Source organism: Cydia fagiglandana, chromosome 17, assembly GCF_963556715.1.
Source record: "Cydia fagiglandana chromosome 17, ilCydFagi1.1, whole genome shotgun sequence".
Lineage (NCBI taxonomy): Eukaryota > Metazoa > Arthropoda > Insecta > Lepidoptera > Tortricidae > Cydia > Cydia fagiglandana.
The window spans coordinates 7,295,060-7,353,154 of NC_085948.1; the positions used below are offsets into that span (position 1 = coordinate 7,295,060).

General features: G+C 36.0%; 1 protein-coding gene across 1 annotated transcript; it reads left to right on the forward strand.

Moving 5' to 3' along the window:
* The first annotated feature begins 18,267 nt into the window (after positions 1-18,267).
* LOC134672392 (protein sister of odd and bowel) lies at positions 18,268-23,496 on the forward strand. The gene is made up of 2 exons (XM_063530271.1): positions 18,268-19,555; positions 22,476-23,496. Exons 1-2 carry the CDS (start codon positions 18,495-18,497, stop codon positions 22,849-22,851), a joined length of 1,437 nt encoding a protein of 478 aa, XP_063386341.1. The 5' UTR covers positions 18,268-18,494; the 3' UTR covers positions 22,852-23,496.
* The last annotated feature ends 34,599 nt before the right edge of the window (positions 23,497-58,095 follow it).

A 58,095-nucleotide genomic window follows, 5' to 3' on the forward strand; every position in this document is an offset into this window, starting at 1 on the left:
TCGCCCCGACCTTTCCAGAACGGCGTGACTATTTGTCACCTCGCCCGACTCCCGTACAGACTCGCTGTGAACATGCTGATTCGCATTATGATCACCATCCCATAAAACCTTAACCTCTGTAATATCACAATCAAATCTTAACCCAAAATCATTGAACATACAGTCAAAATTACTATAACTTCTAGTAACATCTTCAGCCGTATTGAATCTCGGTAACAAATTTATTCGAACACATTCTTACCCAAGGGCCTTGTTAATCTAACTGCGTTGCGATCAATTTGACGTACATTGCATGCATTCTTAAAATTTAATACAGGCTGTAGAGATCCATTTTACTAAACCAATCGGGATTTTTACTAGATTTGTCTTTTTAAGCCTTAGCAATACTTTGCGAGCTGAATATTATGTTATGTAGATCATACTGAACAACTTTACCATAGAACTAACCCTAAAATCGTAATAAATGGCAGGGTTGTAAAGAAAGTAAAGGCGCCCTCTGATATCTACAAAAGCTTATTCATATCAAAATTTCTAGGACAGCAATTGTGAGGCAGGAGATTTAATAGACACTTCACACCAATAATCTACATTACAATCAACTGTTGTGGTACTCAGACGCAGTAAAACGGGGCCTAAAATGAAGCCATAACAGGCCAATCGCATCTCGATGAATAAACATTTTATTTGCTATTAAATGTTTGAATTTCTATTCCGGCTGACGATACTACGGCGTTAGTTTATTGTATATCGACAGTTAAAATTAGGGTGTGTTTAGAATGATACTAGACCAGTTAAAGTAGGTAAGTACATGATACCATTTTGTCTCAAAGTTGGCAATTTTGACTTTTAAGAATAGGTATTTTTAAGTAATAGGTATAACGTGAAATACTTTACGTCATTAAATAATCAAGCTATTAACAAAAAAACTTGTAATACGATTGAAATATTGCAAAACAGTGAGCAAAAAGCTCGCTGACACGAATGCACAGAAAAAAGTGTATTGTTATTTTCATTATTTAAATTAGTATCAAAACAAAACGTTATCCCGAAGTGTTTTCTAATTTTTGTTTGAGTGTGAACTAGTATTTACTTGTGTAGGTGTAGAGGAAGGCCCAGAAATCAGCTATTTAGAATAAATTGCATACGAAATTATTGTTCAAATTTATTTCCGTGTCGTTTAAGTACCAGTTAGAAGTTTCACATTTGATTACCTGATAAGGCCGTGGTAGCCTTAGGAACGATATAAATAAGGGACATCGTACCATCGAGTATGTCGCGAATAGACTATGATGATATATTAGAAATTTATTCAATTAACACTAAATTAATAGACATCCGCCTGCGACCATACAGCGCGCAGACCACGGATCATAAATTACAGACAGTCAAATTCGAATTAAGTTGAGTACCTCAAGCCGTGCCATAATCATTCTTCATAAGACACTGCACTCGTCTAATGATTCCCAAAACTCCGACTACCGAACTAATAAACATCAATCAAGCGCCCAGGAACTATTAAAGTTACAACGAATCAATCACGGCATTGTCTATAACGAATCTGGATTTATGCAAACAAGAGGAAAAAGAAAAATTAAAGGGAATAAAGTTTGACGTGTACCTACTGTGCAATATAAGAGAGAATCGATTAGTCATTATTTGATTTAGTTCGGCGGGCCGAGCGGCACCCGGCGAGAGGCGGCGGGGGGTTACCACGAGCGCGGTTGCTCTTAACTCTTGCGGTCGTCATCAGCTGGACCTTCGACACTTTATATATGGCAGCGGGGGAAATGGATTGCTTTGAAGTGCTGTGCCTTACCGATGGGAAACAACCACATGACCCTAAACTAAGAACATTGAATAAAACTGTAGATCATAGATAGACAGTGAGCAAAACTATTTGAAGTACTGAAAATTGTAATTACTAATACTATTATAATAATAGTGGCAGACATAAAGTTCATTAATTAATACAAGCTGTCCTTTCTACAAAAGCATTACATTTGATAGACACTCAAGAACAACTAACTGTCACATAAAGAGTACCAATGGACTATTCAAGCAGAACTGCGCACATTCATTTAATCATACAGAAGTAATAAAGCTCAAGGGGGGTTAATTATGAATAAGCATTTAATAAGTAAAAAACACCACCCATATGAACTGAATGCAACATAATTTACCGACTTTACATGCTCATTTGTGATTAGTCGGCGCGAAAGGGCAAATCCTGTATTAAGATAGGTAATGAGGTTAATACAAAATATCAATTCTAAAACGAACTATCTCTTCGCAATGTACAGAGAAATTTTAATCCTCGATATAAGTTATATGGTTCTGATTCATGACTGTGCACTTGAAGATGCTGACGAAAATGCGGTAGAAGATTAAGTACAAAAAGGTACAATACTAATGAGTAAATATAGAATTATGGACTTTACAATAGCAGTACATAAAGTTGATATCGTAAGTGATGGTGTTAATGAAAGAAAGAAGTTAACGATGGATTGTGTGGTAAGTCGGCACCCTGCTGCCGCGGCCCCCGACCGCGCCTATCACGGACAAGACATCGATTAGTGATCGACTGAATTCAATTGCTTGGCGAGACAAGAGCTCGATACCGTCGAACGAATCAAGACGGACCGATCGAGATTTGTATTGTTCGGTTTTTCAAAAATTTGCATTTTGTAAACGTCACGTCAACGACAATGCTGAGTCACTTGACAAATGAAACGAATTGATCGTGTCTCTGATATCGAAATGCGTTGAACGTAAGCTCCATTTTATATTATTGTTGGACCGTGATTACTGTCAACTGTAGTATGCGTATTTTTCGATTTAAATCACTGCGTCGTCATTGTAGTCTATCAGATCTATCACAAATCACAATGCTACAACATAACCGATATATCAGTGGCGGTCATCAGATTACTGTTCTAGTTGCTTTAAAGGTTTGCTTCATAATTTTTGTTAAGTATTAAAAATTTTCGTCCTATATAAATTAATTTTTATTTTGTCTTATTATTTTATCTATGTTATGTTTTCTTTATAATATCGGTTGCGTGATATTTTTATGTATCACGAAAGTCGACACGCATGCTTCTTAAGCTCACGTGATATTTCACGTTTATTGGTTTAAGTCATGACATCACCGTATGTGGTGGAAGCATTGACGGGTACATTAAGGATCATATTTTGATCGTGCTCCAGCATATATCAAGCCTGGGTAGTACAAGTGGCAGTAGCTATATGCTTTACTGTAATTCTGTGTGTGTTTAAAATATTTAACCGCGAATGTTTATAGTCAGTGTAAAGGGCAATAAGAGTGGATAAGGTTTTTAATTTAAATTACGGTGAATTAATGCCAAGGTTTTCCGATTGAACAAAATTATTGAGTAAAAATAGGAATATACATATATTTGCCGTATGAATTTAAAGCTGAACTTAATGGTAACATTCCATTTCTAACCGCAGCTGCACTACCGGTACTGAACGCGTTGCTGTCATTGTCAATTTCCATAGTAAAATGAACAGTAGTGCAGCTGTCGTTGGAAATGGACTGTCACCTTAAACATCGTGTTACTGTATTTTTCTTATTTAGGTCAACAAAAAGCAGTAAAAAGACCGGTATATATTTTTTTTGGTCGGAAAGCCCGAAGATTTCGAGGTTAGTCCCATTGTAAAAGTTGCTCAGTATAATCCCAAAACCTCCCTGGCAACGGGAATGCAGTTATTTTTTAGCCACCCTGTATATTGTACCTAAGTTAAGTTTCTCAATGACCTCCTTTTCAGTAGGTACTTTATTATGCACCAATATTTAGTAAAAGTCGAACAAAAAAACATTACTTAACCCGTTTCTATGCGACTGCGGCAATCCATATATTACATAAAATAAAACACAACCGTACGCTAACATGAACATCGTTGAAGTAAACGTCTTGTCTGCATCATTATTAAAACTTATGATTCCACAATACATTTGCATTCCCCGACCAGTAGGGCTCCCACTGTTAATCTAATAATGGAATGTGAATAATGCCATTAATAACTTTGTGGTTTTGTTCTTATTATGCTACCACAGGGCCTCTAAATAAGAGTTACTTATCTTACTATTAAAGCTCTATAATTTTGAAACGGTTGTACAATTTATTATTTTGATGGGCTCACGATTGTGAGTTGTTTTTTAATTTGCAAATAATTATAAATAAACTTGAAGTATCTCTACATTCAATAGGATCACGTCTTCTAATTTGATTACCTTATTTACAGATTGCTTTTGTTTTGTAATCGATAAAAGTAATTTTTAATGTCTTTAAAGTTTGATTGATTGATCTATTAAAGGTTTTATTTCTGTGCCTCCAGTGTAAAAGGGTTAAACTCAAAAAATGAAATTTTTCAGTATGGCCGAAAAACGTTTCAAACCGTGTTTTCTCTGCATTGTTTCTAAAAAAAATAGGTTTTTGTTTTTAGTTTAGATAGTTTAAGTCATGAATTATAACTTGTCATTTAAATTAACCCGACTTATGTGAAAGTTACGGAAATATTGGCTTTCAAAAACAACTTATATCCCTTTTCACAAAAATAATGAATGTGTGAAAAGGTTAAACTGCACTTTCTCTAGTGTTGCTAAAATCTTTTTGAACTTTTGTGTTGTGTAAAGAAACCATTTTGGGAACTAAATATTGCATTTTTTTTAGATTGATGGTACAAAAAACAAACCAAAGAGAATAATATCAATGTAATTAAAGAGTGACTTAATATATTTAATTACTCTGCTGAAATTGTGAATGGTTACTGAACAGAGTAATGTTGTACTGTTGTACTGTAGTAGTGTTGTACTGACAACAGGGCAGTTGTACTTGTTTGTCTTACTTCCCCGTCTTTGTTTTTTTTATTTTTTGTTTTTGTTGCACAATTATTTCATAATCAGCCTTTTAGATGTATTTTCTTCTACAGGACTTTCTTTTTGATATTTGACTTCCACCGTTTTGCACAACATTGACCAACAAAAAAAAATTATATGGAAAGGAATCTAAGTGAACATTAACCATAATCATTAACTCAATTTAGCGAAACTAGATGGTGAAAAACGGTCAAAGTAAATTATTTATACCCCTTTACACATCATGACGTCTTAAAAATGTTTGTGAATAATAAAAAAACTTAAGTTTTACCGTCATTCACGAACTAGACTCGGTAGTTGAAATAGATCTAAGTGAATTTTGATTTCTTTACACCGAATGTTTCTTGAAATGTAGTTTATTCATTAAGATTAAACTTTAACTATCGTTCGTAACACGATTCTTAAGTACCAATTTTATAAAGGAGATTATATAAAAATAAATCGTTTTGAACATAATGGTTAAGATTTTTGGCAAACTTAAACCCTTTTGCACAATCGATATCTCAGCAATTAGAAGTCGTAGGGCCGTGGGTGTCAGCCCAAAAGATGTAGTTTCATGTAATAAACCTTGTACTGGCAAAATTTGTAATTTGGACAAACTCGAGTTTAACCCTTTTACACTGGAGGCACAGATTTATTTGTGGGAATCTTAGTTGCTCCATATTTTAATAGTGTGTATCGTGACAGGCCACAAACTAGAAGAAAAAAAATGTCCTTCGTTATCACTCAGAACCTTCAAATCAAGAGTGAACAGGCACGTTCTGGGCGAGCTCCATCGTAAACTTCGGCTATTAGTCTATGGCCATGAGTAAGCCCATTCATAATAAATGAAAAAAAAATACTATCTATTTATATATACATAACTGGAAAGGATATATACCAATTTTCTCTGGTACAGTCGGTGCTCACATAAATAAGCATACACTCTTCTATACAGCTAGTAAGTATGAAGAAGTGAATAATTAATTTGGGCAACTTACTGTGCTTATATTAAATGTGGTAAGCGATATAATCATGTGATCGCATTACAATCGTCAAATGCGATAGCAAGCTGTCGACTGCTACGTTCAAAAACTTTAAATAACCACCAAGATCACAGTCTCCAAACAAGTTTACTGGAAAACAACCTAGTGGAGTAGATTAATGACTGGAATATCGATTTTTGGTCATTATCGCGTCATGTTTTGACCGCTGAAGCGTAGTAATCGAATTAATTGGTGATGTCGCCAGCGTTGCCAGATCTATGAAAATTCTATAGAACTACAGATTGCATGGTTTGAAATAGAAATTAAATATAAATTTCAAAGGTAAATGTACAAAATAAATATTATTATCTTATTGTGTACTACTAATTAGGTACTTAAATTAATGTAGACATTTTAAAAGTGAGAGTACCTACCTATACCTAAGCCCAATTTATGAAAATACTTTAAAAAATCATAAATCAATACATTCAATTAAAAAACCCACAACGAGACAAAGACAACTGTGAGCTGCTAAAACACACTAAAATACAACTTTATCTACGGTCGCTCTAAACATTTAAAGTTAGATAAAGTACGTATTTAAATGATGATTGCCTATACTCGGGAGAACGACACAGCAGGAAAGAACCTCCTTTATGCAGAATGTCTAGAATTTAAAAATGTTGACATGGCAACTCTGAACTGTTTGCCTGAACGCTCGCAAGCTTTGCTGGAATTGTTCCTTTTTATTGCAAACTGTCCGTTAATATTAGATAAGTGAATGAATACCAGACTAGCATTAGTAAACGTGAAGTCTAGATAAGCTAGAGCTAGATGATGGATTTATCTTTTATATCGAATGCTTTTACACTAATTTACCTATAAGATATTTGCTAAAATAAATGTTTTTGGCAAAAGGTTCTGTATTTTGTTTAAATTAAATTATGATTTTGAAGCTGAAACAAGTTTTTGTATTTTTGTGATATTATTATTATCAAAACACGAAAGTAAGACTGAAAATCTCTAAGAACAAATTAAATAACTTTCAATGAAAATATTTTAATTTATGTGTTATTTCAACTACTTACTATTTAAATTACAAACCTAATTGGAGGCCTTGGTCATTTATTCCTTCGTATATGACATTTATTTCGGTAAGACTGAAAGTTTTTAAAACAATCAACCTCTATAATATTAATTGGGCAATCATTTTGAGGGAGTAGTAAGATATACAATTACAATTTACAGTAGGTTGTTATTTCTATCCTCCGAACACAAAATAATATAATAATAAATAACACAGGCATTGCAAAGAAACAACGATAATACCTAGCACGAAGAACCCGTTGAGAACAACAAATTGAACTGGGCGCATCGCTGGCTTGTATTATATTTACTTACGCGCGCTTAGGCGAGTCAAGTTCTTAGATTAACCAGTGTATAGTGATCTGGAGACTTGTAATAACTAAGCACAACCAGAGGTCGTTATAATACTGGTCCGTTCGAGCGTTGAGCTCGCCAATCATTTGGAACGCCACCCTGTTTACACGGCGAGAGAGTTTAATTGCACGACCAAACTTACAAATAAGACATTGCGCTAAGTAATTAGATTAGCTCAGCACGTTATTTATCCGATGCCGCTACGGTAAGCACATCGAGCTGGTAATACCACTCTTTAATGACGCTCTTCGCCGCTAAGGGCTGTAGTGCAAAATAACTAGCTTAATTTTTCAGATTTTTGACCGAGCTCAATTTGAATCGAAGTTCAATAAAATTTGTCACAATGTAAGTATGCACGCATGACACAATTGCGAAAATAGCAGACAAGTCAAGTCAATTAGTTTAGTAACTACCTAATCAAGACGTAACCAACTGTTTAGGTAAAGAAAAATTAACATGCTTAACTTCTTAACCGCCAGCATTTTTTTTTAAACTTGTTTTAGTTAAAAATTGAAGAATCCAAAATGGTTTCCCTGCTGCAAAATGAACAAGGATCGAAAGTTGTTTCTTAACACAACTCCCGTACTTCTTAAGATAATAACACCGCATGTGGATTATAACATTTTGATATGTAATTGCAAAGGTCAAATTCATAACTCATCTAATTTGATGTATGACTCTTGTAATGATACTAGTCAAAATTAATTGGATAATATTTCAATCAAGACGCTTATATATTCTGTAGGTAATATGAATTTACTAGGTATTTATTGCAGACTTCAGTTGTGAATTAAATTATTACTACATAATATGTAGTAAGTAGTTTAAGAGACTTGATACGCTATTACGACTTTTTACATACGTATATTTGTAAGCGACGGACTCTCTAGTAGGTAGGTATTCATAATTCCGTATAAATATTTAATATGTAATAATAATACAGAAATAAATTGTCATAAATCGAGAACGGATATCGATTGGGCCATTAACGGACGTAGTTATCGATATATCAATGTTGGTCAAGTCAACGCACGTGCCGACACAAATGTATGGAGTATGCGTTATGCGATCATTTAAGAAGAATTATTGTTATACGGTGTCATTATTTGACTGTTGTAGGTGTAGGAAACAGGCTGGGTAATGTGAGTACCCTTATCCCATGTGCCTGTTAGAATGAGTCTATAAACAATAAAACTATGATTTTAATGTGCCGCAGGTTTTTTCTCCATTTTCGCTACGTTACAATGTTTAATTTATCCTTTGCGTGTCGTACTATTTTTGAAAAAAAAAAATGAACAGTTTGTAGCTAGGAAATAAACCAAATCTTAAAGCCGGAAACGTGTTATTTCTTCTAAATACCTAATGCTTTACTGACTGAGAAAGAGTAAAAGAAACCATAATAAAAAAATCCAGACGTTGACGATTGAAATGATGAAAAAGGTTTATATCGATACAGCAGTAACCAGGCCATCATTATTCCAAGATCGTGTGTGGTAAAAAGTAAACAGCGTGATTAAACATTTTATTTACCCAAATGCGGCAGTAAAATGTAAAAAATCGCTTTCCACCAAACATTTAATTGCGGCCAATGAAATAATTAAATGTGACAATCGTAAAACATTGCGGGCCCATAAAACATTATAGCCGTGTCGTCCCAGATCAGTTGCGTGAAGGGTTTAAATCTCTGTAACTAGAGCCTATAGGGATCCGTGGGGAAACATTGAAACATGATAACTTACCAATACCACCGTATGTATGGATGTTATAGTTAGTATAACTCTCTCGAATGATCCTGTGACCTTTTGCTAACAAAATACTTGTTGTGCTAGAAATATTGTATACCTACTTACTGGTATTACTTACCTACCTAATCAGAGTATAATGCTACTCTCAAACCAGCACTGTTAAGTAAAATTATATAAGTTTGTTTAATTTAGTATCTATTCAATTCTTCTTCTATCCCATTAATTTCAAAAAATATTTAGCGTTAGACCAAGATAAGTCTGCAGCGATTTTGATTGCCCACGTAGAGCAAGTGTTATTTTAAACGTTAGACTTCTATGACATTTATGACGTATAAATAACACTTGCACTGCGTGGGCTATCAAAATCGCTGCAGACTCTTCTTAGTCTAACTCTAAAAAGATTTTCTGAAAAGAATATATGTCAAGTTTAATTTTTTCCTGTCTCTAAATTAGCAACCCTTGAATATTAAATATGAAGCCAAGTACCTTACCATTTCCCTACAATTTTGCCAAATCTTAAATGCCAGTTACGATATTACCTATGTAAGTTCCTGATTAGTTTGCCGAATTACGTCCACACCCAATGACTAAATCATATAATATCCCAGTGCAGCTGACCGGTTCAATAAAATCTCCCAATAAATATTTTAGATGCTCGAACAGCACCTAAGATAATCGTTACTCACCTTTCGATTCGATATCTAACATCTCTCACTGACCGAGTAAGTGTGAGGAAGATGACGCTTAAGATATCGATGGAGTTTCGACCCATAAATCGGGAATCGAAGGGCTGAGATACTGAAACCGGTTTTGGCTATAAATTAAGTCTAAAACAGGTCGGAGGTCAAGATTTTGCCAAACCTGCCTTGAGTAAAGTGAGAGTTTGGATGATCATATTATTTTATTTTAAATATCTTATGAGCTTTATTAAACATGTAAGTTACTAAAGCTTATGTTCGGATGCAGACTGCACCAGCGTTACTGATGCAGTGTAAGGGTAACATTCCATTTCTGACAGCAGCTGCACTACTATAGTACGAACGCGTCGGTAGATATTATTGTCAATTTCCATAGTAAAATGAAAGGTAGTGCTGCTGTCGTTGGAAATGGACTGTCATCTTAAACTGTCTGCGGCATTGCTGCCGACTGCATCGTCGCAAGAATGTCAATTATCCACGAATTTACATTGATATGTAGTCGCCAGGAATGCTACATAGCATTACGAGTCAATACCAATAGTTATTTGTTTTACAAGGGGGCAAAGTTGTTGTTTAACCGCTCGTGCTAATATTGACACCCGAGCAAGCGAAAAAATCCAAAAAAACTCGCTACGCTCGTGGTTCATAAAATGAAATCTTGAGCATTGTGAGGGTTTCAAAGCACGAGGGTTGAACAAAATTTACCCCCGAGTGAAACACAAAATTTTTCACCACACCAACCCAAAGCAAATATTAAATGTAAAATATCAAACAAAATCAAATCAAATCAAATCCAAATGAATGTTATTAAATATATCATTCAAAATCATTACCCTCACATGTGAATAAAATGAAACTTTGCTATCCGTTTTTGAAGTGCAAAGTAAGCCTTTCCGAGCTGGTGTGGTGAAAAGATACTTATAGTTTAGATTACATAGATGTCCAAGTAGAAATGTGGCATAACATTGTAACAACAAAACGCATATAATTTGAATCGCCTATGAAAATAATAATATAGCTGATGAAGACATTGTCTATGATTTTCTTCAACTACAAAATAGACAATGCAACACTAAGATATTTGTTCAAGATATTGTAAACCACACGATCAATCACATTTACCGACCTCTAAATTCACAGCAACATTCAAACAGATTACTCTTCGGCGGCTACAAATAACTTGATTACAAAGTTTAGCACTTACGGTATCGGAGTTTAAGGCGTCATATCGTGGACGTTGATGCAAATTGTCTATCATGTGCACGTGCGAGTCGGTCATGCACGCTTGACTTGTTGCATCACAACTAAACGAGGCATAAGATGAAGCGATTGTCGGGGTCGTGAATTTTATCATAAGAGAGGAATTATCGCGCTATGGGCGCCAAAAGATTAGTTGAAAGTGAACATAAAGTCCATGCTAAAGCATCTGCTAAGTTTATTTAGAAGAGAATGACCGAACCGGTAAATCTTGAATCAAAATGAAGATTAAAACCAACCGGCTGTAGAGACTCTGTGGAAGACTTAGGTATGTAATAGGTATGCCTTAAAAATAGAGGACAATGGACAGTTTTGTGTAGCTTCCAGACTGAACTAAATATGTACTTTACTTATAAAAATAAATGTTTGAGTAAGGAAACCTAAAGTTAATGGTTTGCAAATCATCGTTATTCTCCATGCCTTGGTCCTATCCTACGATATGAGGTATCACTTTCACTTCATTATAATTATATCTCGGAAATCTTTTAAATAGTAACTAAGTACATAGTATGTTGTCACTGCTGTCACTATTCTTAGTAATAGTTGAAATTACGATGTTGTGTCTCATCGCCAAAGCAACTGTTAGAAATCAAGACTTACCATGGACTATGTTGTAGTTTTGTACCCCTCTGTAATATGTAATTAACCGCTACTCAACTATTACTTAGACCGGCATCTAACTCATCTCTATCGCATGCATTATAGTTTACGTACAGTTTTATGCGGAGGAAGATCGGCGCGTGGGCCGTAATGTTCTACCTCGTTATGATTAAGCGGATAATTTCGGTTGCTATCTGTGAAGTATGACACCGATTAGAGGTGAGGGGCCTCTCTGAAGTTGTAGACAATGCACATATGTCTTGCTGTAATAGTTTATAGAATTAGGTGCATGAATTTGTTATACATGAGATGGAGTGGAAAAATGTGCTCAAGGTATTTATTTGCATCATAATGTTTATAAAAGTCTGGGGGAGGCCTATTCTCAGCAGTGGGCGACACAGTTATTTTCCTGTGGAATAATTTTCACCATGCAGCAGACTAGGAAATCCAATATTAAAATGCCCTAACTACTAGGTACAAGTTTTATGACTTAACCCTTGTGTTTGACTTGAGTCAGGATATGGCCATAGGTTATACGCAGTTAAAAGGTGATACTTATCTAGTTTGGTAATATATCACAGACGGAGAAACTGGTATCAAAATGATTTCATTAGCTCTTTTCTCCAATTCTGCAAAGACATTTAAAAATAAATGTCTAATACCCGCTGTGTAATTATAGAGCCATAATCGTTTACCGTCATCTAATAGGTCGTAAAGCTTATGTTTTCTAACATATGACAGCATCAGTGAACTGTACTGAACTCTATAAACAAAGTGCGAGTCGGACTCGCGCACGAAGGGTTCTGTACCATTACGCAAAAAACGGCAAAAAGATTACGTTTGTTGTATGGGAGCCCCACTTAAATATTTATTTTATTCTGTTTTTAGTATTTATTGTTATAGCGGCAACAGATATACATCATCTGTGAAAATTTCAACTGTCTAGCTATCACGGTTGATGAGATACAGCCTGGTGACAGACAGACTGACAGACAGACGGACAGAGGAGTCTTACTAATAAGGTCCCGTTTTTACCCTTTGAGTACGGAACCCTAAAAAACACGAGCGAGTTTGGCGAGTTCGTAAATCACGCGATAGCGGGGAGAAAGCTAAAACGGTCAGAACTGTTCGATTAGGTTAGCCACTTGTTATGTTTTCCTGAGACTTATTGGTTTTTAAAAACATGAAGTGCGACATGCAACTTGGTGACCTGGGTTTTTGGGTTTGCTTAGGCTACGCGAGTGTGCGATCGCTTTTGTGTATACATCTGTATACAACTTGCCAGTGACGATTTGTTTTCTTAGACACGGGTCAGGCTAATGAATCTGGTACGTCTGGTGAATAAGGTGAACCTTGTCCTTACTTTCAATTAAGTTTTCCCGGCATACAGCTTCTTCTTCCTCGATTCCTCATGACTGAGGGTCGCGACCACATGAGGTTGTTATCCTGGGCACCAAGGCTCTCCTCTCCATTCTGCACTAGTTTCCGGAATACAGCTATGCGTTCTTTAGCCGTTTATAGGGCAGACTTGGATATTATATTTGTGGCAAAAATTACAACCCTATAACATAATATTTTTGTATTTATTCTTATGCAGAATTTTAGCACTTTAAGGAGGCGATGAGGCTTGAGGTTGTTGTGTATTTTAAGGTTAAGGAGCATATGAACATGAACAAATTTTATTCTCGGCAACCGCTTGTGCACAATCAGCGACCTCGTCATTCAACCCTCGAAAGAAACCCGGTATGGTAATTTTAATTTTTTTTTATGTTATCCACAAAATTTAGTTTTCCCTGAAGTGACCTGTCTCTATCCCCTTTGAAACATAGTAACACCACGGTATAGATAAATTAATTTTATATCTGTTGAGAGTCGTGCGCGCACAGTGCCTCCGGGCAGTGCCGGCGTGAGAACCGCTCGTGCCTCTAATGCAGCCCACATCTAGCTTGTCAACGGGTGTCAGCGCTTTGAGGGTCCATCGTGTGTTGCAATATTGGGGACGGTACCATGCGCCAAGTTTGTGAATAATCATTAAGAGCTATCTCCATAAGAGTCAGAGGTACGAGACGATTTATCAAAGCTTTTGAAGAATGCCAAGACGGAGCAGGAATCCTCTACTGAACTATACTGAAGAGAGAAGATCCTTCAAGAAATATATATATATATATATATATATATCTACATTTGTTATATAACTCCTATGGTCTCCTCCATATAGTCGAAATAAATTATAGCATTTTATTAAGAGCCCTTACAGATAAAAAGTCTTATCTTAGAGGTATTTGTAAGTAATGTTTTCCGGCATATATTCCTAGCAATGCAAAACCACTTGCTTGAAACTTCCGAATGGGAATAGGTACTTTGAGGTTCCATTGTATTGCGAAATAACTAGAAGTCCAAAGTAGTAGTAGTAGTTGAGAATACAGGTTCACATAAAATTTACAGAAATAGAGATACTAAAGACGAACTTAGGCCCATGCGGGATCGTCCAGCTAACCTTGGAGTAGATGAGTGGAAAACTCTAGATACACAGACTTACGGAAAGTAAGTACAATAATATTTATTGTAAAAACTAAACTAATGTAAATTAGCCGCAAGTATCATGGGCACCTTTGCACCCGGTACAGCCCACGGAGGTCTTTTAGATTAAAATATTTTAGATATATTTAAGTTACTTTTGTATGATTATTTATATACCATTAACCTTTTGTATATTTAATAAATAAATATATTGATTAGAGAAAAAACTAACAGATTGTCCACAAATAAGTAAAATAAGTAGGTACTGAGTATACCTATGCCTAGAAGGATATATTACGGTCTACCTTGTTGAAGTCACTACTGAAATCAAGAAGAACAAGGACAGTTAGAGTTAGACTAAGAAACGACAAACTTCTATGAAATGATGACGTATAAATAAAACTTGCACTGTGTGCTATCAAAATCGCTGCAGACTTTCCTTGGTCTAAGGCTCCTAAGGAGTATGGCACCAAATTAGATAATATGTACATATTTTTAACAACGTCCTAGCCTAGTCGGCATTTGAATAAAAACGCAAAACGAAGGAGACATATGAGAGAATTAAAGATGTGTCTAAAAGCCCATTTAGACGATGCGAGAACTCGCATGCGAGTTTCATTACATTGCGGTTTTTGATCGGTCGGTTGAGTTGGACTTAACAACACTCCGCAATGTAGCTAAAATCGCATACGACTTCGCGCGCCGTCTAAATCAGCCTTAATTGTACACATTGCAACAATATCCGCAATAAGTGGCGTATTTGCCAAGGAATATAGTTACACAAAATAAACGTTTCCCCGTTTCCCATGCCAATTGTTGCAACTGTCACGCTCTATTGGAGCATGGGTCCTTTTGTTTCTGTTTACGGCCCGTGACTCCATTGGCACTACTCCAGCGATTCAATTGCAAAATGCCTTAGAAACTATTAAGTAGATATACTTATAGACTACTCGAGTATAGGGCAACAAATAAATTTATCATAATCATCATCTCAGCCATAAGACGTCTACTGCTGAACATAGGCCTCCCCCTTATGGGGGGTGAATGCCATAATCGCCACGCTTGGCAGGCGGGTTGGCGATCGCAGTCGAGTACACCGAATTTGAAGGACGCTGCTGCCCGTCCACCGGTGGTCTTGGACGTAGTTTTAAGGACATACCCGGGTCCGAACAAATAAATTAATTCGAATAAATTTTACCTAAAATTTCCTATTTTATTTCTTATTGATATACTCCTGATTAGAGATTACTCCAACTACCTAATCTTTATTTATTACTCTGAAAAAATCCCAATATTTGTATAAGTATGTAGTTGTGGCTAAATAGCCTCCTTTTAATATTTCAAACAAAACGCAATATTTTTTTGCAAAATCTTAAAATTCTTTTCCTTAAATGATGTCTCATATGAAATAACTATGATTGAATAACTATGAAACAGCGAAGGTATATTTTTTGTTATTATTATTAAAACAGTATTTGAAATGGGTAAAAATATTTTCCGATGCGCTGAAATTATTCTTTATTAAAATCTACTGTAGTACTTAATAATACACGTTAATATCTACCAAACAACCGTTATTGCATCAGTTCATCAGTAGTAATCAAAATAGTGAGCAGTAAAAGGCTTATGTTGGTACCTAGCTATTACCAAGTTCCTACGACAACGACACGCACACAAATAAGTATGACATGTTCCTAAAGAACATCATAGAAGAAAAAATAGAGGGAAAAAGAAGAAGAGGAAGACCGAAAACAAATTATTTCAACCAAATATAAGAAAAGGTTCAGCTCGCGTCATACCAGAAGGTTAAGGAGTTGGCACAGGACCGGGCGAGTTGGAGATTGCACCAACGACAAGAGCACAGCTCTTAAATATCAAGAAGAAGAAGGAGAGATTACCAAGTTATGGTGCGAAATACACATAAAATAAAACAACTGAGTTACTGCCGTATTCAAACTTCAAGATATTCACAAGAGACGACACGTACTAGATGCATTCTAGATACGTTATAGTTTAGATATCAACTAATTCTCTTTTGCAGCGCAATTCGGGCAACCAATGTCACTTTTACGTTAGATAGAGTAAGATATCTATTAGATGTGAGTTGGATCTCTAAGTCTATCCTGTGGAAATCGTTCAAGAGTATCTCCAGAATCGCGCAAATGTCAAATTTGACATGTTAGATCTTAAACATATCGTTATCGTACCTTGGTGATGTCTGAAAGATATCTAATAGATGTCTATTTCATAATCCGAATCGGGCCCTTAGTAACTGCCTTGTCCAATGTATCTTTATTGTATTTAAAACTGCACGCGATCCTATCAAATTAGCTGCAGTCGATCGGACACAAAACACACATGTCTTGATAATTGGTCAAACATAATAAACAAGCTTTGAGCAAATAATATTGTTTGTTTTGGATTGCATTCTTGCGTTTCATCGCGTTTTTTTAAACTTTGTTTTTTTTTGTTACACTAAAAATAAATTTAATACTTTTAAAATAATTATGTAGTATAATTTCAAATTTGTAAACAAATAGTTGTGTTTGCTCAGAGCATAAAAAGGTCAACCACGGCGTTGCATGAACAAGAGATTTCCTTTAGCAGGGTTGGTCCTTAGGACCCAAGGTTGGAATTAAGAAGTGGAGCCACCCAGATTTTTGCTGCAGGTGGGGGGTGGGGGGGTTTTTAAGCGTCTGCGACGTCTGAGGTTAATAATTCTTTAAGTTTAGGTTCTATGTCAAGTTTAGTATCATTTTCAACTAAATCAAAGATGTAGACATAGATTTCAACGAAATCGGTTCAGCGTTTATTGATTTCCCATACAATCCTACACCTTACCTTTCATTTTTAAGGTATTTTTTTCGGAATAAAAACTATCCATGTTCTTCCTCGGGACTCAAACTATCTCTATACCAAATTTTATCTAAATCGGTTCAGCGGTTATTGAATCCCCATACAAATTTCCTCCTCCCTTTTCATACCCTTAAGGGATCATTTTTGAGATTAAATGTTTGCTATGTTATTCCCCGGGACTCAAAATATCTCCGTGCCAAATTTTAAGAGGAATTTACAAAAAGTATTTTTTTCATATTTTATGTATTTTTACTTCGGATTGGTGTCATTATGGTATCAGAAATGAATTCGGCACCCCCGATTTATACGAAAACGGTACCAAACTTGGCCTAGTAGCTTAAATGATACAGAGATCAAGATCAAGTTGAGAGTCCCCTAAAAATTTACATCAAAAATCTCGGTGGCTCCACATCTTGAATCCATCCTTGGAAGGACCAATCCTGCCAAATGAAATCTCTTGTTCATGCAACGCCGTATATTAGCTCCAGCACCATCCGCTAAAAACTACAAATTGTCATAAAAATTTTGCATGCATGTTTATCTCTACATTAAATTTTTAACTATGTAAGTACTTATGTAGTTAGTTATCTATTTAAGTAGTTGATTTGTAGTACCTAAGCCGTTTCCAAAACAAGTTAATTAAGGAATACAAACCATCCCTTAACCCGTGGAGCGCCCTACACAGACACGTGTGCTGGTAACTAGTATAGGAGTTCCATACTACGGTAATTCTGGGGCGCTCCAGGGGTTAACAACTGTGAGCAAACATAGAGCTAACTGGTATTTATTTGGTTAGAGTCCATTTTTGTGTCAGAGTATTTTTCGAGTCTTTATGGCACTATTAATTTTAGTGCCTACATCCATCGCTCAAGCATAAAACTTTATCCTAAATGAGTGACTTATATGATACCAACGTTTGGATTATTTAATTTATGTAAGTATGTATTTTTAACTTTTATAAAATTGTTTATTATTTAGATATGTCTACTTGAGTAGTTAAACATTTTTAAAGGTAAATGAATAAATACCTACACTAAATTATTAATTAGACTTGAATGCGAATAATTTGAAACATTCATCTGATTGAATGCTTGTTGTTATCTCAACGATCATTGTAGCATAAAATGGGGCTAACCGAAACGATGGCCTACGACCATTGTTTTCCCATACGCAGATACGGGACGATTCCATTTGGAATCTCATTACACTTGAAAGGGTTACAACAAATCTGGCGCAACGCGCTCTCATGGACGTGTCTGTCGTTAGGGCAGCGTGAGGTGACCATTACTGCGTACAAAGAGTTACCTAAAATAGAGAGCTTTTGTGAGGCGGGAGGAGGCGAGGGGAAGGGGCGGGGCGGTCGCCGGCTGCCCGCCGGCTCAGTCGCGCCGCGTCATACGACCGCCTCGCACGCTCGCGCGCTTCGGAACGACGCACGCGCACGCGACACCCTCCGCGCCCCTCCCGCGAACACGTGCATTCACAACCCACCGATGATTTTTGACTAACAATCATGCAAGAGCAAAGTTCGTCGCGATCAAGCAAATCTACCTTGAACTCACTCGAAAGCGCAATCCTCAAGCTCAAGAACAATCTTCAGATACAAGACACCAAGAGCTCCTCAGACATGAACAGCGTTATAACCGTCGACCCGCCCTCACCCCGGCCGGATACGAAAAGCAACACAAGTAAGGGCCCTAGTACAACTACAACTACAAATCTGAACTTATCAATTGCATCAGCGGCGTTGTTACAAGAAAACATGCTACAAAGGTCTCTGCAAGGTGTAGTCCTATCCTTGCAAAACGCTATGATGAATTCATTACAACAAGCCGCTTTGCTGCCTTCGAACTCAGCAGCTGCCGCCGCTTTAAATTTACAAGCATTGGAATCTTATTTGACTTTACAACGTTTAACATCAGTGTCATCTGTAAGTAGCACAATTCAGCCTAATACTTCTGAAAGCAATTCCACGTCCAAGCAGGACATATTGAGGATAGCGACGGCAAGCGCAAAGATAAGCGAAATTGACGCTACTGAAAATACATCTCGGGATTTCTCCCCAAAAACACCTGAAGACTATCAACTGTCTGATGCTATAGCTGCTGAAGATGTAGACTTATCAGAAGAAGTTGAAGAAGACTTGGCTTTATTAGACAACGAAGATGACTTCACATTAGAACAACATTTGGAATCGACATCAAAAAGCTATGGCTATGGATCGTCGAGCTTAGACAATGGGTATCCAAGCCTCTTAATGAATTCCATGTATCAACAACAAATGAATGGAAGCCCGTCTCAGGCACCTTTGTCACCGCAAGCATCAAACACATCTAGCTCCAAATCTACGAATAGTTCAACATCTTCAACGGGTAGCAATATATCAACTAAGCAGAAGACGACTGGAAGCGGACCTAGGACAAAAAAGCAGTTTATTTGCAAATTTTGCAACCGACAATTCACGAAATCATATAATTTGTTGATACATGAAAGAACTCATACAGATGAGCGGCCATATTCCTGTGATATTTGCGGCAAGGCTTTCCGACGGCAAGATCACCTTAGAGATCACAGGTAAAACTACACAATTTAATCACAAAAATACTCAATGTACTAGGTATTAAACATTAATAACATAACCTTTGTAATAAAATGTAAAAGTCATCACTAGATTGCATGTTCATAAAGCACGAAAAAATAATCGTTACATCAATAATGGAAGAAAACTATTTCAAACATCCATTTTACGTGTCTTCTTATTTGGTGAGGTCACGCATAACTCTTTCTTAAACCGATAACATATTTTAAAAGATTCACGATTCTCCATTTTAGATATCAGTAAAACATTATGGTCGTCGATTTCCAACGCGAAATCTTATTAGGAACTTTTGAATAATGGCGTTGAAGAAACACATATAAAACAAAAAGGGTTAAGTATGGCTCGGGCAGATGGTATCGACAAGTCGTTCGTCACGCTCGTAAATTATTTCACAAAACCGCCGCTAATCTCTGACGATCCAATGTTTTAATTTCGCCTCCTCATTTTGTTTTTTTTTTTCACCTACGCATTCCTTCGAAATCTTTGCGCATAATCTTCCCAACGTATTTGGTAAGAATGTAATAACATACATTTTTGTCGACCCGATAGCACCCGGCACTTAAGCATTCCCAACTTTAAACATCCCATAGATCTTAAACGCTATAAAACATGAGATAATCCAAACAACAACTCGTAATCTCAGTTAATCTATTTCTTTACTTATCTGGTCGATCCACACCCAAAAAGAGCTAAAGGTGTTGAAGTTTTAACACCTGTCTCGGCGATTTCCTCCCAAATCACCGTATCTCTGTAGCAATAAAATAAATTTCGTGTAGACGCCGGAGGGTTAACCCGGGCCCGGCCGCCTGTCGATGTTCAATCGGTGTCTCTTGACACGATACATTATAATGGACCGGAGCGGGCCTTCGACGGGACCGAACAAAGCACGTGGCGATCTTGACGTGAGGATTAATATGGACGACAAAAAATAAAAACCGTAGTAAATATACGTTGCACACAGTGGAGTTTTTGTGTCGGGGCGTTGGTATTTTTTGTGCCGATTGAAAATTTAAATAACCTTAACCCTTAATCAAACGGAACACTTTTTATGAGATTTTTGAAAACTAAGAATGGTTTTTAGGTTATTTGGGTGCGTAGATTACGAAAAAATATATAAAAAGAATTTTAGTGGGGGGAAAGGGGGGTTTTGCGGTGGGAAATAATTTTCCGTCATCCGTTACGGAATAGCAAAATTTTGAATGAAGTGGGAAATAGTTTCCCATTGTCCGATACGGTTACGAACTTTTTACTGGTTAGTAGCTCCCCCCGGCTTTGCTTGGAATTCAAGTATGATCATTTAACGTTATCTTCAAAAATCAAAGAAATAAGTAAAAGAAAAAAGAAAACAAAAACAGGCACAGATTATTTTGTGCAACAGGCAAATGGGCATATATTTTTATTTATGGAAACCAATTAAAATTTAGGTGGAGAACAAACACTGGGAAGTAGTTTCCCACTTGATAAAACCTACCAATTTTTTTGTGAATCGTACGTTCAGGAACAAACAATGGGAAATAATTACCCACTTACTAAAACCTTAAAATCTTGGCTAAATCATATCGTTATCACAATTCTTTTCAAGCAAAACACAGGGAAAATAAGTCTAGTTTATGATAGTATTCAGTGTATGCACTTACAAGATTTTTTTTCGCACTTAACCTCAAAACACTAAAAAAATTGTCGTTATTGCAAAAAAAAACACAACAACTGACATTGACTTTGACGTATGGTCACAAATGGCGGCCATTAGAAAAGTGTTGCCATTTTTCAAATTCAAAATATTACTAAGATTTTAAATCTGTATGGTTGGTATCGCTGAGTGCTGCATTTAAAAAGATAAAAAATATTTCGTAAATTAGAATGAAGTGGGAAATAATTTCCCGATATTTGATTAAGGGTTAAATTAATTTTTATCTCGTTTGATAATTTGGGAATCATTTTTCATACTGCCAATTTTGGCATACAATGATGTGCGTTATTATTTTTCAATGTGAAGAGATCGGGGCGAGTACATTATGGATGTTGAAAGCCATTTAGGTGTTGTTCACGAGCCATCAATACGCATTGCGAGCTTAGTTAATCAGAGATTTGTCGTGTTGAATCGAGTTAGGCCTAACGCGATGCGCCGCGCCGGCGCGCTGTCGGTCCACGCTCCACTGCGCGAACGCCGCTCGCTCTAATCACCGTCATCATCTCGTGTTTTAATATTGAAATTATTCTTTCATTCACCATCTCGAAACGTCTCTTTATCGTCGCCGATCTAACTAATCCCAACGATTATTACACGTATTACGTTACTTTGAACACATCGTAATTTACTCGCTTCGAGTCTGTTTGTTTATTCGATACGGAGATGATTTCTCGAATCGGAGAGCCGAATGCTGGCTTTATCGTTTTATGTTATTATTGATTACACGTTGTTCCGCGTGTTAATTATATCTTGTATGTTTTCATTTAATTTAAAATCATAGGTACGTGCGCGATGAATGGTTTTAATTAATGCCTTCTGCTGTGTAATTTTGTAAATCTAATTATTAATGAGAATTTATAGACTGGTGTGATGTTATACGCATACATGGCCATATAAAGTTCAACTTTCAGATAGTTTTATACTGATAAGTATTAAAATCGCATGTGCCGGCTGACGTAAATGAACATAAAAATGAGAGGGTTTGCCAATTTATTACCAATATCCCGAGGGCAGTTGTAGGCTTCCCGCCTCTCCCACGAGGTGTCCGGAACACGCAAGCCGACGTTTCGGCGCCTCCAGACATGATATATTTATTGTCCCTTTCTCATAACCTCCTGACTAAATAGGTACTTATCCTTGTAGCTTGTAAATTAGGCTTTCATTTTTTTTTCATGGTGGTATAATTTATTATTTCTTACTTACAGGTACATACACTCGAAGGAAAAGCCGTTTAAATGTCTGGAATGCGGAAAAGGTTTCTGCCAGTCGCGAACACTAGCCGTCCATAAAATTTTACACATGGAAGAATCGCCTCACAAGTGTCCAGTGTGCAGCAGAAGTTTTAACCAACGATCGAATTTGAAGACACACCTTCTAACTCACACAGACATAAAACCTTACAACTGCTCTTCATGTGGGAAGGTTTTCAGGAGGAACTGCGACTTGAGACGCCACAGCTTGACACACAACCTCGTCGGAATCTCATCCGTGGCCACTTCACCTAATGGCAGCAATGGCAAGAGTCCTATTTTAAATCCAAACTTCCCAATTGATGCTCTTGACACTGAAGATGAAAACTAAACGGCTGTTAGTATACCTATAATAAAAGACTTTAATGATGTTGTTTAGTAAAAGTAAAAGACTGACAAAGTGCATCATAATTTAGTGCCTTATATGTTTATATCTTTTTTACCCAATCTATGTGACTAAGACTTCCAGCATTTAGATTTCCAGTAATATTGTTATTTTATATTTGGGACATCGCGCTAGTGATTGAAAAATTGTTTGGATCTTTTAGTATTACCGATTTCGACTGTAACATTTTGTAAATTATCTGATCTCATTTGTTTTTGTAAATAGTATTAAGATTGACTTATTGAAAATTAAAACCTTTGCCGTCCTCTAGCATTTAAGAAATAGTAGTGAATTTTATGTAGTTATCAAATTAAGTTATTGGTCTTAATGCAACTAAAATAATTGCTGTAATTTTTTATCTTATCATGACATCTTGTTATTTAGGTCTGTTTTTGTTTTGATAAAATCCTACGGCCCGGTCAATAAACTACATTCCTACTATAAGTATTGAATTAAATTAAGTCTTCCGTGACTAAGTAGCTTCATCCAGAATGTTTTCAAAACTTATGGATATAATCTGTACAAATTCTGCATGGACATATTGATAAGGGAAATTATTATTAATGTAAATAAAAACGAGAACTTTGATTATTTGAATTATTTATTTTAAAAGAAATATTTACCTACTGACATGTGAAAGTTATTACAACTCCAAATGCTGAGATGATGGCTCTCACGTCTGCCATAAAAGCACAAAATACTATCAGATACTGACAGAGGACTAAAGAGAAACTGCCAACTGACATGACTGTTTAGATAAGATGATATCCTAGAATTAACTAGAGTTACAAATACCTCCAATATACATTCAGTCTCGATAATAGAGGGAGCATTTCATGAAATTTTCTACCATTTTCCCGTACGAATGACAATTTTATGAAGATTTACAGGTATAGGAGTTTCTTACTCTGTAACAAATGGTCAAAAATATGCACAGAAAAATAATCATCAAATTTAAACACCGAAAAAAAAGTTCAAATACACGAAACAAAATGCGTTTGTACGGGACAGCCTGTGGAATGCTCCAGAGAATGCTTGTAACTTGTAGGGTTGGCAGTTGGCAACTCAGGTGTCATCTTCTCTAGAGTTGCAAGGGCCCGTAGGTGGCTGCTAAACATCAGGCGACAACGACACTGCAACAGTATGCTGCACATGCAGATGTAGCTGATATCCGAATGTCACCTTTAAGTATTTTGTAAACTTAGTTACATAGTCTAGTGGTTTTTTTTATTCAATCGTCACTTAACGAGCAGACGAGCCTCCAGATGGAAAGCGTTCATCGTCGCTCATAGGAATAATATCACAAGAGTCACATGAGTTGCAATCCCTAGAGAACCCTGAACACTCACTTCGTGAAGGACCCCATGTCATAAGGGAAAGAAAGTAGTTCATAGGAAATGGTTATTTAGAGATTGTTTTTTTCTACTAACATTAACGTACGCAGCCATTGGCTAGGCCCTTATATTTAGGTATGTTATCTAACTTGAAAGTACATTTTGATTTTACTAAGCAACTATTTTCAGGTGAAAAGTTTTAGAAAATATGAATAATGGGAAATAGGTACCTACTTAAGCAAGTTTTAAGCGTTGTATAATTTATAAACGATATTTTAATACCTATACCTTCCTACCAAATATCTGAATTAAAAATACAGTTTATTTTTTCTTGAATCCAATCAGACAAACAGTCAATATCATTTAATACCTACATGGTTCCCTTGGCGAAGTACGACGACAATGTATACATTTAAACCCATTCGTAATCCATAAGATTACGTATTTTGAGAATTTTTAGAATTCTACACAACTCGGTTTTCACACCGATGCGATATCTGGATATGCAGCGCTAGTAGGTATAAAGATGACAATCGGATAACAACTCCAGCCTGCTGAACCGATTTGGATGAAACTGGGTATAAAAATAGGTTGAGTCCCGGGAAAGGATAGAGGATAGTTTTTATCAATCATCATCATTACATGCGAACGAATTCGCAGGAAGAAGCTAGTAGGTAAGTAACAAATCTCTCTCATTTAGCGCATACTTACATTTGGATCTTAAAACGCTAAAAATACTGTGGACAACTAATTAAAGACATTATTGCTCTGGCTACATTCGTAGTTTCCATTTTGTTTATATTAAGACATTCGATTTTATTCAGACTATCGATCACATCTGACTGAACAATACGTCGCATTAACAGACCTTTTAAGTGGTAATTACAAAGGTCAAACCGAACTCACATAACACAATCACACATACTTATGGCAACAGCATAAGGTCCTCTTTCCCTTGGCATCTCTGTCGCCTCTTGCACGTCTATTAACAACAAAGAACGACTACTACTGAGCTTGAAAAATCGATTCAATACATCCAAATCTATGGATAACCGACGCCGATTCACACGGAGAAAAGGATCCATTGTCGTTTCACACAAAAGGTCTTGAGTATATCAAAATGACATAAAGAACCTTATACCATACAAAATAACCTTGTAATGGCCCACATGTCTTCGATTTTTTACATTTCTGGAAATAGATGATGTGTTAAAAAGGCAGATAACAGATTGTGGATTGGAACAGGCTTAGTTGCTGAAAGGCATGAAATTGGGAATCTCGGTTCTTGAAATGTTGCAACAGATGCAAACAATGCCAATTCTTAGATGATAATGTTTTTTGACATTAACTTAATAGGTACATGTATAAAAACCCTGCAACATTACAATTCAATATAAAGAATTCATTCAAATAAAATAAAATAGATGCATCTATGTAGGTACATTCTATATTTTAAAATACTCTTTTCGTTCTGCTTGCTTGAGACCAGCAAGTTAGAATATCTAAGTTGGTTGTCAAATATATTTATCATACCTATAGTTCGTTTTTTTTAGCATTAGAAAGAACTTGCAAGAAGGTAAGCGATCTTGACATGTCTTTTAATTGAAAAACGCTTTTTAAAAATCAAAAACTATTACTTATGAAAGCAAAAGAATATAAATGATCGTATTGGATTCATAATTGTTACATATTTGCCGTAACTTATTTTTAAAATGTGTTTTTCAATTAAAAGACACATCAAGATTGTTTACCTTTTTTCTAATGCTAAAAAAAACGAGGTATAGTGGTTTACACACCCAATCTGGTTCATGACTTCTAATATTTAAAAAATTAACTTTTTCTGGACCTTTTTTTGTACAACCAGTATTGGATAATACCTTAACCACATGACGGATGATTCGTTATGGCTAAGCCAGCGTTGTGGTTATTTGATTGTAAGCTTTTTTCCGATACTTGCTTTTACACTGTGGTTTTTAATGACACCATGCACTTCAATCGATTTGTAGCGTTCGTGAACTCTTGAGCTTTTTTTAATAACTGGAACTAGTGAGTCATAAATGGGAAAGAAAAGATTTCAAAGATAATTGCCGACATTTAATTGAAAAAATAAATATGTAGTAGGTGTAGGTAACCTACATTTATTTGGTATAGAGCTGATACTAGTTTTTAAAACTAAATTGACGCCCATAATTCGTTGACAAACTGTTACTGACTTAATAGCGAAACGGAAAGGGCTAAGGACACATAAAACATTACATTAAAAAGGTCTATTAAAACTACACAATAACAAAGATCAAGACATTACATTACAAATACAAAAGCATTCAAAAGCGCATCACTTCACATTAAGCACTGCGGAGACATAATAATGGGACACCGTATCTTAGACCTTTCAAGCCGAGAATTATTCACAAATTACATAGCAATCACCCCAATCGGAAATCCCGCTGGGTTAAACATAGTACACTTTTAAAAGGCAAACATTACATTTGGAATGGGCGAAACGTGATGCAAAATCACAAAGCACGTGAAGCTATAGGAATAAAAGCGAATATCGGGATCCCTGGAGAGTCTCTAGGGTTAACTAACGGCAAAGTAAGCTTGGCGTCACTGTACTTATTTTTTTCCCTTTTTCGCAAACATCACATTGTCATCGACACCGAAATTACCGACGATTGTCACAAAGGATTATGTTTACCCTCGAAGGTGTTTGAAAAATATTTGCTTTTGCCGTTTCGAGTGCGTTTTATTAGTGGAGTTTTTATTCGCGACCACACACGGCACTGTGCTTTTTTTTTTCTTGTTGAATTGTATGAGGTGTTTTGACAATGCGCCAGAACGTGCGTCGGCGCAGTTTCGAATGTTAAGCACGGTTTCGCTTGACTTGTTTGTCTTTGAGTTGCGTTTTCTTGTTCGGGGCTTTGCACACATTAAAGTTTGTATTGGAGGACAAACGTGTTATCAACACAGATATTGAAATGAGAAAAGGTAATCATTATGGTAACATTCCATTTCTAACTGCAGCTGCACTCCTAGTACTGAACGCGTCGCTGTTATTGTCAATTTCCATAGTAAAATGAACAGTAATGCAGCTGTCGTTGGAAATGGACTGTCACCTTTAATCAATCAGCCGAGGAGCCTATTCGACTCATCAAAATTACTTTAGCGCCTTAATCTATGGTCGTCATTTTTCCTAAAATTTAAACAAAGTGGTGGTGACGTGACCACTAGAGACCACCTCTAGTGGTCACGTCACGACCCATCAAAACTCCGTTGACACGACAAGTCAAATATAACCCCCGGAGCCCCGGATGGAATCGTTCGTCGTTCGTCGCGCCGTCGTGTGCGGGCACTATCTCGCGAACTATCGCGACGGACAGTAACGGCGTCGTCGCGATACCGGCGCGTGGGCAGTAGGCAAAGAGTGCGCGCGCAGAAACGACACAGTTTGATACCTTGACATGCTATGATACTTATTAAAGGACTGAGAGGAAGATTCAATAGGTATAATAAAAACATTGTCCAAGAGAGAGCACCTTATTTCTCTAGAGAGAGAGAAGGAAATATTAAGAATTAAAAGAAAATTATTCTACAATATCCAGTTAATAGCAAGAGAGAGCATAAAAGTGACATTCCATTTCCAACTGCAGCTGCAATACTGTTCATTTTACTATGGAAACGCGTCGCTGTCACTGTCAATTTCCATAGTAAAATGAACAGTATTGCAGCTGCAGTTGGAAATGGAATGTCACTCTAAGTTGGATCATTATGACATGCTATATAAACAGACAGTGACTGACAGGACTCAAACAATGTTGCCTATCAATTGCACATGACGATCATATCACGAGCCATCATGATACAAGTGGGATCAAAATAGGTACGGTGGAACGTCGTACTTACGTCGCGTCTCGCGTCGTGTGCGGGCACTATCTAGCGAACTATCGCGACGGACAGTAACGGCGTCGTCGCGATACCGGCGCGTGGGCAGTAGGCAAAGAGTGCGCGCGCAGAAACGACACAGTTTGATACCTTGACATGCTATGATACATATTAAAGGTAATAGACTGAGAGAAAGACTCAATAGGTATAATAGAAACATTGTGCAAGAGAGAGGGAGAGAGAAGGAAATATTAAGAATCCAAAAAAAAATCCTACAATATCCAGTAATTAGCAAGAGAGAACATAAGTTGGATCATTATGACACGCTATAAAAACAGACAGTGACTGACAGGACTCAAACAATGTTGCCTATCAATTGCACATGACGATCATATCACGAGCCATCATGATACAAGTGGGATCAAAATAGGTACGGTGGAACGTCGTACTTACGTCGCGTCTCGCGTCGTGTGCGGGCACTATCTAGCGAACTATCGCGACGGACAGTAACGGCGTCGTCGCGATAGCGGCGCGTGGGCAGTGGGCAAAGAGTGCGCGCGCAGAAACGACACAGTTTGATACCTTGACATGCTATGATACTTATTAAAGGACTGAGAGGAAGATTCAATAGGTATAATAAAAACATTGTCCAAGAGAGAGCACCTTATTTCTCTAGAGAGAGAGAAGGAAATATTAAGAATTAAAAGAAAATTATTCTACAATATCCAGTTAATAGCACGAGAGAGCATAAAAGTGACATTCCATTTCCAACTGCAGCTGCAATACTGTTCATTTTACTATGGAAACGCGTCGCTGTCACTGTCAATTTCCATAGTAAAATGAACAGTATTGCAGCTGCAGTTGGAAATGGAATGTCACTCTAAGTTGGATCATTATGACATGCTATATAAACAGACAATGACTGACAGGACTCAAACAATGTTGCCTATTAATTGCACATGACGACCACGAGCCATCATGATACAAGTGGGATCAAAATAGGTACGGTGGAACTTCGTACGTCGCGTCTCGCGTCGTGTGCGGGCACTATCTCGCGAACTATCGCGACGGACAGTAACGGCGTCGTCGCGATACCGGCGCGTGGGCAGTGGGCAAAGAGTGCGCGCGCAAAAACGACACAGCTTAATAACTAGCCTGACATTGTATGATAGATAATTTAATTCTCATTCTACAGAGAGGGTGAGAGGAAAATTGAGATAGAGAGGGTGAAATAAACCGTTGGTTAAGGACACAATGGGGTTTTCGGGAAATTCGCATTTTTTTACAAACGGGGACGCCGGAAATCCATCTTCTTCTTCTTCCTTACTTAATAATGTATATCGAACACATTATTATTAATTCATAAAATGGTTTCGCAATTTGGTTGTGTATAATATTATCATACTAATCATTTAGAGTATTTAGACGGCAGCCATCGAACATGACTGGTCCGCGTAAAAACTACAAATTTTTTTAGGACTAAACAAATTGTAGGTAGGTACATACTTTTATAAATCTTAAGACTCTGCATCTCTGCTTCCCACTAATTTAGTTCATTTCTAAAAACAAGCCTCACTATCAGTTTGTCTGTACCCTCTGCGGATATTCATTCTCCTCTCCTCGCGTATCTCAAGCTCGCTTCGCACTTAAGCTTTTGATGTTCATATTAAAGGAATGGCATTCGCAATGCACTGATACCGTTACTTGCATTGCCGTATGTAACATATGACCGTATCTTTAAGGCACGTGTAACTAAAGGGGAGACTGGCGTTTAAAAAAGTCCCATGAAATGCGTATTTTTGGCATTTTAAATGCAGTTAGGTAACATGTAGAGAGGGAAACTAACGTACCTACTTAGATATAGGTACCTAATTTAACTAATTAGTAGGTACATACTAACCTAATTAGCTGATTAGCACATAGCTGATAAAGTCTGAATAATTTTAATTTATTTTACAGGTTGCAGTCTAATAAAGGGTTTATTTTTTTGCATAATTACACAACTATTTTAGTTCTTTAAGGAATATGTAGGGGAGTGTGGGGCACAATGTACCTGTTGCAATAACTTTGACAATATTACCTACCTATATACTCGTACTTTTATAACAGAGGGTAATACCTAATATCTCAATTCTCAACTCATCTCGAATAATTGAGGTTGTTTTAATCTAAACTGTACAATATGGAATTTAAATACCTAAATATGATAAATATTAAGGCAGACACAGACATTAAGTAGGTATCTCATAAAACCACAACATCCCAGAAAACAACTGCAACCTAACACCAACAAATTCTTACAGATAGAAAACTCAGAGCGCTTATGGATTAAAAAGTCCCAAAGTTCGTAATCCGATCACTAAAAATCGACAAACGGGGCGGTGGGCGGTTACGCCGATAGCCCCGCCCACCGGCGCACGAGCGCGCTGCGATTGCTCGACCTCTGCGCTCGCGCATCTATCCTTCCATGAGCAAAGAATGTGATTCAATTGAACGCGCGCAGTCTTGAACGCTCTTTTACGTGGTACTGGGCCTAATAGTTCAATTAAATGGCTTTGTGGATCGGGAAGGACTGTATAAATGGCCATTGTAATTTACGGTAAATGTACCTATAAAATTGACTGGGATGGTCTTGGTATGGAATTGATAAAAGCCTGTGTGAAATAGTAGGTGCTTTAACTTAGAAATTATCGTGAAATCTCATGTTTAATCATTTCTTTTATACCTGCTGAGTTTGACTCGATGACAGCTTGGTGTAGAATATAAACGTACTTAAATTATTTAGTATCTGATTTTAAATTCACAATTGATTAAAATTTAATGAAAACTCTTTGTACCTAGTCTGTTTTTTTTTTTTTTTTAAAGTTTACACATAAATTAAAGGTACCTAAACCATCTACGTACTAGGTATATGTACCTATGCCTATGATATTCTTTTAAAGATAACAAGAGTTTTTAGATGGTATTATGAAAGTGATATCTCTTTTAAGACTAGAATAACTTCATGGGTCAAAATGACCTCTGAACTATAAGAATGATATTAGTTACCAATATCACCATAATATATAATAACATAGATATGCAAGTACTTACAACTGGCAAATTTAGTTTTATTATTGTTTAGTTTGTATTTTTTGTCTCAATAGACTGACTAATTTAGAATACTATGTTCAGCGGTGGACGTCTTATGGCTGAGATGATGATGATGAATTTAGAATACTTAGGTACCTAAACGGTAAGATCTAAGACGGAACAAAAACTACAATACATGAGGAGGAATGGAAAAGAAGAAACTGATGGGAAATATTACAAAAACATAGCAATTTACCTACTTTTACTAATTTTATGTGCCTAAGATTTCAAGAAAATTCCTGCTTCTTGTACTTACCTAACAAGCTAGATTTAGACCAAGAAAAGTCTGCAAAGATTTTGTCAGCACACGCAGTGCCAGTGCTATTTATACGTCATCATTTCTTAGAAGTTTGAAGTTTAAAATAACACCTGCACTGCGTGTTGTCAAAATCTCTCCAGATTTTTCTTGGTCTAAGGGCCCGATTCGGATTTTGAAATAGACATCTATTAGACATCTTTTAGACATCACCAAGATACGATAACGATATGTTTAAGATCTAACCTGTCAAATTTGACATTTGCGCGATTCTGGAGATACTTTTGAACGATATCCACAGGATATGACTTAGAGATCCAATTCACATCTAATAGATATCTTACTCTATCTAACGTAAAAGTGACATTGGTTGCCCGAATTGCGCTGCAAAAGAGAACTAGTTGATATCTAAACTATAACGTATCTAGAATGGATCTGGTACGTGTCGTCTCTTGTGAATATCTTGAAGTTCGAATAGGGCAGTAACTCTATAATTGATTGTACGAAATGACGTAGTAATATGGCATTAACATTTGTTTAATGCGTTGAAAATGTGACTTCTGTACGGATATGATGGTCGTTCTTGTCTAAGTGACAGCGTGATAAAACGGTGTCCGTCACTTTCTATCTCACGGTGTTAAAAAATTACATTTATTTTATCACGTGGATAAAGTTGGATAAAACCATCCATAATAAGCTGGCTGATAGTGATAAGTGATAACGTCTCCAATTTCACTCTGTCGACAAATAGTTAACGCCATGGTGACAAATTATAAACGGGTTAGGCTTACTCAGTTGGGGCCCTAATGTTCGCTACCAACAACAATTTGCAACAGTTACACCGTACTAAATCTCTCAAAATACCGACATGCCGACACCTTTGGCACAGTTACAATATTGTTACCAGTATTTTAACATTTCGGTGTCTCTAGAGCTTTTTGATGACTAACAAGTTAGGTATTAGTACATGGGTGATAAAATAAAACTGGAAATGATAATTAATGATAAACAGTTAGTATACAAATCTTTCTACATTTCCTATAATAAGCACAATTAATAGGTACTTACTTCGGCTACATTACGGGTAGGTTGTTGTGGCCAATGGCCATGCATCTAAAAAGCTATACATTTCCATCCTCATCAAAAGGATAGCTTCCGCGGTTCATTCTGCGTTCTTCTTCTAAATTCAACTTCTCGTAGGTACTTACATACTACATTCAGTACGCAGTAGGTAGGTTTTCTATACTTTCTACAAAAATGTTAATCGTTTCAAACTTAGGTAAATTAGGTTATATGTCCAGAAATAAAATACCTTGCATAATGTACAATAAACGGGCCCAATGCCCAAGTCCAAAACTGACGGCCCAGGGTCTACGAAGACCGCTCAGCAGCGGGAGGAGGCGAGAGAGACTTACCTACAATAATGTTTTTCAAGTTAAGATACTGAGTATTATATTCTTATTGTACAGATTTTACCTATTATGGTCAATAGAAACAACTCCTAATCGACTCCAAGCTGTCCTCAAGCTTGTCGATCTGGATACTTTATTGAGTTGGGATTCGGAATTACTGGCTATTTCATGTTAACAGAGTTTAAACGGGTAATAATTATTAAACTTGGAAACCTACTAGGGGAACTCAAAAGCGAAATACAGCTTATTTTTTTGAAATTTAATTAATATTACCTACGTATAGGTACTTAAAATATCTAATAACATTTATCTCTCTCCCTGTTAATTAACTATTGTATAACCTTTATTGTATCCAACATTTATCACAATTTTCAAAGCTTTAAAAAAAGTAGCTCAAACACTCTCACAGTTATGCAGTCTGTGGTATCCGGTACGCAAGTCATTAACTTTTTTGTGTACCAACATTGTCACGTTACTCTCCAGTAAATATCGTTTTATTAAATGATTAGTCAATTAATTAGTGAAATAACAATGTTAACGTGGTGTAGAAATGTGATCAAAGTAAAAATAAATGTGATTGTACGGCGTAATCACGATTTTAGCGTTGGTCCGGCTTATATAAACAACGCGCCGGCGTCCACTCCATGGCGATTTCTATACAATATACATCATAGTTTAAGCAAGTAAGGTAACAAGACCTCAGGTATGTTGTCTTATTGTTATTTTACAACTAATTCACACGAATTTCATTCAATTTCATTCGGAAATAATCATTACATATAAATAGTTGAAGCACCAGTAATGGCGGAAGAATATATAATTTTGTTTTGTTTTTGTTGTCAAATCTTATCTATGGTTTGGCTTATCACGGCAGCACTGTCTCATCTCAAACATAGATAAAAAGAGTTTACTGTCCTTGTCTGACACTAGTACTAGCATACAAAAGAAAGGGAAGAGTATGTTTCTTCTGGTTGTTACTGACTGATAGATTTGTTTGAATTAGTAATTCTTTTTTCTATTCTGGCATTTTCCGGTTGGGTCTGAAAGTCCGTTTTTTCTCTCATTTGAAAACTGACCTCGTAAATCGTATTTGAAGCAATCGCTACTTTTCTTAGTAACAGGTGCATAGTTAAGTGCTTGGTTTTTTTCGCGAGTGCTGTGAAAAGTGTAAATAATGGGGAAAAGGAAGAGAGATTAGAGGAGAAAGATTAGAAAACTACAAGAAAAGCTTCGAGATACTTCGAGAAGACGTTCTGTTGAATCTAATCAAGACCCTACACCACAAAAACCGCAATCGAAGCCTGTACAACAGCCGCCGCAGTCACACTCTTCACCATCATCTGCGTCACCTTCACCACTTCATGCGATACCACACGATAATGACCTTGATCTTAATGCAGGTGCGTTGATGGTATACATAACTACATAAATGTAAGGCTATTTTTAATCTTTCTCAGTTTAGTAACATCTAACGTATAGAGAAATAATATCTTAACTGCTGCATGATGTAGCAACTTGTGGCTAAGCGCTATCACAGAGCGGATAGACATGCCCTTGATTCTAATTAACTTTATTTTTGGCAGGCGCTATCACAATGTGGATAGACAGTGCTAATATATAACATTCATAGTGCGCTATCACTTTGCGGATAGACAAACTTATTCTAATATACAACTATTTCATAATAATATAATTATTACAGAGCCGGCTGATGATGAACTCCCAGAGGAGTTTCTTCTTGCACTGGGGACCGAAGGTCAGGAGCAGACAGAAGTTGGCAATCCTATTAGATCTGAACTGGCTTCTCGTTGGATGAAGATTATGAATGATGGCTTGAGTAAAGAAGCTAGAGATGCAATTGTGAAGAAGTACCCGCCGCCAGCTAATTTTCCTGCTGCAATAGCCCCTGTGGTAAACCCAGAAATTCAGGCTACGCTTTCAGAACCTTCTAATAAAAGAGATAAAAGGATTGTCTTCAGACAAAACCTAACAGGTACATTAATGTCCTGTTTAGGCAAATGCCTAACAAATACTTTATTAGGCAATATTAACTCCAAAATGCTGATTGAGGAGATTAATGATGCGGCCAAGTTAGCTGCAGAAATGCACCACCAGGATTCAAGTTCTAGAAAATTCTTTTGCTTGGCTGGGGCCAACAAAACTATCCAAGATGCTGTTCGTCATCAAAAAACTGATAAGTTTTTATTTGGTGCAGATTGTGCAGAAAAAATCAAGGCTGCACAAACAATACAAAAAACTTGTAATACCATAAAGAATACTTCAGATAAAGAGAAAAAGCAATATAAACAGCCTGCAAATAACAAGCAGTTTAAGCAGTTAAACTGGAAGGGCCCACCACAGTACAATCAGCAGACTCATCGAGCCCGTGGTGGGCAACAGTACCATCAACCCCGGAAGCATTACAACCAGCCTCACCGGAAAGACAGACACAGCTCTCACAAGTAGAGATCCAGATATCACCGATAGAACCCGAGGTACATGCAGGTAGACTTAGACATTTTATGGATAACTGGTTAGAAATCACTGATGATCCTGTAATTTTAAAATGGCTGGAAGGGTACGAGATTCCATTTCATACTACCCCTCCACCTTATGAGGCGATGCAAAAAGTGTGGCATGGGAAAGAAAAGGAAAATATGTATCGTGAAATAAGGAAATTACTAAAACTTGGTGCAGTTTCTAGATGTTCTCCAGATCCTAGCCAGTTTACATCTCCAATATTTTTAGTACCAAAACCCAATGGCTCTTTTAGATTTATATTAAATCTAAAAAAGTTGAATGAATATGTTGTTACACATCATTTTAAATTAGAAGATATTAGAACTGCTTGTAAACTGATTTCACAAGACTGCTTTATGGGTTCCATAGATTTGTCCGAAGCATATCTTTCTCTACCAATTGCGGAGTCACACAGAAAGTTTCTAAGGTTCAGCTTTGACGGACAACTTTTTCAGTTTAATGCATTACCATATGGGTTATGCTCTGCTCCCTATGTTTTCACTAAATTAATCAAACCGGTCTGTACCTATCTCAGAAAACAAAATATAGTCCTAACATGTTATCTGGATGACAGTATATATTTCAATCAATCATATAATGGATGTCTAAATGACATCAATATAGCATGTAAATTATTTCAGGATTTAGGTATTGTAATTAATTTTGAAAAAAGTGTTATGACACCAAGCCAAACATGCAAATATCTCGGATTTATTCTGGATTCAACTAATCTGTCCTTATCAGTCCCACAGAAAAAACAACTGACTATTTTAGAAATGATTCAGCAATTTAAATTTAAAAGAAACTGTACAATAAGGGAATTTTCTCAATTACTAGGGAAACTTAACTCAATTTGCCCAGCTGTCCCATATGGTTGGGTTTTTACCAAACTACTAGAAAGAGAAAAATACCTTGCATTATTAAATTTCAATGATAACTATGAAGCTAAAATGATTCTTAGTAATATTGTTTATTCTGAACTACATTGGTGGAGTATGAATTTACACAAATTCAACTTGATTAAACATCACGATTTTTGTATGGAAATTCATACAGATTCATCCAAAACTGGCTGGGGAGCAGTTTGTGCACAAATAGAACATCTGGATCATGGTCAAAATCTGAACAAGAAAATCACATTAACTATTTAGAGATTAAGGCAGCTTTTTTAGGGTTACAATGTTTTGCTTTTAGCTTGCATGACTGTGAAATTTTGTTAAGAGTTGATAACACAACTGCAGTAGCTTATATAAACAAAATGGGTGGTATTCAATTTCCTCATCTTAACCAAATTACAAGAGAAATATGGGAATGGTGTAAAAATAGAAATATTTGGATATTTGCTTCCTATATAAACACCAAAGATAACTTTAAGGCCGATGAGGAATCTAGAAAAATTAATATTGAATGGGAAATTGCTCAAAAATATTTCCAAAAGATCACTAAAACATTTGGACACCCAGAAATAGACTTATTTGCCTCGAGGATTAATAACAAAAGCTCGAAATTCATTTCCTGGAATCCTGATCCAGAAGCACTTACTGTAGACGCATTCACTGTCAGCTGGAGCGATATTTTCTTTTACGCTTTTCCTCCATTTTCCTTATTGTTAAAGTGCTTACACAAAATTAAAAGAGAAAAAGCTGAAGGTATACTTGTGTTCCCATATTGGCCTTCACAGTCATGGTTTCCTCTTTTAAACTCATTGTTAATTACAGATCCTCTAATATTCAAGCCTAACAAAAATTTACTGTCGTCTCCTTTCAGAGATGTCCATCCCCTACATCATCAACTTACCCTGGCTGCCGGGCTGCTATCAGCGAGGCGTACCGTAGACGTGGAACGCCAAAATCAGCAATTCAGATAATGCTTAATTCTCTCTCAAACAATACTCTTAAACAGTATGATACTTCTTCTAACAATGGTGGCTATTTTGTGAACACCATAAGATTGATGTTTATCAAGCTTCTGTACCATTTGTACTCCAATTTTTAACTGAGCGTTTTGATAGTGGGGCATCTTACGGCACAATTAATAGTAGTAGGTCAGCTCTATCTCTTCTTATTGGCCCTAGAATAGGATCTGATGATAGGATTAAACGGTTTGTCAAAGGAGTATTCCGATTAAAACCTCCAACGCCAAAATATAACATAACGTGGGATCCCGGTGTTGTTCTCAATTACATAAAAGCGTTGTACCCTAATGAAGCTATAAGCCTAGAACAGCTTACCCATAAAGTAGTGACGTTACTCGCCTTGACGACAGGCCACAGGGTCCAAACATTATCTTTGGTTAAGATTAATAATATCCAATTTAATCATGACAGCGTCCAAATTTTTATACCTGATTTAATAAAAACTTCAGGCAAAAATAGTAAACAACCATTACTAAATTTTCAAAAATTCAACAATAAAATTGAAATTTGTCCCGTCACTACTTTACAGTCTTATATTAAAAGAACACAGCATGTTAGAAATACTAACAATATTTTCATTACACATAAAAAACCTCATCATGCTGTCTCTACACAGACTATAAGTCGCTGGATAAAAAATGTCCTTAGGGAGGCGGGCATAGACGTTACCATCTTCACAGCTCATAGCACTAGACACGCCAGCACATCTGCTGCAAGCAGATCTGGTATATCTATAGATGTTATCCAAAAAACAGCTGGTTGGTCACAAAACTCTATTTGCTAAACATTATAACAGACCTACTGAGTTTAGCAATACTATATGTAACTTGGTATCAGACTGATTGTTATACTGTTATGTTGATTATAATTACATGATTATCTTAAGTTACTTTTTTAATAAATAACTTTTAAATTACTTTATATGCATTGTATAATTTGATTATGTACTCGCAACCCGATCTTTAAACATCTACAATAGTTAATTAACAGGGAGAGAGATAAATGTTATTATTAGATTAAACGAACTTACCTTAAGTGAAGTTCTATCATAATAACATGATTCTCTCTCCCTGTTAAGAGAGTCCCATCCCTTCCCGTGTATATATGTTAATATACTGTTCCCAAATTACAGGGTTGCTCCTACAAACAACAATCTACTTTAAACGAAATGACTTGCGTACCGGATACCACAGACTGCATAACTACTGTGAGAGTGTTTGAGCTACTTTTTTTAAAGCTTTGAAAATTGTGATAAATGTTGGATACAATAAAGGTTATACAATAGTTAATTAACAGGGAGAGAGAATCATGTTATTATGATAGAACTTCACTTAAGGTAAGTTCGTTTAATCTAATAATAATCATGGGTTAACTGGGCGTTAAGTAAGCGAGTTAGTTATGAAAAATTCAAATACAATTTACAATTTATGTCAAGAAGGCGTCAATGTACATAGGATAGGTAATATCTAATATCCTAGTCCCGTGAAACTTACCTAGGTACCTATTCGTAGCCAAATCTACGAGCTGAAGTTACTACAAAATGGTTGTACCTACCTAGGTAAGTACTACCGCTCCGCTACCAGCGCTTCCAATATCCAAAATTATTTGCTTTTTCTAATCATATCTTAGAATAGAATACACCGACACGTCCTTCAAACTTTCAAAAAAGAGCGTATATCTCCTGTAGCCCGGCAAAGCAATTGCAATCTCTCTGGTGTTGCAGATTTCCATGGCCGATGGTAATTGCTTACCATCAGGCGATTGGTCTGCTCGTTTACTTCCTATATAATTAAAAAATAATAATTAACCTCTAGCCGCCCACGGACCTATAAAAAGGTCTCCTGTTCCATTCTAATTTGAGCTTTAAGGTTTGACTTACGGACGGCTAGAGGTTAAGAGAGACCTGTAGGTATGTGTCTATGTCTAGGAAGTCAAGTATACGAAGTCTAGTAACATACGAAAAACATGTTCTAACAATTCCATGGTTTACTTAACACAAAAAATGAACCCTGAAAGTGCTTCAGGCTCCAATCCAAAATCACTTTTCAGAACCAACTCAACCTCAGTATTTATAAATAGTGTGAGCTAATCTACCTGGAAACCCTATACAAATAATAGGCAATTTCCACACTAAAACAACCAAACGCACTTAGCCGACGAGCGATACAGGCGGCGTTATCTTAAAACAACCTCTTCAACAGAATAACAATAGCTTTGGTTTCTGAAATCCGCCATTTTGTATTCCAATTACAGGTTACATACCTAACTACTAAGACTAACGTGAACATAGGTATACAATACAGTCACCTGCAATAGTATTTGTTACTCTTCGAAGGCCGCAAAAATATCAGACATGATCTTATCATCATCATCATCATCATCATATCAGCCCTTTACCGCCCACTGCTGAGCATAGGCCTCTATTCTAGTTACGCCACTTGTATATAGAGCCATAAGACCGTGTCACATTTTTTGCGGCCTTCGAAGAACATATTATTGCAGTAGTATGTAAGCCGCTAGGGATTTCATATTATTGTAACATTACAATACAAAATGCAACAGAGTTCATTTTCTCGTAGGTACAGGTACTTACTTTTAGTTTGTAGGTAGGTACGTGACGTATCGTTTGCTTTATTTATTTTTTCTTTTTTGCTTGTATTATAAAATAGTACTATTATGCTGAACACAATAAACTTGTCAGTCTTCTAGTAAGGCGTAAGTACCTAGGCTTAAAGCCTTTACGTGCTTACTAGAGGCCTATTCTGATTATAAATAACGGGTTATTGCAATCAGAATAGGTATAATTCCTGGTAGGAAAACCTACTAACCGCGAAAAATTAAAAAAAGAAATTGTATGAAAATAATGAAAATGTATGCCCCACGAATGCTTATGTTACTATCCCACCCAGCGTTGTTATCGCTTTTAGTAGTTTTAGTACAGTACCGTACATGGGTACCTAATAAAATTGTAGGTAATTAAACTTCTATGACCTTCAGATTCTTTTTGTTGTAAAATGTAGTTAAAGATTTAGTTTAAAAGAAAACACCTATTATCAAATAATATAACTATCTCAAGTGTGAAGTCTTGTATTAGAGTGGCATTGTATTACACCGTACAACATGATGAACATAAAATAGATAAAAACAAATAAAATGATAAGAATAATTGCATTGTTTAAAGATATTTTGTAATATTTTCGCAAAAATAAAATCCAGGATTCACTTGTGCAAATAATAGGTAGGTACGTTTTTATTTGGAAGATTATTTTTCGTATAATACTTTCGTCTTTGTTTAGCTTTTGTTTTTTTACCTTATTGTACCTCTACACTCGTAAGCATATAAAGTCATTAATATTGTACCCATTAGGTACTATAAAGTATTTGAACAAATTAAATTATTTTCAGAAAATATTATAATTTGTTTTTATCAAGTAGTTTATTTCAGTTTATTGTACCCATTACTCGTTAGCATAAAGTCATTAATAGGTGCCATACACAAAGCATGTGATAAGATTGCTTGTTTAAATTATTAACTTTAGGTAGAAAATCAAATGTTAAATCCATCTATCAAGCACAAACAAGCTCAATACATAATACTATTTTATTAAAACATATATTAAATAACAAAATAAATAAATCATAAATCTAGCCCTAAATTAGCCTGAAGCATTGTTCCCAGGACGCTGGCCGCGTTCCCTCTCTGCACAGCGAGGCTGAGTTTTTGTGCAAAAAAAGGGGCAGCTCGTAGGTCGCCAGACACCCAGACTAGTTTGGTAGAAATTTCTTTTACTAGTTTGTTGGTGTCTGACGACCAAGGACCGAGAGTTACAATTGCAAGTGCCGCAAATACATAATTCAGTTTAAATATGCGTATTTGCGACAGTTGGTAATTTGGGCGTCGTGCCGAACGACGACTTTTTCGCTCTTATTGCGCAGACATAAAGCTTATTCCTATCGGATTTTGCCGATTCTGCGTCGAAATATGCGAGGGAACCCTAAGGGTCTCCCCTGATCAATCGACGCGCATTCGGCAAAAGCCGATAGGAAAAAGCTTTATGTCTGCGCAATAAGAGCGAAAAAGCCGTCGACGCCAGCCGACGCGTCGACGGCTGCGCCGGACGATGCGAGCCGAGCCGAACGACAAAATTTTCGCTCTTATTGCGCAGACATAAAGCTTATTCCTATCGGATTTTGCCGATTCCGCGTCGACATATGCGAGGGAACCCTTACGGTACGGTGTAACGCGCGCCCGCAACCCAGCACGCGCTCGCAACGTTGAAAGGCATTCATATGACAAATATTGACACTGCACCGCCCATTGTGTCGGCCTCACCTAAAGCAATCTTATCACATATTTGTGCTCCAAACACCGCTGTTTGTTGACAGGCGCTCGTGTGTCTGTCGGTTTGTCTCGAGGATGTTAAATAACTCTTATCTTGGTCGGTAATTGACGTATTGGTACGGATTAGGTTTTCCAGGAAAGTAGGCGTTTCGGCGTTTGAGATGTCTGCTTCATTTTCATCTCGTAATTATGATAAAAAGTAGGTAAATATGAGCCTAATTCGAAGTGCGTTAATCGTTGTTAACATATCTAGAGGGCACTCATAGCAACCTTGGTATTTTTAATTTTATTTTTTGGAAAGAAAACAAAAATAAGTGAGCCGGAGATAAGTTTACAGAGACACACTAAGGACATTCACTTATTTCCTTAACAGCTCTCACTAAAACATGTATAACAGAAATATACTACACATTAACTACTCTTAAGGTACTAAATACAATTATTAATTTAATAACACTACATAGATTTCTTCTATTATGCTCCTATCGGCTATCCTTACACCAGAGATAAGATTTTAGTGTTTTAACTAACAAAGTCTGCCAATGAATTGATCTTTCAATATAACATTGAAAATAAATACATACTTATCTAAAAAAAATTCTCAGCTGCCTGACATAGGTACTAAAAAAATATAGGCGATCAAACACAATTTGGCAAAAACGTATCCACTTTACCTTATTCATCTCTTTTTCTTTGATTTATCAAATTGTTCAGCTTTTGTTTCTACAAATAATATACATGCAGTACGGATATGATGGTCGTATTTGTCTACGTGACAGCGTGATAAAACGGTGTCCGTCTCTTTCTATCCCGCAGAGTTAAAAAGTGACAGTTGTTTTATCACGTGGATAAATGTGGATAAAGCGATCCATAATAGACTTGCAGATCTATTTAAGCTACTTTTAGCTTTAGCAATCACATTTTATTGAACCTCAAGAGGCTCTAAGGGCAAATAGAAGTAAACGCATAAAGTTTTATACTGAAAGGTTTCTTAAAGTTAATTAATCAGTTTTTATGACCCACACCTGTGTCCTTTTTATATTTAAGGATCAAGTAGTTTATTACTTTATGAGGCCAATATTACCTGAAGTGCCTTTTTAATTAACAGCTTTATTTATAAAGAATTAGACCACCGTCCATTGGCGGTCATTACCGATATAAACCTACAAAATAGGGGCACAAAATTAAAATGTCTTAATTTTATTGGGCTCCCTACGCTTGGAGTTTTATAATAGTGCTTTAAAAGCATTATAAAGAAGTTACTGGAAGGATGCTTTTTGCGTCTTTTTGGTTTACGGCCTGCTCTTAAAGTACAAGAGCTGCGAAATGTAGGTACAGTCGCCATCAGCAATATCGGAGCGGCCAAGGTGTTCACAATATCTGAACACGCACTCTAACGCCTTGATAATAGAGGCGTGTTCAGATACTTGTGAGCGCCTTGACCGCTCCGATATGTCTGATGGCGACTGTACCTATTCGACCAGTGACAGATCAGTCTAAAGACGGTATAAACATTAAATTAATTCATAAAAAATTCAAAATGTAAAATGGCTGACTCCTTTCTACTTCCAGAACAAGTTTCCTTCCTATTACCAGAGCAAGTTTTTTTTTTAATTCATTAAGTATTCATCATTTTTCAGGCTAATTTAGGTTTAGACTTAAGTATGATCATTTGTTTATTCTCTGTTTTAATAAATAAAAATAATATTTTACACTAACAGCCGTGCCAATAAATAGTACCTAACCAATAGGTAAATCTATATATTTGCATTGCTTATTAACTGGAAAAGAATACCTATACTTACCTACCTATTTATTCGAAGATTGCTAAATCTAAAATATTAAAATTTTGACCAAATATTTAAAACGTAAAAAAAACCAGCCGCACTGAAAACTCAAGCTAACCCTTTTGCAGTTACTGGGGTTTGAGCCTCATTTCTTCGTAGATACGGTCACTACCAACTTGGCAAAAACGGCCATACCTAAAGTTATTTTTTAGTATACTTGTTACCGAAATAACTTTATATCATTGACAACATTGTTTGCAAGCAAAACATCGCATTCCGATACGCTATTGACCTTCCGCTCGACAGAAATATACAACACTCATTAAGCGAGGAAACAAAACTGCACTTAATTTTGTTTTCTCACAACAGGGTGCAAATAAATGCTCAATTCGGCAGTTTAAAATGAACCAGGAACCGAATCTTATTTTGAATAAATATAATAAGCGTCGTAAAGAAGGCAATAAGATCCAGCGGCCCATCATATTGTGTTTATGAAACGCTGTTCACAAAAAATATAATCTCTAATTTGAATAGGGTCATTCGAAAGAGAACCAAGAGTTTTTGAGTAAATCTTGGCTGCGTACCTATTTTTGGTACAGCAGTCGTGGTCTATGATGATTGCAAAAAAATATGGTAAATGATAGATGGTTTTAAAAAATTGTTCTAAAATAAATTATGACATTAAATCACTTGAGATTTATATAGCTTATGTAAATGCATAAGTATACTATTGTTAAGTGCTTAGCTTAGTTATAATAAGCAATTCCATATCCATACACAAACTCGGGGAATTAGATGAGATATGAGAATTTTGACAGATATTTAGTACAAATTTCGCGTCAGCTCTTATAAATCATCCTACACTTTGTAACATACCAAGGCTCAGGATTATAAATAGCGCAGAATTAAAAGTAAAACTGGTTATTTAACGTATTGTACACATTGCTACACCAGCAATGCAAACCTTATTACGATTTGCTAAGTAAAGAAGGCAATATTTATTAAATTATGTTTATGTAACATTCCACGCCGTTTATGACTGTACAAAGTGCAAGTGTATTTTTTTGTGTGTACATTTGCATAACACCATCCTACTAATTTGAGGCTACCTCAACAGCACAGTAATAAAATAACAAATTTGTTGACGTTACACATTTTTATATCTACACAAATATGAACCGAGCTCCCTGCTTTATATTTCATATTATAATAACGACAGCGATATTCATATAGAGTGCACTAATTAAAAATTCTATCGTTAAAAACGTAATTATATTTATTTATGGTGCTTTAAGCATTTTATTGGGTTGGAATCAAGGCATTGGACATGATGGACATATGTTAACGGATTTCATTATGAACTTTTTGGTAATAATTTTAAGAAATTTATAGATTTAGAGAAAATAAGGTAATCATAAATGTGGGTTATGTTTATTTATAGAATACACAATATAATGAGATCTACAGATCGTGGCATATATTCATTATTATTACGGACAAAAAGACTTATTTAACATTTGCATGTGTAATATACCTATAGTAGGCACTTCAAAAGTGCCTTATTGTATTAATATTAATATCCTTAAGACAAGAAACATATTTATTTATAATATTAAGAGCAGTTTTTGTTATATTTTCATGAGGAGTACTTAGTCTACTTGGAAACATTCCGATTTGATTTTATATAAGAAATTTTTTTATTAAGAAGATCAGGAATGTAATAAAAATCACCATAATACGACGCAATTTCAATGTAAAATTAGTCCACTTGTTTCCGAAATCCACCCGTAAAACCGATACCGAACGGCTGTTGCGCTCTAAAACCATAATGAAATAATTCGCAACAGTTTATTACACGTGCGCGGTTATCATCTTGGCGGGTGGTAATCCAATAACGAATATGATCTTGCAAGATCATGTTTTAATTTCAACACTTTAATTTCAACCTTAACACTCCCTAAATAAGGAACACGGATTTTAATGAACTCTAAGAAATTAAGACGTATGTTTGTCTTAATGGTGTTAACGAAATCGCATGTTTATATGTTAACTAATTTGCAAGTATGTTTTAATTGATTGCATTGGGTGTATTTAATGTTGCATCGATATGCAGTTATTTAATGATACAATATAGCACGAGGGATTAATATTATGTGCCTGTAATTTGTAATGAAACAGTTGGTTTTGCATTTTACTCGCTTAGTTGAAGTTAAATGGGCATAAAGCGTACAAATAAACTTCTGCGGCAATATGGACAATTTTATGCGAAATCGCAGTAAGTGTCCATTATTTAATTACACAAACGGGTCTGCTGCGATATAATTTCATTGTTTTTACCTTTAATCCGTTTCACCAACTACTTTTTTCATGCCACTGCACCGCACTGCGAGTAAAAAGACGGATAAGTGCACGAGCCAATCATCCGTTTTTTTCATGCCATATCGGACCGTAAAAACTCGGACTGCCGGACAGTAAAATTCATTGTAGTGCACAATCGCCCGTAGACGTAGACCCGTTTGTGTAATTAAAAACTATCTACCTGTCTGTATTTAAGCATAGTAAGTAAGTAAGTAAGTAAGTAAGTATTTATTTGCAAAGAATAAGTAGGTACAATAGTGTCTTAGGTGGTAAGTGACAATTGGTTGCTTATTCTGCTATTTGTACTATACAAGTTGTACTAGCATGCAAAAATCTTAAAACTACTCCTAATTTGGCTGTATATCTTCAGAGAGGAAATCTTTTACACTGTAATAGCTTTTATCAGTCAATAGCTTCATCAATTTATTTCTAAATCTATGTACAGGTAGTTCTCTTAACGTTTTTGGTAGTTTGTTAAAAAGTTTCATGCACATAACAAAACAGTGATTAGAATATAGTGCTGTCCTGGGAACACAGTTATGAACCAGCCTTCCAGGATCCCGTTGATTTCTAGTAGAGGCGCTTTCAGCTGTTGTAAATAAATACATATGCTTTTTTACAAACATGCAGATTTCCAAAATGTATAAACATGGCAGCGGTAAGATTCCAAGTTTTTTGAAGGATGGTTTGCATGTTTTGAATGGGGCTATATTACAAATAGCACGTACACATTTTTTCTGTGCTACGAATGGAATATTAAAATTCGTGCAATTTCCCCACAAAATAAGCCCATATCTTAACACTGAACTAATATATCCATGATACGCTGCTAACGCTGTATGTAGGCCTGATGAGCGTCTTAACTTACGTAGTACATATACAAATCTATTTAGTTTACAACGAATATTTCCTATTTGTGCTTGCCAATCCAAATGTTTATCTAAAATTAGTCCTAAAAAACTTACACTTTCCATTTCTTGAATTGTCTCATTTCCGTAATGTATATTAATCTTAACATCTTCGCCAAGTTTGGAGTTAAATTGTATATAATTGGTTTTACTAATATTAATTTGCAAATTATGTATTTCCAGCCATTTTATAACATTACTTAAGGTCTCATTAACTTTACATTCATGTTCTTCAATATTTTCATTCTTTTTTGATGTAACAATAAAGGATACGTCATCAGCAAACATAACAGATTTATATGGAATTATATCTGGTAATTCGTTTATATAGGCAATAAATAATAAAGGTCCAAGTACACTACCTTGCGGTACACCAAAATCGTTACATTTGAGCTCCGATCTGAAGCCGGTTTCTACATTAAGATCGTTGAGTTTTACAATTTCTACACATTGTTTCCGATTTTTTAAATAGGTTCTTAACCAGTTGAGTGCAAGACCTCTTATACCATAACTTTCTAGTTTGTCTAAAAGTAACGAATGGTCTACAAAGTCAAAAGCTTTTGACATGTCTAGAAAAATAGCTGTAGCATGTTGTTTTTCGTCTAAGCATTTGACGATGTGGTGAATTAGGTTGAAACCAGCAAGTGTCGTTGATTTATGTTTTTGAAAGCCATTTTGCTCTAGTTTTATTATGTCAAATTTATTAAAGAAGCTACTTAATCTTTTGTGCATGCACTTTTCAAAAATTTTTGCAAATATTGGTATAAGAGTAATGGGCCGGTAGTTTCCCATATCATTTTTTTCTTTTTTTTTAAACAGGGGCTTTACTATTGACAATTTGAGTAATTCTGGAAATGTGCCACTTTCGAATGAAAAATTAACTAAATGTGTGATAATTGCACTAAGTTGAGATTTACATTGTTTAATGACATTTGTACAAATACCGTCAAATCCTACCGCATGCGAATTATTTAATGAAGTAATGATACTCATTATTTCTTTTTCTGTATATGGAATTAAAAACATACTATTATGGTTATAATTTGAATTTTTAGGAGACTCTCTATTCCTTTGGCTATCTAGTTTTTTGTCTTTAACGTCCGATAATCCAATAAAATAGTTATTAAAACAAGATGCTATTTCTTGAGGTTCCATAATTTCTTTATCGCTTAGACATATTTTTTCTATATACTGCTGAATGTTTTTGTTTTCCGTTTCTCTTTTTATTATATCCCAAGAGGCTTTACATTTATTTTTACTATTGGCTATGTACTTACTGTTACTAATCTTTTGCGCCTTATTTATACATTTCTTCAGCAGTTTTGTGTATGTGTAATATTCACTTTTCTTTTGCTCAGTTTTTCCCTCTTTATAATATTGGTATCTAAGTGACCTTTTAGTTTTACAACTTATTTTGATACCATTTGTTATCCATCTTGGTTTCTTAAGAAGTCCACACGTGACTTTTAGGCGTTGAAACGGAAAACAAAGATTATAAAAGAGTAAAAATATTTCATGAAATTTATTGAATGCTCTGTTGAAATCTGCTTCCATATATACTTCTGAAAAGGAGAGTTTAGATAAGCATTCTTGAAACTTTATTATATTATCTGCGCAGTAGTCCCGTTTCAGCTTATAGTATTCTATGTTGTCGAATAATTCGCTGTTTGTATTAACGGTTAGCATCTGAGCGGTATCATGGTCAGAGAGACCAAGAGGCAACACGTCTGCTGATGCATTTTGTATATTACTTAAAATATGGTCAATGCAAGTTTTGTCTCTAGTGGGTTTATTAATGTGTAATTTTAAATTATAATTATTTGCAATGTCTATTAATTCTCTGCTGGTTTTATTTAATACTAGTGTGTTGATGTTAAAGTCACCGGCTACGACAATTTGATTATATTTTTGATGAAGTTTATGTAACAGAAGATCTAATTTATTAATGAAATAATTCGATAGAGAATTTGGTGTTCTGTAAAGACAAACGACTACAAGACCATTTTTGGGAATAATTATACCACAGCATTCAAAAAGTTTCTCTACTGCAAGCTCCTTTACACATTCTAGCTCATTGTATACAATACCTTGCCTTACCATAATACATACACCACCTCTTTTTTCACCTACACGGGAATAAGATGCGGCAAGTTGAAAGTTTTGTAATTTACAATTGCTCTCATTTCCTCTTTGAATGAATGTCTCTGTCAAACATAAAACGTGTGGATTGTTATCCTTTTCAGTCAATTCATTTAAAGCTACCTCCAAAACATTTTTCTTTGAGAGAATGCTAGCAATATTTTGGTGCATAATCCTAAGCTTACATGAACTACACTTCTTTAGATCGAAAAAACTTACTATTCGATGATGTTTTTGCCGAGAAATAGTCGTAGATTTTTCTTTGCGTAACTTTTTTACGTTGTCTTGTCTTGGTATGTTCTTCCGTTTTTGCTTGCCAGCTAATAAAGTTGCTTAGATGATGAATTATATTTGCTATACCACGTTTACTTAGCTGTCCTGATGGTAAAAACATATCAAATGACAAGTTCAAGTTTGTGTCATAGGAGTAATGTCTCTCGTGAAGTTGTACATCGTTCAATAACATTGAATTAAATTGTTCTATCTTGCTATTGTATATTGGTTTTCCAAGTTTATATGTTGGGCAGGCAACTATTATATTGGTTTGTGTCACAGGTTTTAGAGATTCATTAATACATTGTATTAATTCCCGGTGCTCTACATTCAACTCGAAATCTTTTTCCCCTATTAAAATGACACAGTAATCATCGGCGGTAAAATTCCTTACTTTATTTTCTATGCCGGAAAACAATTCTTGTATACTTCCACCAGGTGTGATATAGTGGCAGTACGAAAAATGTTGTAGTTCTGGATCATTGCTAATGAATTTTAAAATTCCGTGTTTGTTGTTCGTGCTTATAATAGCAATTTTTCTTTTTCTCGTTTCCAACGAAGTGTTTATCTGGTGTGTAATTACGTCTTTATCAATGTAGTTTCTGTTGTTTTGATTTAATAGACACGTTGTAGTTTCAGTTGTTTCTTCGTTATTTTCGTTTGATGGACAGTTTGTATTTTCTACTTCGTCAACGCGTTTTATTACGTTTTTATTTATCGGTGTACTGGGACGGATTTCGACTTCCTGGAAGCTGCTATCATGGTCTAAAGAAGGTAGTTTATTTATAGATGACGAAGGTTTCTTACTGGGCGTGAGTTTGTGTGCAGGTGTTCGTTCTACCAGCAGTTTTTTATACAATTCCATCTTCTTTTCCTTCTCTTGTAATTTGTTTTTTAGAATATTTATCTCCGCGTTTAGACGGTCAACTTCATTGTGTGCACTAGTAAGCTGAGTATTTAATACATCTATCTCTTGTTTAAGCTCTAACACGTGGGAATTATCAAACGTAGGTAAAGTTGGTAGGCTTCGAGAAGTGTCATCCAAAAGAGATGATAGTTGTTCGTCCGTGTCTAAATCTTCAGAAGATTCATTATCCGATGATTCCGGGTTGTCCTTATGTTGTGTGTTTGAAGTATTAATAGAAGTGTCATTTTTTTCTGGTCCATCATTTGTAGTTTTGGGTTCGCGTGAAGTGCTAGTAGTTTCGCGTTTTGGCTTCCGTTGGTCTTTTACAGGTTTACTACACGATTCGCATTTCCACGATAATCTAGAACCAGGTGTCATGTTGCCAAATTTCCTCACGCCCAGGCTCGCGCAAGTAATATGAAAGAATTTCTTACATCCGGAACATTGTAAGTAATTATTACTTTGAATTATTTTTTTGCAGGTAAAGCAGGACTTTTTTTGCGATTTTGGAGACATATTGTATATATATTTGATATTTTTATATTTTTTCGTATGGTATTACTGATTTCTTAACTGTAAGATATATGCTCATCGATATTTCTGAACGCAACTTAAGTGTCCGACGTAAAACGTCAAGTGTCAGTGATAGACAATGAATGACAGTTTGCTTGTCACTTGAGTTTGTATCAGCTGTTGGAATACCTCTTTGTTTTTGATATTTTCGTGAATATTTAAACGTTAAATCAAAAAGATCTATGTGTGAGTGCGTTGACTGTTAAATTATTATTCCATCACAATAATTTTCATAAGAAAAATAGCTACAAACAGCTCACCTAGGCCATCGCGAGTTATTCCTTGTGTTCTTAGTGATAGTGATGTTGTTTTTCTGAGGCTTGAATACAATTTCTTGATGATTTTCTTAATTTTAGACGATTTCTAATGCAGAGACTAGTTCACGCAATGTTTATCTTTCAAGTGTCAGCTGTCAAGTTACATAGGTTGACGTTATTTTTTTTTTACCTTACTTAACTTAACACATTACCAATACATGAAGGGCACTTCTTAATTTTTACAGACCTACACCTAATGAGTGTTATTAAAAATAGAAGAGGAAGAATGATAGGACACCTGCTACGACACGACCACTTCATCGGAAACATAATAGAAGGGAAAATAAACGGAAAGAGAGGGAGGGGAAGACCAAGGAAGAGTTATATGAGCCAAGTAAAGGAGCATGTAGGGGCTGTGTCGTACCAGCACCTCTAGCACAACTGGCCGCGACAGGCGCGAGAAGTGACAGATCGGCGCGACTTGGCGGCTTGTCGCGTGTTGGCAGCACAACTCACGCGCGAGAGCCGCGACAAACTCGCGATCAGGTGTCACTGTCGGAAAATGACAACGATCGCGACTTTGAACTAAAATCCGTAGCACAACTTCCTATTTTGAGACAAAATATTCTCTCGTCTTTATGTCAATCCGCGAGTCGAAGTCTACGCGACTTTATAACGCGACTGGCTCTCGCGGGTGGTTTGCTTGTACTTTTTTAACTAAACTCATGATAATTATAACTTAAAAACAAGTTTCATATATTATGTATTAATATAATTTGTATAATTACTTATTGCCCTAAGGAATAAGGAAGTATGGAACAATCACTAAATGCGCTTTTCGATTATGCATATGCACGGTGATACCTACCTACAAGTACCACAACACACCCATCATGTTTACAACTTTAATTTCAAACAGCTAGCTTGTAGGTACTCAATTAAGTAAATAGGTACATATGTAGGATTTTTAAATTTCAATTTAGGTTCGTAAGTTTGTAAAAGTAATCCTAAGACTTCCTTACACAAAACTTTCATCAACCTAACAACGGAGCCCGCTTGCTTGTACATAAACGAAGCCGATGAGGTGGATAGGTACAAATGTTCAAAACAAACTATCCAACTTATTAAGTAAGCCATAGTCTTTGTAGTAATATTTAGGATCACGGTTAGATGTCTAATTTCAACAATCTCTTACTATTTAGGTACCATTTGGAACACAGACTTAAATATGTTTGGAACCTTCCTCGACTTCAACAAAACATACCTACATGTGGCCTGTGCCCGCTGCATCGTACTGTAACAGAATGATGTAATACGTGGCTATAACAGGATCATGTCCGGCTCATAATCATGCTTTGTATGAAATATTATCAGTCATCACCCACTAAACTATTCCATCCCCTGCCAACACCATACCGTGACGTGACTGGACCGAGCCGACCAACAATATTTTGAAGGAGTCGTTACGCTCATGTCATAGTCTGCGTAGCATAGGTACGGTTATCATATGGTCTACCATATTGAAACTCCTCTAGATCATACCCGTGTTCTAGATGTTTCACCTCATGGTTGACCGGGCCTGATACGATCATGCTATGATACGTTGATGTCAGCATTAGGTATGAAGTGGGCCTTAGGGAGCTAATCTACTTTATTTTTGTTTCTTTTCAGGTAAAAATACAGGAAAGAAAAAAAACACAATATTTAAATTAATAGTATGTATATTGCTTTGCCTTATATATTCTTGCAATATTCGACTTCTTATTATTAAACCTAATATATATATTAACATCTAGAACCACAATAGAGAAATTGTAAGAATCTTCTTTATTACCCTTGAAAAGTATTTTCTCTCTTCCTTTTTCTTCGACATGCGGCGTAGGACAATTAAATATAACCCTGGAAAGAAAATTGGTTTGTAAACAAGACAATAAAATATGGTCATGACTTCATCGAGGACTATGAAAAGAGCTTTTCATATCAATTTGTCAAATCATAAACAGTTACACAGTTCACACACATGCCATCCATTAATGGCACAAGAAAAACTATATGAAACTTATTTGAGAATTACCGCGGCAGCTTAGATAGGTACGCCATAACCATTAGGGTTATTATTAATATTTCACTTCCTCGGTGGTGTTCTTAAAGCTAAAGCGCTTCTCACATCTTAGTTAATTTAGAAAAGGGGACAGGCCGCGTAGCCAAGATGCCAATCGCTAACGCTCCGTAGCGATCGAAACGCAACTGTCACTGTCACACTAATGGGGAAGAGTGATAGAGATACATAATGCTTTTCGTTGTCGAAGCGATAGCGATTGTAACCTTGGCTAGGGGGCCTGCTCCGCGTTTGAAACCTACAAGCTTGCCTAGTGTGTTTCTTTTCCTGACTCTCCACTTTGGGTCCCGTTGGCACGTTCCTGTTAACAATATTTTCCTTTGGGTGCTGGGATATCAATCGTGTCTTGGATAATGCTGAACATAAGTTCAGCATTATCCAAGACACGATTGAATAATCTGAAAAAGAAAAACACTATTTACAACAGGAATATGAGAACAAAACCAATAATAGCAATTCCATTAATTATAGTTACTTACAAAAATAAACAGAAATTTTTAAACAATATGTATTGTAAGGAATATTATCAATATTAAGTATATAAGGCTCTATTACTTACATTTTTTTTAATTTTTTTTCCCGTGATTCAATCAATCAATCTTTGGGTAGGTAATATGGCTCCATCGATACTGTCGATGATTTCGCCAACGTCAAAAGTGGATCCCACGTGGGATCGAATTAATATTATTTGTAATAAATAAACTTTAGCCAGTGTACGGTATAAAACTATCAAATTATGGCCTCTAGGGCTCTAGCCAGCCACGGTTAGAGGTAGAAATACCAAATGCTCGTAGAGCACGACGTTGTTCGGTATTAGGGTTATGAGCTCTTGTAAAGTGATAGCTGGACTTTACAAGGACCCTCGTGGGCTACCCGGCGTTGACGCCAGAATGGTGGTTAAACGCGTTTCATGATTAATTTTTCATTATCTGCACACTTCCACATTAATTTACTGCATAATACGCTATCAATATTACACTTTAAACAACATTAATGAGCAAAAACAAAGAAATGAATCACGAGGCGATGTTACCAATATGGCGGTCGACGAATAACCTTTTCCCGTGATTAAATGTTGACAAAATTTGAAGTTCCTTGACTTTGACAGGAAAAACTTAACCATCGACAATAAACTAGATTTTTTACCACCAAAGAACGAATGATTTAGCGCATCCCTGGTTTCCGATTCAGTGTTGCCACTTGCAAATATCGATTTGTTTAGACTTTGATTTCGCCGGGTAACACTGACGAGTCGCGCCGCGACTTTGAGTTCTCTACGGGGCTGTTGCAGTCGCGGGTACAAGTTATGCTACGGAAATCGACAGATTTGACAGCCGCGGGAATGGCGACTCGAGTCGCGGTCTAAGTCGCGGATGCAAGATGTGCTAGAGGTGCAGGACACTAAGGGGCTAGCTATCGACCGACCAAGGTGGAGACAACTTCATCACGCTGCACCGACAAGAGCCCAGCTCTTAAATTGAAAGAGACACCTATTGTAACAAAAGACTCGAAACATGTGATATTGTTGCCGAACGGTACGAATAAAAAAATGTCGTAACCACACCTCATCACACGATTAAATTCCGAGACAGAAAGGGTATCGATGGTCGGCCATTATGGCCCTATTGTTGCCGATCGGCGCACAATGCTTTACTTATGGCCCGTTTAGGACACGAAAAAGAAATGCCGAGGCGCATACGGCTTGGGAGTTTGGAAAACACTTAGAAATTGTTCTGTTAAAAAATGTGTGTGTGCAAAGTAACGTATGATTCTATTCACTATTTAAAAAATGTGTATTTATTTATATTTGGCGTTATATTGCAATTTATGTTTAATTATATAATTTTTGACCTAATATTCGCTTATTTGTAAATATGTATTAAATAATGTATATTATGGAAAACAGAGTAATCTCAATAAGGCTTTTCGTTGTGTGTACTAGACGACATTATATGTAATAGATAGGTACATATTTATAATTACCTACTAGGTATAAATAAAACATCCATAACTCGCAAATTCAATTAATTTCCTTACATCGATTCGAACCCGAAAACTCCAGCTTTTAGGCAGGGTTTTTGTTGAATAGGCCGAAGGTTATGGGGCCATACCTACCTTTGACCTACTGTCGAATAGATGAATTCAATATTTAACAAAAATGGTACCTACTAAATTTACTGTGGCTACATAATTTACTTTGATAATCCGCCTCTATTTCTGGGAACTTATAACTGTTACGGGTAAGAATTATAATCACAAGTAACTTAATACAATAACGATATAAAGGAAACTTCTATTACCTATAGTTGATAATTTTATATTTAAACAAAATATCATATCATTATTCATATCAGTCTATTTTTGAAGTGAAAACTTCTTTAGCGGCGCTGTGCACTTTTTGAGGTGGGGAAAAATGTTAAACTCGAGACAGCGTAAGACGTAAAGCGTAACCCTCTCTACCGCGCGGCGAAAATGTATGCCTGAGCCTGCTGTTTGCGTGACGTCACCTGTGACGGACAAGATCATTGTGTTTTTCTTTTTTGATTTAAATGCCATCTAGCGAGTTTCCCTCAAACTGCTATTAATATAACTGTAGTACTCAGTGATGTGCTTAGGGGTTTCAAGTAATGCGACGAAATAACGCTATATGGCGTTATACTCAATTATACATAGTGCTGCAGACATTTTGCACTAGATGGCGCTGTTATTAAAATTTTGAGTTACATTGTCGTTGAGTTTTCACTTCTGCCGGCACTCCTGGAGTGCAGCCCGTTGTTTTTTTTAATAAGACATCGGTTAAAGCATGAAAAGTGTAAAACAAAATATTCTATAGCAAAAAGTCCAAGTGCTTGTTTTAAATTCGTTCCACAGGGTATCATTACCAGTTCGACGACCGTTCTGGTCGTGTGTCACGCGTTATTTCTGACCATAACAAATTCGTCAGATCAGCGGCGCGCTTGACGGTCATGCCGTGAATGTTATGATGGTAACTTATTGTTAATGCGGTGTAGACAGGGTAGTTTGCCTTTTGTGGTAATAATTATTATCATTGATACGATTGATAGCGTTGAATAGAGTCATTAGTGCAACTTGTAATACAATTTCATTTTTGATTGACAAGTTATGTTGTATTGCGAACACAGTTTTGCTTTTAGTAAATCGTGTTGACAAGATATTATCACCTATATGACTGCATACATAAGAATACTTTAATCACATTATCTGTGACAACATTCATAAGTAGCTCCATTATTTCTCTCGCCATTCAAACATGCTCTAGATCTAATACAGCGCAATCAAATAAAGAAAGATGGCGCTCAGTCTTTACCATAATCCACATACAAACATACCAACATCAATTCATCCAATGAAAAATCGACTTTGTTTCAATGTTGGTAAGGTTTACAGTGGGCGTAATACATTTTATAGCAGGGTAATGGTATCGTACTGGCAGCATGACAGTTGATTAAAGGGGGCCGAAAGCGGGCCGAGGTTGGGGGCCCGCGACAGCGCCCCAGGAGCGACCCGGCGGGAGGCCCCCCTGATGATTGTATTTAAAATAAATAAGTACCTCAATGAACGATTGTCCGCGCATTCCGTCTGCTTTATGGGTCGCGGTATGCGAGTCTGTACTATGAGCTAATGTTGATGGTATGGTGATACAAGTTATGATATTATATTACTAACCGTTGTGCAATATTAGGAAATCTCAGATAGGATGGGATCGTAGCGCACCTACTATATTTATTTTTTTACTAAGTAGTTAAAGCCGATTGACTTTAGACTCAATTGACGGAAAATTACGAAATTTAATAGCCTATTAAATTTGTGTTTTACATATTTATGCACCATAATTCCTTAAATAATTACAACACTCGCACAAAGAAGAGTAGAAATTAAAAAGGCAATACTACTGTAGTGTCGTCCCTTTCAAATCAATCTATATGTATAAGAACACGGGATAATACATATTATATTTATAAATCCTTCCTTTCGTGCGTTTTAGGGAATTTAGACTAAGTGAACAAATTTTATGGTTAACCGTATGATTAGAATTACCCTAGTAACAAAAGTGTCAAAGACTACCAAATAGTCGCTATACTTTGACTGTAAGCTAAAGAGAATAATTTTACAATAAATAATGACATACACACATTTAAACTTTCACGCTTTTTACACATTATTAAATTGTACAACGGGAGTTAATCGTGTATTTAAGTTTTAATATTTACCTCCGACGTTTCGAGGACGGCGTTGTTCCCATGATCTCAGAGAAGACTGGATAAAGTTGACATCAACATTTAAGCGATTAAGTCCCGTTGTACAATTTAATAATAAATAATGACATATCAAGTACAAAAGTATGTCGAAAATAACACACTTCAAAACACTAGTTAAAAGTATTACGAGTAAAACTACTCAGTTTTATACTCAATATACTAATATTTCCTTGTGATGCTGTTATGTTATGTATCATAGCGTAATAAACAGGTCCCTAATTAATATTGTGAACCCCAAAAAAGAAAAATGGTACAAAATCACACTAAATGGCCCCTTCCTAAATCGAAATGCACTTAAATCTCAAAATGATAAGCTCCTCCACAAACTGTGATTAATAGAACAGTAACAAAAAGCTAAAAACCAGATACCAATATTAAAAGACTATCAGTAAGTAACCCCTGCGTAGGGTCTTTTTAAACCACAGGTCCAATATGTATACATTTTTTATTAAATATATTGGAGATAAGACCAATTGCTTCTGAATCCAAGCATTTACCATCCCTACTTAGTATGTTAAAGGGTAGAATGCATTTATAATGGTTTTATAATGTTTCTAGCTCACTCTATAATCATGACATTATGAGCTATCCTTTTTTCAGTGCGTTTTTCATTAGCGTTGTAAAAAAAAGTAGTTAACGTGTGATCAGGGTAAACGCGTCAGTGTCTGGGTAAACACGTAATTGTAGGGTAGGGTTGACTATAGTGACCTTTTTGTTGCAATTTGAAGGTAACAGATGCAAGTTTGACAAAAGATTGTGTTTTGTTTTTTTATCTGTGACAAACACGTGAGCAGTA

Bases quoted from the DNA above. Each gene is read 5' to 3' on its own strand.
- LOC134672392 (XM_063530271.1), top strand. From the start codon at position 18,495: ATGCAAGAGCAAAGTTCGTCGCGATCAAGCAAATCTACCTTGAACTCA. The intron at 19,556-22,475 runs GTAAAACTACAC...TCTTACTTACAG, and splicing joins GATCACCTTAGAGATCACAG to GTACATACACTCGAAGGAAA.